At 35.2% G+C, this 72,089-nt stretch overlaps 1 long non-coding RNA gene across 10 annotated transcripts; it reads left to right on the top strand.

Annotated features, from left to right (window-relative positions):
* The first annotated feature begins 12,359 nt into the window (after positions 1-12,359).
* Positions 12,360-16,670, top strand: LOC113297212. 10 transcript variants are annotated; one of them, XR_003333393.1, is made up of 8 exons: positions 12,360-12,584; positions 13,101-13,595; positions 14,365-14,431; positions 14,592-14,670; positions 14,812-14,961; positions 15,341-15,764; positions 16,235-16,350; positions 16,432-16,670. It is a non-coding gene; the product is annotated as an uncharacterized LOC113297212 (long non-coding RNA). The 10 variants fall into 10 exon arrangements; XR_003333396.1 differs by having other exon boundaries at positions 16,235-16,340; XR_003333390.1 differs by having other exon boundaries at positions 15,341-15,407; positions 15,646-15,764; positions 16,235-16,670.
* The last annotated feature ends 55,419 nt before the right edge of the window (positions 16,671-72,089 follow it).

The following is a 72,089-nucleotide window of genomic DNA, read 5'->3' on the forward strand; positions in this document are numbered from 1 at the left end:
TGTGAATAGAATTCAAAACGAACAAGGTCTCAAACTTAAGAAAGTAAGAAGCGATCGTGGTATATAATTCAAGGATACAAAACTATATGAATATGTAACCAACTTGGAATTTCTCATCAATTTTCTGCTCCAATTACACCGCAGGCAAATGGTGTGGCTGAAAGAAAGAATAAAAATATTCTAGAAATAGCTAGAGTAATGCTTCAAAACAAAAATTTACCACTAAACTTCTGGGGGGGAAGCTGTTTTCACAGCTTGTTATCTCGTAAACAAAGTTTATCTAAGATCAAAAACTCTAAACACCCCCTATAAGTTATGGAATGGAAGAAAACCCAATATAAGCTATTTAAGGGTTTTCGGAAGCAAATGTTATATACTTAAGGACATAGAGCATAGAGGGAAATTTGGCTCCAAAAGTGATAAAGGAATTTTTCTTGGTTATGCTTCTAATTATCGTGCTTTCCGAGTATATAACCTTCGAACCAAAGTCATGATGGAATCAGTTAATGTAGTTATTGATGACATTAGTGATTTTCGTCAAGATAATCATATTGCTGCGGAACTTCCTCCTTCAGAAACTGTCAATAAAGAAAAACATATTGAAGAGGAACCAACAATTGTTCCTACCATTTATGACATAGATGATAAAGATGACAATGACAGTATAGTTGAGCAACCCAGCGATACTGAAAGTGAAGTCCACAAACCTGCAAAGTGGGTACATCAAAGACATTCCACAAATGATATCATCGGAGATGCCAATGCCAGAGTTATGACTCGATGGGAACTCAAGAATGTTTGTCACTACACATGCTTTATTTCTTCAATAGAGTCAAAAAATATTGAAGAAGCTCTTAGTGATCCGGCTTGGGTAAGCTCATTGCAAGGAACTTAATCAATTTGAAAGGCAAGGAGTATGGGAACGTGTTCCGAAACCAGAAGGTGTCAACATCGTAGGAACAAAGTGGATTTGCAAGAACAAATCAGATGAATATGAAACTATTGTTCCAAACAAATCCAGACTTGTTTCTCAAGGATACTTTCAAATTCAAGGTATAGATTTCGATGAAACTTTTGCTCCAGTAGCTCGTTTAGAATCGATTATAATTTTACTTGCTTATGCCTGTAATCTTAAGATTGAGCTCTTTCAAATGGACATTGAGTCTGCATTTCTTAATGGGGATTTAAAAGAGGAAGTTTTTGTTGCTCAACCTAAAGGATTTGAAGATCCACTATTTCCAGATCATGTTCTTAAGCTCAAAAAGGAATTATATGGTCTAAAACAAGCTCCAAGAGCTTGGTATGGTAAGTTAACATCCTTTTTACTTCAAAAAGGATTCTCTAGAGGTGGTGCTGATAAGATTCTTTTCACCAAATGGAATGGAAAGAATGTACTTGTTGCACAAATTTATGTTGATGACATCATCTATGGATCCACCTCAAAAATTCTCACCGGATAGTTCCTAAATCTTATGAGTGGGGAATTCGAGATGAGTAATATTGGAGAACTATCATACTTTTTAGGTTTGCAAATTCAGCAGCAAAAAGACAACAATTTTCTTTCTCAAGAAAAATATGCCAGGAATTTAGTTGAAAAATTTGAGCTAAAGGATACAACTCCTATGGCGAACCCAGTGCCAACCACTGGGAAACTACAGTCTAATCCAGGAGAAAAATATGTAGACCAGAAGTTGTACCGATCCATGATAGGAAGTTTGTTGTACTTGACCGCAACAAGACCTGATACTTCTCTCAGTGTAGGATGTTGCACCAGGTTTCAAGAAAATCCTAAAGAATCACATCTAAAAGCTGTGAAAAGGATCATAAGGTATGTCAACGGTACCTTAGGTTATGGTCTATCGTATTCAATGGATATTTCCAAGGCCTTTACAAGTTTTGTGCTCGCGGTATTTTCGATTCTTTTAAACTACTGACAACGAAGGATTTCATTGGATTTGAAAAACGAGTAGTTAATATTACAAAATCTCCAGATATATGTGAAAATTCTTTCCGATCACCTCCATCGACACCATCTCTCTTGAGCAACAAAACAAGGAATTTTTTTATTCAATGGATATTGTATTGGCTGCTACTCATCTTCTTATGCGTCAATAAGATTAGAGATCTTCGTTAAGTCTTGCTTATCTGATATATGTTCAAATTTTAAATCTTCTATTAATAAATAATTATATTTTCTTATATGTTCAATTTTTAATAAATAATAATTCTATAAAAAAAATTAAAATTTAATAAATAATAATTCTACAAAGAAATGTAAAATCAAGTTTTCTTTGGATTATTGAAAATAGAGAATTTTCGGAGATTAGAGAGACTTGAGAAACTCCTCTGTTAACTACACTGCCTCGAACCTGTGACCTTCGCGTTATTAGCACGACACTCTAACCAACTGAGCTAATGGGCCGATGTTTGTTGAATATTGTAAAATAATGGAAGTCTATCAAGGCTATGCAAGGGCCAGGTTCTATTTTTTTTTTAGATGAAAAGGAAAATTTTATTAATCATATAACATAGTACAAGAGATTTATAATCTCATTTTTGACAAAAAACATTGGAAATAACACTAGATTTTAAAACTTTTTGCTGAATATTGGAAGACATGTGCCTAAGATGCTTTATCCGAGCTTCTTTAGCAATGTAATCCGCTGCATAGTTATATTTCCTGTTTATATACTTTACCTGGGCATGTGGAAGATTTTCTAGAATTGAGATAGTTTCCTGAATGGTATTATTCGCGTTCCAAGGAAAATCTTTGCTAGTCTTGTTGATCGTTTCCGCCAGTTTTTTGCAATCCGTTGCTATCGAGACACTAGATAATATATTTTCATTTAACCATGAGGCGGCTTTTAACAAGACTTTTAATTCTGCATGAAAAGCTGAGGAGGCTCACTCTGATCCCGCTGCAATATGCATGAAAGATTCGTTGTCCACTGAGTAAAGTAGAAAGGCGTCGTTGAATCTTCTTTTTTTAAAAGCCGCATCAATAAAGATTATTCAGTCTGTCTTCAAGTCAGACCATTTTTCCTTGGGGATATTTCATTTTTTGTTCTTCAATTTTTGTTGGATCTTTCCTTGAGAATTCTGGTGCAGGAATTTATTGATTTGATCTATGAGGTGATTCGGATTTGGAATGATTTTTTCGAAAACCACTGAGCATTTGTACTTCCAAATAAACCAAGATATAGTTCCGATTTTATCAGACCATTGTAAGAATTCTTGATCCGTGATCCATTCATTTATCCAATTAACTATGGAGTCCGAACCAATTCTCGTATTCGCTGCTTCTAGAGAGAGACCAAACCAAATGGCTCTTGCAAATGGGAAAAACCGAAATAAGTGTTCTTCTGATTCTTGCTCCTGTGAATCACACATTGGGCACTCTCTGTTTATGTCCGTATTATGAGCTCCGAGTCTTAAATTCGTTACAAGGGCTTTTTGAGCTAATTTCCAGACAAATAATTTGATTCTCGGAAATCTTCCATATTTTTTTTTTTCATGGAAAGGTATTTAGGCTATTGTCTTCTTGGTTTGATTTATGATAAAGTTATATACATTTTTTGACGAGAAGATTCCTGAGGGGTGATGCTGCCATCTTATTTTGTCTTGTTCTTGTCTTTTCGTAGAAATGGCTAGAATCTTAGCTTTTATATCTTGTTCAAAGTAGGTATTGAGCTTGTCTTGATCCCAAGTATCTTCAGGAGTTATCAACTCATTTACCCTCTGCGGAACATGATCTTGAATATTAATGGGTTTTTGAATAATATCTGTATTAGGCACCCATTTGTCCTCCCAAATTTTTGTAGACGCTCCACTTTTTACTTACGAGACAAACTTACCTTTAATGAACTCCAGCCCCTTTTTTATGCTAGTCCAAATCCATGATAATTTAGAAGACCTAGAGAATTCCAGAGGATGAGATTTTGGGAAATATTTAACTTTGAGAAGTTGAGACCAAAGTTGATCTTGGTCTGAAATAAGACGGCTGGCTAGTTTAGTAAGAGAGCTATGTTAAATTGATGCGGATTCTTGATACCTAGACCCCCTTGAGATATAGGCTTGCATATTCTGATCTAGGCCTTTATATAGCCTCCTCTGCTCTTGGGTTTATTTTTACTCCACCAAAAGTCTCTTTGGATTCTGTCTATTTGATCTAGTTTTTCTTTAGGGAGAGAAAGCACTTGCATATGGTAAGTTGGAAAACCTTAAAGGATGGACTTTATAAGAACTGTTTTTTGTGTCTGGACCCTAGTTAGTAATTCTCCGAATCATTCCCGAATGATTCGCGAACGTATCCGAACTGAACGAATTGGAATGATATTTCCGAACTATTTGAACTCCGAACCTAGTTCCCGGATTATACGGACCTCACGAATGATTTGCGAACGTATACGAACTGACCGAATCCGAATGATACTTCTGAACTAGATTCGAATGCCCAACCTCGCTCTCCCTAGGTAACTCTCTGACCAGAGTTCTGTTGATTGGTTTTTGTTTGATTTTGTATCTACTTTATATTTAAATACAATAATTCAGTTAAAATTTTCTATTGGTAGTTGTTTAACCAGTGTTTTATGTATTGATTTTTGTTTAAAAGTCTATAAACTCGTTTTGCAATACATTTATGCGATTAAATTGTTTACTTCTTGTTAAATAATCACGCTAAAATGTTTTTTCTCCATCTTATAAATCATATACAAATAAAGTTAGTCTCGTAATAAGGTCATAATACTTATCAATTTATCATATATGTAAGCCGAATTTTAAGTGCCGAACTCACATTTATAAAACGAATATACACGTACGTATGCCGTTCCGAATTACTGTCCGAACAACGAACTGTTGACCGGATTTTTAACCGAATCCGACCTATCTGAATCCGTATAATTCCCGTACGTATGCCGTCCCGAACTACTACCCGTATCCCGAATCGCTAACTAGGGTCTGGACCTCCTCTGTTCTTTCTGTTTGAAAGGTGATATAGGAACTCCCACATTTTTATTGGACCTCCTGACCACATATTTATGTTTTCTGCCATTAATCAAAAATACTAAGTTACCCTTATAAATTTAATTACTAATCTATTCCTACCACTAAAACCAAGTTACCTCTTTCATAGGATGGGTTAAGTGGAAAAATGCCCCAATTTGGACTACAACGTTGTGAAAATGCCCCGGACGTTAGGCAAAAGATCAAAATGCCCCATTCCGTTACTTTTACCTTGAATAGTCAAAATCAGTCAAAATTGGTCAAAATGCCCCAGCTTGACTAGTCAATTGTATTGTGAATTGGCGATTTTTCCCTTCAATGAAAATGACGGTAGACATGTTGCACGTGTGCTTATAATTTCGTGAGACACGTGGCAAATAAAACGTTGACACGTATGCAATGTAAAACGATGACACGTGGACTGTGGCCGACACCTGTACCATACGAGCGGGTTCGTACGTCTGCTTCTAGTCTTATCTTCAACCTTGGTGTTTCAGCCACAGAAAAAAAAAAAGAACCAGACCGATAGAGAGAGAGATCGAGAGACATAGAGAAATTTCCAAAAAAGAGAGACAGAGAGAGATCGAGAAAGGAGAAGAACAGTGAGGAACCAGATCGAGAAGAGAAGATAGATGAGACGGAGAAGATAAGATCCGCATTCGAGAACATTGAAGAACAGGTAATTTCCCTTTCTTCGTTAAACCCTAATTTTGTTTTACGATTTCTGATTTTCGATTCGTTTGTTTTTCTTGAAACCCAACCTTGTGAAAATGGATTTATGAACTTAGGGTTTCAGAGACTTGAAATGAAATTAGGGTTTCAGAAGCTGTAACTAGGGTTTCATGAAATGAAATTAGGGATTATAATTTGGGTTTTTTCAATTTTAGAAGATGAAATTGGTTTGTATGATGATTTATAATTGTGTCTCTGTCTCTCTTTCTCTGAATTTTTTCTATCTCTTTTAATTTATAACCATGCCATGGATAAGAATTGAATGAATCTACTAAGTGACCTTTGATTTTAGTGTGTTGATTAATTTTGATTACTGCATGATAACCTGTATCTTATATGTTTCAAATTGTATCCACACTTTTCAAATGACCTTTGGATTTAGTGTTTTAGTAACTTGAAGTGCCCTGACTTGAATGTGCACTAGTCGAATTAAGGGATAATTTGTGTTTTTGTATATAATTGAGTGTTTATAGTACAATTCTATTCAGTTGGTCACACTTTGCTGCAATTAAATTAGTAAGCAATTGAATTAGGGTCTCAGATAAACAAATTATGTTCAATTTAGCATTTTTATTGGTGGGGTTAGTGGGCTTGATATTTGAAAAGTAAGCATTTTAATTTATGTAACCCCTGTAACAAATTGGGACACTCTTTGAATACTCTGAAGATTTTGATAATATATGTATTTGGAGCCATATCTTACTGAAATTATAAAGAGTTTTAGACACAAAATGAATGGCACATAAAGGTACTGAATGCATATATATCCAGTCAGCTCAGTCAGTTGAACATATGAAAATCACAGTCTGTATTATTTCCGTTTATGATATGCCATCATGGGGAGTTGTTTCACATATGTGTCTAGTGCTCGCTGTAGCAGTGTGAAGCTTAAAAAATGAAAACGGTTCTGAAAATCTATGATCTATTTTTTTCAAGTAATCATTTGTTATTTCTCGACTGTTGTTACTCCTCATTCCGCGCATAACAATAACTGAATCGATCGATTCATTTTGCTTTTTCCATTTTGAACTCTTAAAATGTCTAGCACATGTTTCATGTCATGTCTTAGAAATTTGATCTCTGTTGTCTCCAATACGACATTCTCTCAACTAGGTTCTCATAGAGAGACCAGGGATAGTGAGATCGTATAAACGGATAAATAGAGATTCATTTTTAAGGCCAAGACCTAGGGTCGATAATAAAGGGAATACACATCTTGGGACATAATTTAAGGCAAGTATTTCGTTAAAGAGTGGTAGTTTACAAATTAATTGTAATTTTTCAGTGCCTCAATATTAGAATATTGGACTCTTTAGTTGCACTCTAGTTGTACTATTCTATATAGTCTATACTACTAGCAATCAGTTACTCTAGTGATAAAATGGTTAAAGGTAACATAATTTGATAATGCTTATGCATAAGTTGACTAGGAATGCTGTAATTTCCGTATCCCAGTCGTACAGGTGCCTTGCCTTAATGGTTCTTGAATATAAAAAAATGCAGTCTCCTCACTTTATATCTGTATTCAATTCACCATGACTGACACTGCATTCTCTGTGAGAATCAGCAGGACAAGTATTCAGTTCACATTATTAGTGATCTTTTAATGTTTGTGGATGTTTTAAATTGTATAAGTTGCTTTTCGGTCTTTTGTTTGTTGTGAAATGTATCTTGAAGTTTCCCTGACTTGCATTTACACTAGTTAGGTGACTAATGTAAAATCATATAATGGTTAAGTGTGAGCAATTACCCTTGTAATCTCACCCTATAAGCTTGCTGCAATAGAATGAACTCTGTGTAGGGATCGTTAAATGTTTCATTGATTTGTTTTATTTTTATTTAATGTTTCAGGATGGATAGTGAAGATAGGGATTTCTGGATAACTGATATAGGTGGCAGATTCAAGGACTTGTTATGATTGTAAAGCTGGTACAAGTGGAGAGGAATTTATGGCTATGCTAAAGAGAAGATTGGTAAGGGAACAAGGTATGGATCCAAAACTTGGATTGTATTTATTTAATGATGGGGATGGGGATGCTGATGATAAGTGTGAATCAGAAGAGGAAGGCCTTGTCTGCACCAACTTCTGCATCAAAGAAATCTACTGATATACCACTATTGACTATTGTCAAAGGGCAAAGCAGCTGCTACTACACCATCTTCTTCTTCAGATGGTTCCCTGAAAAAGGGTAAGACAACTGCACAATCCTCCTCTACTGCAGCTGATGTTGGTGCTAAAAGGAAGGTGCCACATCCATCTACTTCTTCTACACCTTCTACTGCCTGTTTTAACCGGACTTATAATGGTCCTGTTAAGATTTCTAGCCAAACAATCAACATTACTGAACCATCATCAAAAAGGGTTAGAAAGCCTAACTCTAAATATCAGTAATGTCAGAAATCTTGGGCTCTTTTTCAATTATGTTTTTTTTTAGCATTTCTAGACCTATGAAGTTTTCATGGCAGATATACTAGTTGCTAGTTTATGTTTAAGAGTTTTAACAGTCTTTTGTTTATAAATCTATAGTTTTATTTAAAAAGTATGGAGACAATCATGGTTTTATTTCTTAATTCACGAGTTAACAGTTTTTTTGTGTATAAATGTACGGTTTGAATTGATGTTCAGTTAATTTGTAGCGGTTAGTTTGAATTGATGGCATACGTGTCGCAATCCTAGTTAATAGGACACGGTGGTCATTTGTAAAAAATAACAATCATTTCGGTAAAACACATCTTCATCTGGGACCGTCCATTTCTGATTTTTTTTGCCACGTGTCACCTTTTTAGTACACATTGGAAAAATGCCCAGAAGCCAAAACAGTCACCCTTATGCCATCTTTTTTATCAAAAGGGTATAAATGTCTTCTTATCACGCGTGCGGACCGCATGCTTCTGAATTTGACCACTTAACCATGTCTAACGGCAACTTTAACGGATTGGGGCATTTCGATATCATTTTGGGGCATTTTAATCTTTCGCCTAACGTCCGGGGCATTTTCACAACCATGGTGTCTATTTTGGGGCATTTTGCCACTTAACCCTTCACTAAACAAAACTAGTTATAAAAACCCAAGGTGACCAAACTTGTGGTACAAAAACCCCACTCAAATGTCGAGATTCATTAAAACTCCATCTTAAAACCCCACTAGTTACAAAAACCCCAAAATTTAAAAAAATTAATACAAAAACCCCAAATTTCAAAATTGGTTTCATCAATTTTATGATGAAACCAAAAATTGGTTTCGTCAAATTCTATGAGGTTTCATCAAATTTTATGATGAAACCAAATTTTGGTTTCATCAAAATTTTGTTTTTTGGGGTTTTTGTGTTACTTTTGTTTTGGCGGGTTTTTTATGGATGGATAGTGACTCCTTTGGGGTTATAAATCGCGGACCGTTCACTAAATTGATATAAGCGAAACTAATTCTTCTTCTGCTACCCCCTGATGGCAGTAGTTTCTTTTGCTACTGCTACTCTCTTATCCTGCGTTCCTCTTTCTCTTAAACGGTTTTCGGGTTTTGTCTTCCTCAAAACAATCTCTACTGCTTAAAAAATCGGTGCTCCTTCACCAATAAATAAAATTTTAGGTGAAAGGAATGTATAAGCTAGTGTTTCTGATGATAAGAAGTTGTTATATGAATACGTTTAACCGCAAAGTTTCATCTTCTATTAGAAATCTTTCATTTACTGAAATTTTTGCATCAGATTTGGAATTTTCTTTTCGATTGGGTGAATTTGAGCTTAAGGCGTTTGAATTAATTTTGATACAATTGAATGCGTTTGTGTTTTGAAATTGAATTGCTTGCAAGGTGAGTTTTTGTTCCAATTAAATCTGGTTATAATAGCTGAGAAGTTTCGGTAGAGTTTAAATTGCATTTGGTTAGGGCAATATTTGGTGTTGCTTGTTATATCACTGCTCAATACTCGGTGTTGAGCTCGTGGTGATTTTTTTGTTGCTGAGAACTTATGCTCCTGTAACAATTGCTGTTGCTAATTAAAACTTTTTGGTTTTGATTTGTTTGAATCTCTCTCTATCGATCATTTTCTTCGTGGTTTCTGATTAATTTGTTTGTATTTTTGTATTGATTTTGGTGTTGTTAAGTTAATACTAATGGTGGTGGTGGTCTGGTGGTGATGATTGTGAGAACTGAGAAGTTGGATGTTGTTATTAAACAACTTTCATGTTGTTTTCTATAACACTCACAAGACGTACGATAGTATTCATGCGTAAGAAAGTTTATGAGTTAAAAGTTTAACCCATGCATTCTCAAATCATCATATAATGCCATCAGAATATCATCATCATTATGTTGAAAGCTTTGTGGTTTGCTTACTATCCTTTTGAAATGGATGTAATTTTTGCGTTTTGAGATTTTTTTTTTTTTTTTTTTTTAAGTCTTCTTGTAGTATATTTGATGTTATTATAGTAAGGTTAACTTTGAGACTGATTTGAATGCTTTCGATGGTGTAGGGGGTACGTTGGAATACATAGTTCTGGAATCAGAAGTCGGAGCTTCTTAGATCAATTGTTGATTCAGGATTCGAGCATCCATCTGAAGGCAATTTTCTTTTAAAGTCGTTGTTTTTTTGAGCAATTATTTTCAGAATGAAATTGTTAGCTGGTTTTTGTGTTATGTATTCCACTCAGAACTATCTTAGTTGTTATTCGCAATCAACTGGAAAAATGTTGGCTCTCAGTTCCTCAATGCGATGTTAAAAGACTTTAATGGAGGATGGACATTTGATTGCAGAGAATGAGAGGAAGTTTCATTTTTGACAGACTTCTATTTCTCTAGTTCCAGTTTGCAGTTGTAGGTTCCTTAACTACATGGATGATATCTTATGCAATGTGATCTATCCATCAGGCCATGCTCAAGAAGATAGTCAAGAAGGACGCTATTATGAAAGAACTCGATGAAACGGTCCGTCCAAAACGATGGTTTGCATGCTTGCTGAACTTAATTGGATGTTAAATCGATGTAGCAGGGATTGTTGCATGCAGACAATGTTTAGTCTACCCTATAGTTTAAGGTGATTTAATTAAGTTATTTTCTGCCTTCCAATGATGGTAATGAATATTGGTTGTTGTCTAAATTGAATATATTGCAGGGAAATTCCTCAACTAGTTTTGTTGTACAAAACATGTTCAGCTTGCAATTTGATCAAAATTATAAGCCGAGTTCGGTATAAGATTCGGCTCTTCATGTTTTCATAAGGTTCGGCTCTTCATGTTTTCTTTAATGAGGCGAACCATGCATATGCTCAATGTTCGGCTGATCATTGAAATAGGAAATATATCAGCCGAACATTATACCAAAGGTTCGGCTCTTTGTTGTTTTATTCGAGTGATCCAAACTTTCCCAACATAAAGCTCAGCTTATCCATTGTGAGCTGAACTGTTCCTTCTCAGAAAAAGGAAAAGAATCCAAAAAAAAACATTTGATTTCCTTTAGAACAATCATTTAACCTTAAAGCACTTGGTTTATACTAACTAAATTCATTAGTCACTAATAATTCATTAGGGTTAATGATGCAAGGGAATATTAGCCATTATGAAAATTAAATTACTAAAAATAGACTTATTTTACTAGGGGTGAGACTAAAAGAAAAATTCATTACTAACAGAAAGATCATGTAATAATAAAAGAAAAAAAGGATAAAAAAGAAGGCGGTTTTTATTTCTTTTTCAACAAATAATAGCATCCGTATTGTGCACCCCGATATAATAGGGTGCACAATTTTGCACTCCCATGAATGTTAGGATGATGTGACAAATATTTTTGAATACATCATCTAGGTGAGGATATTGTATCATCCTAGTCACACTTTTTACTAATGAAAATAGTTCAAAGATGTTTGTGAAAATATTTATAAATGATTACATCACAATACTTATGCAATAAGTGCGTTAAATACTAGAACGGGTCTAATTACATAATTCTCCCTTGTTGGTTTTCTCTTGGAATAAAAAGGGAAGTTATTTGACAGATAAATACCTTCACATAAAGCATTACATGTAGCCATATATCTAAGGTGACGTTAAATATAAACATTAATTCTTTCTCAAATAGAATTGGCGTAACAAATTGAAAGAGATATATAAAGCTTACACAAAGATACGTATCATATAATATTAAAATTTCTTTTTTTTTGTATGTTTTTTTGTAAAGTGCAACGGTCAAGAAACTTACACGACCTAAGTATGCCTTCCTCATTGGTATAAGAGAAGTTATATTCATTCGTTTCATGATTACAAATACAAAGTAAATAAAACTAAAATTTTAAGTTCTAATTTTGAAAACAATTTATATATTTCTAGCTGTATATCACTCATATATCCTCTTAAATATTATTGTTACATTGAACTTTATATGTACCCAAAATCTATTATAAATACTATGCTGGAGCAAGATCAATGCTTATACAACACCAGTGTTCGGTAAGTCATGGGACGGCCAGGATACATTGGCTTTTCCAACTACTGGTTGTGATCTTCCCTCCCCTCCTAGAAAAACGTACTGGATTTATTAGATCCAATGGCTGGGCGTTGCCCGGGTCGCACGATATGTGTATTACTGAACTGTAACTTTAAAGCGAATCATAAAAAGGGTTTTCCTCTTTTAACTTCCATTTTCCATAACGTATCATGATTCCTTTCAATTCTCTCTTGCATACCAGTCGGTTCAGGGTTCATCTAGATACTCTTTCCATGAACTTCTGCTCAAACCCAACGAATGAGCAGCTCTCTCATGTCCGTCTCTTCGGTTGATTTTCATTGTTAGATTAAAGCACCTATCTATAATCTATCATCCCAGTCGAAACAACATCCGCTCCCTTACCTGAACAAGGTTTCTTCTTATTCCTTTCTTCAGTATTTGGTACTGTAGTATGATTTGTTTTTCAAGTTATTACTTATTCTTAGTTGGTCTTCAGTTTAATTGTATTAATTTTAGATTTTGTTTGGTGGTTTGTCTACTGTAATTTGATTTGTTATTCACTGTGATTCTTTTTCGTTAATCACGTATTGTTTCAGTTTAATTTTTTTTCTTTAGATTTTGGTTGTTTATTAGATATTGTATGTGATTCTTAAAATATATGGTATATTTTTTTTTCTGTAACATTCCCAAGCCCTAGAATGCATTCTTTGGCTAAAGAGGAATTCATTGTAAAAGAAAATTCTTTTGGTATGGAAAAATTCATTGTACATCATCAGGTTAGTTAGATCAGCAGTATGTATCATTGGCCTTTTATCTCCAATTTAGATTTATCAGATGTTTAGTTGAACCTCTGCCCTCCATATCCCCCTTGAAGTCAATCTATGGTTTTAATTATTTTTTTTTACTGGATTTGGATGTATGTTCCAGACCAAATCTTTCGATATGGCGTCCCAAGTGACATGCAAGCTACATCGAGGTAGGTTTCTTTGCAAAACAGGACATCTTCAAGAGCTTATAGGCCCTTGATGAAGGTAAATCATGTGTATTACCGTTCCAGATTTCCAGTGTCTAGGAAATGGAAGAGTTGGACTTTATATCTTTTTTCTGTGTATCTACCAATAATGTAACCGGTATAAATGCAGTTATTGTTGATGAACAGGTAGTTATCGTTTCCACTTTGGGATCCATATGCGATTCTCCTATTTTACTTTACGTTTTGGAAATTTTGTTGTCCTAACACATTCTTTGATACGGAGAGATGATTTACAAGCCATTATTCAAAAGGAATCTCATCTGGAAATTTGATAAAAGGTCCACAGAGAACTTACAGTGGTCCACTGCCAAACCCAAATTCTAGCTATCTAACAGCATAAAAGATAATATCCTTTTGGTGGAATACAAAATCATTGAACAATTCAGGAGGTAAGTTCTTTGTCACCGCATCCCGTTGTTATTTTCTGTTAATCATGACATTCCTGTCACTGCTTTCACTCTATTTTTCTTTTTACATCACTTTATTTTCCTAAGTTTCCATAGAAATTGTGTTCTGAATGGTTCAATTATGCCAAAACCATCTGAACTAATTTAAGGAATACATTTTGATTTATCTGTAGGCTTTGCCATAACTTTGTCAACAAGATAGCTACTGGATCATATGCAGTTCCAATTTAAAGTTTTTGATTCCTAAATATTTTGATATTCGTAATGTAATTTGATTGAACATGAAAGTAGTACTCAAACAGTACTGAACTTAGTTATTTGGGAATGTTTAAAATGCATGTACTATCTTACGTAGAACTTTGAGTCTTCGATCTATTCAACTCCATGAATTTGCACAAAGTACATATACAGTAACTTGATATCTCTGTTAGTGGATTCAAGGTTTACTAATGGAACTTTAAGCCTTGAAAAGGACTTAATAAACTTATAACCAATAGAGATGCATTAGGAAGCTATTCAGGCAGATGGGGGTTATCTCAATCAATTTTTTTGACTAGATATGAGGACGTATTTTGTATGACGTTAAAATTACCATCATCAAAATACCTTGCAAGTCAAAATATTTTATGACTGCAAGAGTTCACTATTCTGTTAAAATTACCGTCATCCCCCAAATAATCTGAATGTACAATAAATTTTAATAAAACTTTGAACTTTTGGCGCTATTTGTTGAGCAATCTTCTTCATTTAGGTGTTGGTTGGTTCCAGGGATGCTGTCAAACTCGCTTTTGGGCGGTGCTAATACTGAAAGATCAAAGGTAAGTGAAAAGAATTGAATATACTTTGTAACTCTATAAGGTTTTAACTATTTGTACTTCTGAATTTAAGTGAAAACCTTATTTCCCTCATTTTGATGAAAGACTAAGCTAAACTTTGGCTCTTGATCTACTTTCCTAACATGCATTGGTATTATTGCAGGGAATTTCTGCGTCTCCGTCAATGCTTCCAAAGTGTACTCCAATATTGACATCCCAGTTGTTGTGGAATTGCGTGAATGGTTAGTATTTTCTTATTTTGCTATTTCACCATTAAGGCTTTTGCATATCAGTGTTTGAGGCCGTAGCTTTAGACATTTTACCTTTATATATCAATTATTGTTTAGAAATCCTTTTGGTTGTTCTTTGTACAATTCGTTCAGAATTTCATGGGGAACAAGAACGAGTTACTTTTCACGGGGAATTGGAAATCTTATTGATGATTGAAGTTTCGGTAGATCTCAAGTTGTCAACACTATAACTTCCAATTTAAGCTCCATCTGTGTTAAGATTAAGTTCTTAAGATTCAAAGTGTGAGTCTTATGTGCCTTTACTATGATTCCTTTTGGAGGTTTCCTATCTTTGGTTATGACTGATTCAATTTTCGTGTAATTTTGAATCGTCGTATATTGTCCTTTTCACTTTTACATTACTCGATTCTGTGTAGCTTCTCCTTCCTCAATTTATCTACTTTGGACCTTACATGGAGAACTTCCACTTTCACATTAATTTGTGTTTGAGTTTATCCTTTTTGATAGTCAATGTGCCTGCTCTATTGGTTTCATGCAAACCCTTAGATGGTTCCATATGTTGGGCGAGATTTTATCTCACCAAAAGTCTTTACTCCCCCACTTAAGTTGTGATTTTCTGATTGTAATTGTGTGTGTATTCTGTGCTTAAATTTGCTATCAGGATTCAGGGGTTGTCATTCAACGAAAAACTTGAGATATATATGAAGCAGCTGCCATGAATTATGTAGGTATGAAAAAATTATTGCTTCTATTTTATGTAAGATTTCGATATTTTTTAAAACTTCGCTTCGTCTCCAATGTGTTTTTGATGCAAGAAGGTAAATAATATGTCAATGTTGATGGTTTTTTGAACAGTACAATCTAATGCCAAGGTAAAGATTGTTTGACCAGGCTCGAATTTTCTGTAGGTTTGCTTATTGACAAAAATTCGGCAGTTCACTATCTGTGCTTTCTTTCTTTTACCAGGTCTTATGATCTTTAGATTTCAATCCTTCACAAGTTTAGTAACAATTAATTTTCCTGAATTCGAAAAACTTTAAAGTGTTACAAGGATAACTCACTATCTGCAAAGTAAGCATTACATGGTAAGCAAATGGAAAAACTATGAATCATTTGGTCTAATAGCCTTAGTTTTATTGGTGGAAGTAAAAAATAATCCCCAGGTACTGTAAGGGTTATGCTGTAGTCAATTAGCATAAGAAAAAAAAACCTTATGTAACTCATGGAAACATGTTGAAATGCTTTAGCAGTTACGTATGTTCGAGATAGTTATACAACAACAATCCATCTGAACTCTAGCATCATTGCAGTCTTCATAATCCGCATGTTAGTTGAGAGAACTGAATCACAATAGAGTTCACAAAAAAAAAATACAAAAAAAAAAGCTAAACTGTCTTACTAACGGAACTGCAGTATTCTTCATTTTTTTCTAATAATTTTATTTTTTTCCGTGTAGTAATCAAGGTTTTCTTTGGTTTGTTGTTCTATAATATTCTTAGATATTGAGTTTCCATAAGTATCTGAAAGACTGAATTCTTAAGTCCTTATTTTCTAGACAGTTGGTGCTCCCGGTTGTTGTAGTGGATGAAAAAGAGGACTTGGCACAGGTCATGAAAAGTGGTTCAGTTTAATAATGCGTTGGAGGACAATTTCAGTGTGCGGTAAAACTTGGTGCGATGTAAATATAAGTTGATACCCTGTTTGTAGCCTTTAGCTACCAACCTAGGCATTTGATACTTAATTTCTTTACAGGTAGGTGTCACTCCCCCAATTTTAAGCTATATTGGCCTCACTTTTCTGTCTCATATATTTCGCTTTGAATTCAATTTGGAGCTTCTAGAATAACATACTCCGGATGCTACATGTCAGCTCAAACATCTGAACAGAAATGGGCAATACATCACCGATCTTAATGGTTCCACATCAGATATTTGATTTTATTAGAATTTAAATTCGCTGACGTTGTCCCTTATTTACTTTATATTTTTCTATAGTTGTCGCCCTTTTATATTTTTTTTATAGTTATCGCCCTTTTAATTGTTCTCCCTTTACCTTAGCAAGGGGAACACAACAAAAATTGGAAATGCAACGCAGATAGCACAACGATCCACTCAGAACGATGCAATTAAATCTGATTGACGAATAAATTAAATTATAAAGTATCTTCATGCTTATATAGATTCATTTAGATAAATTTACAAAACAGTATCTTTTTTCTTTATTTACTCCCCTCTTTTTTTTCTTCTATTTTTCTCTAATTAATAGAATTTCATGGGTGAGCTTTGTTACCAATGTGGATACGCGAGAGTTCTACTTTAAAGAAGTTCTTGGTGAGTGTATTGACTTTTGATGCAGTAAATGCGAAAACAAAGTGGATATGCCCATGACGGTATATGGCCTTCACTCTCGAAAGAAGTTGTATACCACTTCCATCGGTCCATTCTCTTTTTGTGTATCCAAGGTGTTCGCAACCATCAACGATAAACCCAGAATTGATCAGAAAATTGAAATTACATAGCGGCAAATTAAGAAAACTTAACACAAAAAGTGATTAATTTTTTTATTTTGGGTACGAATACTGATTTCTCGGGGAAGGCACTACATGAGTACATTTGAGATTATTGTACAGTGTACACAGGAAAACAATACTAACTGAGATACAATACATCTGATAAAAATCAATACATCTGATAAAAATTTCCGCAAATTATCATACATCTAATAAAAATTTCCGCAAATTATCCGGTGAGATAGCCGGTGTCGTTTCTCAAGCAACGAGTAAGAAGTAAAACTATTACAGACACCCCAGCTCAAGACTGTGTGAAATAGCCCGTGCCGGTACGACACGGGTGATTCCCTAGTAAATAAAATACACATGTATGTATATGTGATTTATGTGGCATCACAAATAACACAAATTAAATATTTTGTTTTGTTTTGCAGTGGAAATAATAGGGAAAAGTAAGAGATATAGAAGGAGAAGAACTTGATAAAGAGGCATCAATCTATTACATACATACAATGTTCTCTTATATGCATGAAAGGGAAGACATATTCATCTAATGGACCGCACATCCATGGGTCATAGGCCCTATAACACTCCACATTATGCGGTTCAATAACAAAGCTTTATACATGGTGCTTTAAATGTAGTTCTTCAAATGTTGTTCTCTCCTTGATGACTTGTGCTGAAATCAGTTGCCTTATTAAAACCTTAACAAGGGAAAAATCCAATGGGACAAAACCTTGTTACAACTCTTCAGATGTAATACTTCACATGTTGTCTTGTACTTTACATGTAGTTCATCACATGCAATACGATCTTCAAAGACCGACATGTCTAAGTTAATTGCCTCGTTAAAACTTCTTTAGGAGAATTCAGAGGGACAAAACCTGAACTAAAGAAAGAGTAAAATATTAAGAAAACTTAGAACATAGTTGGATGCGTATACGTTGCCTCATTAAAACCTTGACAAGGGAAAACCCAGTGGGACAAAACCTTGACGAAGGGAAAAGAGTACAAAGTGACAGATGTAAGTAAAGGTGATCCGTTGCAGATGATCACTTTGCTCAGTTGAAGTTGATTAGTTGCTTCACAACTCATAAGGCAGAAAATCCTTGTGGGAAAGACAATAGCCTTAGTTAGCAAATTACTTCCTGGTGTTTGTTGTTGTATCATTAAAAACCTTGCTGAGTATTAAAACCCTGTGGGAAAAAGAAACCTCGGTGAAGGAAAATAGTTCAACACACCATTAGATGCTCCCCCTGATGTCAGACAATTTTCATTAGTCTAATGCAGTGAAAAGGAGTTTATCACACTTTACTTTGGTGACTTGAATGTTTATAAGACCCTGTTGTTGATTCTGGAAGTTACGTTGCTTAACATCTATCACGTTTCATTTCTTTGATTCATATATTTTCAGTAATATCAACGCGATCTTTATGTCTTCAACGTTCAACATTACTTGATGTTTTTAGTGTTATCTCGCTAAAAACCTTGTCGAGTGACAAAACCCTTTGGGAAAAACTATTCTCGATCGAAGGGAAAAAGAGTACAACACATCTTCAATTTCGAAGTAAAATATGTCGACATCATATCCTTGGATCCTCCCCCTGATATCGGCATCTCCCCCTGATTACTTTCAGAGTTGTTCCAAACAGTTCCTTTAGTCATGTACTTTTCGAAACTGAATATCGGTAATGACTTAGAAAATAGTCTACCTTATCTCCCCCTGATTACTTACGTCGGAGAAGATATATTATTGTTCCTTCATAATCAACAATCTTTGGATTGCAGTTCCTCTAGCATTCCTTTTATGTCTTTGCAGGGATAAAACAAACTCATGTCAATGGTTACTTTTAAGTAAACGATTACATTCACTGTACCATTCCAATGACGCTGCGTTGGCTCTAAGCTATATCTAGCTTACAAGTTCACTGAGGATGTCAGATTTAACCGAGTACATTATTATACTAAGTATAACAATGCGTCTATTGTACTTAGATATGGGAATTTCATCTCCCAACACATCTTCGTCATCTTTCTTTAGACGAAATGGTCACTTACTTACATTTGAACCTCGACTAATCATGTGAGTGCTATCAGCATGCATGTCTTTGTTAAATTTCCTGACAAATTTAGACATATGCAAACTGGTGGAATAATATACCACAAGATTCGATCGAGCTTTCCCTAATTTTCATCTCAAATTCGGATGTCAAATAGCTTTTAAGGCCTCTTATTACATCAAGAGTACCCATTATGTCTGTACTATCGACATAGATAGTTACAATTCCAAATCAGGAACTTTCTTGTGAATACTCAAGTAAAAATAACTTACTTGTCTATCCCCTCCAAATCAAATAGTCACTTAGACAGGTATACCATATCCGCCTGATTGCTTCAATCTATAAGTGAGTGTTATATCTAACTGTAAACGCACTCTGTGGTTTAGAGTCACTTAATTTGGGTAACGAAAGGCTATCAAGTACTTTTGTAAATATCTTTTATCTCTTAATTCTTTCAGAGATACGTAACAACCACATACATGTGCTGCATTTCAAGTCCTTTTGAAATTACCAAGCTAACTAAGTAGCGGAACACTATAAAGTTCATTACAAGAGAACAATTCCAGGGCTTTGTGAGAAACCTCGCGCCACAAGGCAAGTCTTTATACTTTAAGACTGATTTCTTCTCAGTATGCTTTGTGACAAATAAATCATGTATGTCCAATAGGCTTTACACTTAGTTGGTTAACACTACCACACCAAATACCTGTATATTTGTCAAAGAACCATGTTCTACCTGGATTGTATAGGCCAAATATGCTCTTCGTTGACATTAAGCAACAAGGAGATTGGTTCGATCTCATCTTGCACTATTTACTTAAGCAAGTGTATATGAAATTAATCATCAGTATGCTCGCATGATCTTTCCATTGACTCATGCGCATTCTCATATTCCACTAGGGATGTCGTTGTTTTCTGGTATCATTAAACTTCGGAGCGTCCTCCAGTTTGAATCATGGACATATTCAGATACAATCTTATGAGTTCTGATGATATAAATAAGTTGTGCCTTACTCACCTAATTCCTTTCTAGGTGAGGAATGATCGAACCAAGTGGTCTCTCCAACTTCCTTTATGGAGCCACGACCTCAACCGCACTTCCATTGGTGTAGTTGTAACACCTTAGTCTATGGTGTATATCCTTTATTGAGGATTTGTAACCTTGCAGGTAGGTTTACAGCTGGTATGTGTGATCTCATCACTTTAGCAACATCAGTGTACATTCTGAAAATCGATTATTCTTTGTCACTTCACATTTACATTTGTGGAGTACAAGAATCAATATGATACACAATGGGAGCACACCACGACAATTCTTGTCGTTCCCTTAGAAAATACTTTTTCTTATCTCCCCATAACGACGGGAAGACTGTCTCATTAAAATGACAACCCGCAAATCTAGCGGTAAGAGATCTCCTTCCAAAGGTTTTAAAATACGGATAATTGTTGGGAACTCATTTCCAACATAACTACTTAACAGTTTTGAAGACCCATCGTAGTACGATGTGGAGTCGTAATGACACATATATAGTGCAACCGAAAATGTGCAAGAACACGAATGTTAGGCTTAAATCCAATTACCAACTGGTACACATAAAAGGTTGACTAATATTGGGTTCTAAAACGAATTAAGTAAAGATGCGTCTATATTGCATATTCCCCAAGCAGTTAAAGATAGGTTTGTACGCATAACCATGCCTTAGGCACCATCTGTAACCTTTGAAGATATCCTTTGCGAGACTTGGGGTATAGGATACTCTGAAATGATCCTATTAAACATGTAATAACCATCAAGTCCTTTTGATGTACACTCGCTAACATTTACAAGGGATGGTGAGTCCTTACATGTAAAATATGTGCTAGTAGTTTTCCAAACGCAAATTTCTTGGGAATTAGAATTAGTCCGTCAAAATATTCACCAGAGCCATAAGTCACTTTAATGGTCCGCATTCTGCATGGATATTTTTCTGAATTTCACCTTGTTTTCTTTTAAATTTTACCATTTGCATCTTAGGATGGTCTCGATCCTGTTTTACTGAAGACTTTGTAAAAATGAGTGATATGCTTTCTTACCTAAAAGCATAATGGGAAAGGGGTTATGCATCTAGTACTTTAGAAAACACTTATTGAGAGATATGTCGTGACTTCGTATTCTGTCAATATTTTTCCCATTGTCTCGTCCACTCAAACACAGTGATGTACGAATGATTCATTTCAAAATGAAACATCATGTCACAACCAAAGTGCCTTTATGGTTATGTCAAAGCCTGTATGAATCAATTCCCAACATTTCATCGTCGGAGTCAATATGGATTTAATAATACAAATACTATAGTGATTTATATTTCACCAGATTGACTCATTAGTTTCTCTAATATATATTTCCTTCCAAATATATTAGAGACTATAAAAGATGCAATCAATTACATTCTCATCATTGTGAGTTTCCATTGATATCCACTTGCATGGGTATCTCTGAAATTTAACAAGGTGATTAGCTCTCGGTACATATAGAGTTTTTGTGACTTTTAATCTTTGTTCCATCTTAAACAAAATTTGAGCATTGCTTCGCTCGATGATTCAATATCGTAGTCACATTACAAAGAATTAGTGCAAAAACTGATGTATATTCCTTAAATTAGTGGGAGAAAAACCACTATCAGTTAGACGTTGAATCTTGAGAGATTTAATAAGTGGTGTGTCCTTATTCGTAACAAAAGTGGGATTTAACTCAAGTACTTTAGAGTGAATATATGTTACGTTTCAGAGGGGATGATATATTTTTCATCCAAAAATATATCTCAAGTGCATTAGAAAATTTATGTCTCTTGGAAATGATGTACTTTTAATTCCATAAGTGCAGACAATGTATAAAGTTCAACTAAATAAGATAGTCAATTGGCTAAGCATAGTTCTTCTTGCCAATAAATTTGATGTTTAAAGTATGACCTCCCTATGGAAATCGGTTGTTACTATGGTACCCGCATTGCATTGCTTGTACCAATACCAGTACAAATATTCATTCCCAAATCTTTCCTTTTGATGTGAGCTAGAATGACATCTTATCTTGATCCCATGTTCGGTTGATACCTGTACTTTGGTGTTATTACTACATGGGACAATAATACATATTTCTCTCATATATGTGTATGTTTATTTTCACATGCTTCACATGAGTCAGTATGCCTAACCCTCGTTACTTTGGGGTTTTTCATTTTCAATGTTGCTAGGATTATCTTAGTTTGAGAAATTTCTTTATCTAAACATGGCAAAAGAATCTCACTTCGCATGTCAACGACTTACTTTAGGTTGAATATATTACTGAAGATAGTGAATCTCTTGTTCGCATACTTCAAGATAGACTGGTTTGTTAGTACCATGAATGAAGTAGAAAAATGGAAAAAAAAAATAATTTCCGACTCATATCTCCCTTTGTAAGTTCTTCCACAAAAATTGGAATGCATGTGCTTAGAAACATAAGGTATATTTAGCTCCAACTTTTAGACGGTGCTTTGTCATTGGCAGAAGATTTTATGAAGGAATATATTCATTTCTCACAAAGAAATCTATCTTACAAAAACAAATGGCTTTTGTCCAATCTGATGGTTCCAGTTGGGAGTTTTATTGCGATCCACGACCACCATTTTCTCTCAAAGTCTCCCAAAGATGGAAGACAAATCGTGGCCAAAAATCAATCCATGGTTTACGCCGACATCCAACCGCTTAGAATGATTCATCAATTATTCTCTTCTTCCGTTACACATTATCAAACCGTTTAGCCATTATTAACCCTTCTTCCATTACACATTATCAAACCGAAATTACGGCATAAATATTCATGGACGTTACACATTATCAATCTTGTACATGAATTCATTGTCAAAGTTAACAAGATTCTTCCACTACAGATCACTGGATATCTCTTCCCCTAATTTTCCTCTTCCGTTACCATATTATCGCCTGATCTCTTCTCATTCTCTCCTTCATATGCTCTAGAATTTGGGCAAAATAAGGAAACCAAAAAACATTCTATTGGCGACATTGAAGACCCGTTAAAGTTCCACATACGTTGCAAATGTTATACTACATAAACACCAACATAGGTCATCACCAACAAGTATTGGCGTTCTCTCTCAACACTGCCAGGTAATGGCCATTTTTTTCCTTAAATTTTTTTCAACTTTAGTTTTGATTTTGCCCATTTTTTTCCCTTTAATTCTTTTCAATTTTTAGTTGATTGGTTTAATTTAAGTTTCTAAGTTCATTGTTCAAGGGACACTAGATTAGGAGGGTGTGACTTGAAGATTCTGAATGATTAAGTTTTCTTTTTTGAGTTTGGTAGACATATTTGGGGATTTCAAAAAAAAAATTTAAATCAATTTTTACCTTAATTAGGTTTGATAGAATTTCTGAATGAGAAATGGCACTGCCTGTAAATCCTTTGTTTTTGCTGATGACAGAGCCTTAAATGTTGTTGTTTTGTGCTACTCGCATCTAGGGCTTCTATGTAGCAATTACAAGGTATAATTTTTGTTTCCGTCATTACCATTTCTCTGCCCATTTTTTTTATTGGTTTTCGATACATTAATGGAGAATGCCTACTTTGATTTTGCAGCAGTTTCTTGGGCACTAATTGATATGCTTTAGTTAGTGTACTGAGATAGAAGTTTATAGACTCGAATTGACCAATTACTTAATAGATTGAAAGTGTGGTTTGGTTAATATAGTAAATTTGAGTTTGTGGTCACAACTCCAGAGATTCTGATTTTTAGTTGATTTTGTGTTCAATCAAAATGTTCCTTGCTTTCTTGGTATTGTGTTCTCATAATGAGACAATTTTAGTTTCTTCATAGCAGAGGTTATTGTAATTACCTTGATGAAAAATTATGTGTGAGACAATTTTATGTTTTTCCTTGCGTCGATCGCGCACGGAATTTTGTGATTTTTTTTGCTGAAATACACCTCATTCTCCGGAATTTCCATGGTTTCGTTTTGCAGATTTCATACAACATACCCTACTCCATATGTGAAGGTTACATGCTCAATTTCCGCCAGGTTTGTTGACCCATTTTTATTGTGTTGATCTACAAAAAACATGGAAGGTACAGGTACATTATGGCTTCTCTAAAACTTTGCTCATATATGCAAAACAGTTTAATGAAATCACAATTGGGGTCTAACTTTAAGTTGAGATTTGAACAGAATAGCCATATTCCCCATATACGTATTTTAACTTAATGTTGATTTTTATAATGGCATAACTTTATGAATTTGTGGTCAAAATATTCGTTTGGAAAGTTTTGAGATTATGTTGCATTTCTGCTACAAATTCAGAACGAGAAGTGGTAGAGTTATTTATATGCTTAGGTTGAGGTTATTCTTATTCAATTTGAATACTGGTGTTTGAGGTGATTTTTCGTATAGAGAAGATAACCCTTACGTGGAGAAGGATGCAATAATGTTGCAATAGAGGTAATGTTCAATGTATGTAATATGTAGAAGGTGTATTTTATTTCTGGCTCCAATCTTACTGAGTTATTGCAGGGGTGAGAGATAATGGCATTCATGGCCAAAAACAAAAAAATAATCTTATTGTAAAGTGGTGGAAGCAGTTTCCAAGGAAACTAATCTATTGATTATCACTGGAGATCTTCTAGCGAAATTTAGATTGTATATTTCTGCAAATAAGTTAGCCCCCAACTTCCTCAAGTTTGTAGTTGTTAATTTGTTTCATTTGGCAGCCTTGGTTGGTTTCAAGAAATTAACTTATACCAATAACTGATCAATCTTGGTTACTAAATGTGAAATATTCCAAGATTTGGAACCAACTTACGTTATTTGCAAATGAATCTAGGCCAATCAAAATTAGTCTGGGATGGCTGGCGAGAAAGTAGGTGTCAAATGAATCTAGGCCAATCAAATATTAAGCAAACGCCGAATGTTTCTTTCAGATGACATCTTTATACATAAGATAACAAATGTTAAACTTGGGTAATTCAACTGAAAAAATAGGTTAAGATGCGATTTGATTGGTTGTATATAATTGTATATTTTCCTATAACAACATAGCAATATGCGCGCTGGATAGCCAGTGAATTAAGTTCACCAATTTTTGATGTCGTTAGCATCATTGCAAATAAGTGTTAACAATCTGGTAGCATGAATTTGAAATGACAACCGCCATAAAATTATATTATAACAACATAGCAATATGCGCACTGGATAGCCTGTGAATTAAGTACATGCCGAATGTTTCTTTCAGATGGCATCTTTAGACATAAGCTAACAAATGTTAAGCTTGGGTAATTCAACTGACAAAATAGTTTAAGATGCGATTTGATTGGTTATATATAATTGTATATTTTCCTATAACAACATAGCAATATGCGCACTGGATAGCCAATGAATTAAGTTCACCCCTTTTTGATGTCGTTAGCATCATTTCAAATAAGTGTTAACAATCTGGTAGCATGAATTTGAAATGACGACCGCCATAAAATTATATTATAACAACATAGCAATATGCGCGCTGGATAGCCAGTGAATTAAGTACACCCCTTTTTGATGTCGTTAGAATCATTGCAAATTAGTGAAGGGAAACCACATCGATTTTCTTCTGGATATAATTGTAAATGAGATATGCCCTAAATAATGATCGTGTATGATCTTGCAGAGTCATTGTGGAATGTTTATACCACAACACAGGAAGTTACTACCTGGAAGGATCCAAGAATCTGCTTCTTTTTTATTCTTTTGTGTAGCACCTTGAACTGTTATCAGGTCATCCAAATTGAGTCTGGATTACACTAGGATATACAACACTACGCCCGACAATTTATGAACATCACACTTACAACTAAAATGGTTTAGTGTTTATGCACTTGATCTATTTACTGCGTCAGTAGTACTTTTGATTAGCTGCATCAATACTAAGCTAATTTTGGTTAGACATCTACAAGATTTTCTAAATATCAACTTGCTTCTCTACAACTTCCACAGTAAAGTAATGTGGTAGGCATATATCCTTCATTCCCCTGTGTTGTTTTCTACATGTTGTTTTTGGATGCATATTTTAAGAAAAATCTTGCTATCCATAGATGTGGAATGTACAGTACAGCATAGACCAGCATGATACCATGACAATAATAGACTGGTAAGCTTGAGCAATTCGAGCGGAGGAATGCATACATGGGTGACAGGTGGATACAGTGGAGAGAAGCTTCAACAATTCACAAGTCATTAGCCCCGGGCCATCCAGGCATCTTTTTGGTATCATACTCGCACAAAGTTCTCCTTCTAAACCAGAAGTTCTTTGGGATAAATTTGGAAAGGACATCTACGATAACGTAAATTACAGTGGATTGCAAAATGCAACAGAAGAACGAATTCTAATTATGGACTATATCTGATTGATAAAGTTATCCAGGAGGCCGTGTGAAGAGTTCAAAGACTTTAAAAATTCCGCAACCGTATGGGGATTAACATAGCTTAGTGGTAAGTCGATTCATATGAGAGCATCGATAACTGCAATTTGATACTTTGGAATTATGGTAACCCCAAACAGAGGGGAGGCATACAACAAAATCAAAGATTCAGCATATAATAGTTGGGGAAGATTAATCTTTCTGAATGCAAGTGCCGGAGCGGACAAGTCATTTCTATATAATATGTGGTCTCAGTAACCATGAACACAGTTAATGCTTTCAAGAAATCATGAAAACAGTTAATTAGTCACCTTGAGCTTTTGTGTGATGGGCATTTTGGTGGAATTAACTACCCTGCACGTGGTGTAGGTGCCTAGATTTATTTCAATAATAAAATTATATAAAATTATGCTTCCATGTAACAACCATATACCGACATGTTATTATACAAATGACAACCATGTAGCCAACGCCAATGGATGTATGCCCTCATGTTCATCCCTAATTCATTTGCTAATTGCTATGAAAGTTGAATTTCCAGTTAGGTGTGCTTGCCAAATTCTTAAGAAAAAACTTATGGCCACATTAAAGATCTATAACAAAATCAACAATCATCAGCCCGGGCCGTTACGGCACGGGTCATATACTAGTGGTTTCCACGTCAAAAAACATGATAGTGGTTCTCAAGTACTTTTGGACCCAAAATGTTATTTTTGAGTCGAGTTTGGGACCAACCGTAAAGTGCCACAATAAAGGACATCAAAATAAATAATTCCAGTATAATAATCCCCAAACCAAATTTCTTTATGGTCAAAATGGATTTTTAGAGATCAAATTTCTTGATGGTTCTAAAGGTTAATCGGTTAAGTCAGAAATCCAGCCAATAATCATAATTCAGTTAACAGTCAAAGTTGATAGTCAATAACCAACCAATGATAATGACCCCGTTAATGATTGACAATACTTAGTCAATTGCTAACAATAACGTCATAACATTATAATAGTGCAGACGTTACAAAAAAAAAACAATGTGAAAAATAACACGGAACATGGAATGGTACATAAGTTACAATTTATTTATTAATTTAATACAAACAAAATGAATGAACAAATAATAAAAACCAGACGTTATAATTAATTAAGCAAATAATAAAAGCATACGTTACAACTAATTAAACAAATAATAAAAGCAGACGTTACAACTAATTAAAAGCGTTGCGACTAATTAAACAAATAATAAAAGTACACGTTACAACTAATTAAACAAATAATTAAAACAGACGTTACAACTAATTAAAAACGTTGCGACTAATTAAACAAATAATAAAAGCAGACGTTACAACTAATTAAACAAATAATTAAAACATACGTTACATTCACAGAGCACTTAAAAAATATTAATTATTTTATTATTACTTTTCAAATCAATCAAGACAATCACACACATACAATACACATGCAGTACAGACAATCATGATCAGAAACTTTTCAAAAATTAAAATAAATCACTGGTTGAAAAAGGACATACAACTCTTCGAAAAAAATAATAAAAAAAATTCTTATAAAATAAAACATGTGAAGATCACCAAGCAAAAAGAATAAACATAAAAACAAAACAGTCCAAAATTTTCTATTTGATGATGCCATATGAAAACATTTAATAACATATGACGACATAACAATATATGAAAATATTAAATTTACACAACATCAGGCATATTAAAATCAAACTTTATCACATAGAGATCATTAACATGATTTTAGTATGAATACATAAAATGACATCAAACATGTATCACTCATATCTATTAGATACACAAACAGATTTAGATATGTTATACAGTTGATTGAACAACAAACAATATAATATTATATTATAATAATCATAATAATCTCGAGAAACGAATAGGAACAAACATATTGTGTACAACAAACAAACATATCACAACAAACATTAGAATAATATACATATGGGTAGATCATAGATTAGTACATGGAGGGATCATTAGAATAATATATATGTATATACAATATACGCAATCATAAATTAAAAAATTCATTCAATCAATCAGAACATGATCAACGCATGTGATACATAAAAATATACATGTGAAGAAAGAAAAAAAAAATTACATACATATAACATGAGAACATGGAAGAAAAGATCACATGTTAATTGATAAGAAAATTGATAAAAAGTTTAGGTATACCTCAACGTATTGCTTTATTGAGAAAAAAAATCAGAAATACGGATCCAACTAAAAGTAGCGCTTCCTTCAGTGATTTGATAATAACCCAAAAGAAGAAGAAAAAAAAAATAGTGGTTGAGCTCGTGCATGATAACGTTTTGCAGTGGAAATAATAGGGAAAAGTAAGAGATAAAAAAGGAGAAGAACTTGATAAAGAGGCATCAATCTATTACATACATAAAATGTTCTCTTATATACATGAAAGGGAAGACCTATTCATCTAATGGACCGCACATCCATGGATCATAGGCCCTATAATATTTTGTTCATATTATATAATAACTTTTCATAATGTCTATTTGAAAAATGTGGTTTTTTTTTTGAAGATCATGAAATATTAATTTGTGTTAAAAAGAAAATTCTTAAGAAAAAAATTGATGCGAGAAACATTATTTTTATCCCAAACCTATCACACCGGGATCTTATAGAGATTACAATTGAACTGTATAATCTGGAAGGCAATCAAGCTATGGATATATATACAACGGAATAACACCTATGTTTCCAAAAGCTACTAGTGCTCAGAAGGGTCACCTTTTGAATATTGTCATGGCCTTTACAAGTCTTGCGCAAGCGGTATTTTATCTCCACGTGCACCTTCTATTATCTCTTCTCTTCTTGGACGCACAAATGTGTTAGTATCTATTTTCTCCATGACACACATATGTGTTAGTATCTCTTATCTCCATGACGCACAGATGTGTTGGTATCTCTTATCTCTTCGTAAGAAATTAAAGGTTTAGATTTTGTATGATTTAAGGGTTTCATCTTTCATGTGTATTGTTTAGATTTTAGTTTTGGTGGTAGAATTGAAAAAACTAAACCCTTAATTTCTGATAATTACCCTTAATTATGATTTAAGGGTTTCCCTAGTGTAAGTATCAGTGATTTTGGTTTTTTTTTTTTTTTTCAGTGTATTGTTTAGGAATGAGATTCTCTACACCTTCCAAGACATTTTAGTTTCCTAGTTTCTTGTTTGTAGCACTGGCCCTGTTGCAGTGTCTATGGATCATCTTAGTAGTAGCTAGTGTGTTGCAATTTCTGAGGTCCTATTTCAGGGCTTCTCTTTTTTTATGTTATCTAGCCTTTGCTTGACTCCGTAGCACTTTCAGTGCATAGTCTTCTCGTTTTTTTCTTCTCTTTTTTTAATAAAATTGCTTACCATTCGGATCAAAAAGAATAGAAAAAATAATACAACTACATTTTTTTGCGGCTGGAAACTGCCAACCAACAAAAGAATTCCATGGAGAAGGGATTGTGGACTGAATGATTATGTGTCTGAAGGGTTTTATGACGCAAGAGGAATTATCAAATATACCTACCCAATGTGTAGAAAATCTTATAACAAAGACTTAACGAAAACACAGAAACACTCAAACTAAACCTCTTTCAATTGATGTAAGTATTCTTATGGCTTACAACCTACTTATAGATAAACAAAACTTGACGAATAAGCAAAACACACTCCTAACAAGAAACAAATTCTAAATAAGAATATTTCTAGAACTCAAAATCTAAACATAGTAAAATTCCATAACCAGAATAACTTGCTTCTCAAGTTATCTTCAGCTTCCAAACATGATACGTTCACACAAGTCGTATCAACTCCTACCGGTATCTTCCACATAAATAGCATCAACTTCCTACTGGTTGCTTCACATAGTATCTTGGTTTAACCTTCAACATCCTCCCTTAAACCAAGATACTCTTTACTAATCATTCCCATTTTTCCACGCAAGTAGATGAAAGTGTTAGACTTCAAAGACTTGGTGAAAATATCAGCTACTTGATTTTCACTTTTAAGCTGTAAAAAGTATCATAACATATGTTAATGACACCTTAAATTATGGTTTATCGTATTTAATGGATACGAATAATAGTCTTGTTTCCTACTCAGATGTTGACTGGGCAGGATGTGTAGAAGATCACAAAAGTACATCTGATGGTTGTTTCTATGTTGGCCAAAACCTTGTAGCCTGGCACAGCAAGAAACAAAACTCAGAATCTCTCTCAACTTGTGAAACAAAATATATTGTTGATGGTACTTGTTGTACTCAACTTCTGTGGATGAAACAAATGCTCATTGACTATGGTATAAATATACCAACTATGAGTATTCTTTGTGATAACTCAAGTATTATTCGACTAACAGAAAATCCTGTTGAACATTCTCTAACTAAACACATAGATATTAGATACTCCCTCCCTCTTTTATTAACAATCCTAATTGACAAAGTCAAAATATTAAGGGAATTGTACGAAATGTCATGACTAACCCTTGACTAACCTATTTAATATTATGTTATTACTAAAATTAAAATTAATATATTAAAAAGTATAAATTGGGTAACATTATTATTCTAGGAAATGTTTTAAGAAAATAAAAAAAAATATAGTGGTTTTATTATGAAACCTTTATGTGTGAATATGTAGAAGCTTTATTAGGAATTTTATAGATGTCCATAAATATTTTTATTTAAAAAGGCAATGACGGTTAATATGAAAGATATTAAATAATTTTTTTTCCTTATATATGGTAGTACTATTTAATATTTTGGATTGAGTTTATATTAAAAATGATTTTGAGATTATAAAAAATAAAAGGTATATTTGATAGTTTAAGGAAAAAATACGTCTATAAACAGAGCGGACAAATAAAAAAAGACAGGCCAAAATAGAATATAGGACAGTTAATAAAAGATAGAGGGAGTATCATTTTATTCGAGAATTGTATGAAAATGGAGTTATCAAACTAGAATATGTTCCTTCGGAACGTCAACTAGCCGACATTCTCACAAAGCCATTAGACCGTGCTACCTTTGAAAATCTCAGGAAGTATATTGGTATTGTTAAGGTACATTAGTACCTTACTGCTCGGGTTTTCAACTTTTGCTATTGGCACGCATTAGTTAAAACCGATTCAACCTTTCTCTGGTAAAGGTTGTTTTTGTTGTTGTTCTTTTGTTCCTGCGAGAGGATGACAACACACTTGGGGAGAGTTCTTATTTGAACTTGCGCTTAATGATATGTCTTTCTGGGGAGTAGTGGCTGCGGAAATTGAGGTAACGAATTTGTTAGTTAATCGTTTTCCTGTTTAAGAAAAGCCTGTTTATATTGCATATATTTTGCTTTTGCATAACAAAATTTCGGTACAATTGATATATTTATGTGATTCAATTGTTTCCGGTTAAGAAAAACTGTGTCAATTTATTTCTCTTATTATTTGGTATCTTCTTTATTGTTGGATATCAAGTGTTTTTGCTTAACGAATTCGGTGCAATTGCGGTGTTGTAACGTATATATCTGTTTCAATTGCTTCCGGTTAAGAAAATAATTGTGCAAGTCAATTTATTTTGGTTTGTATATATTATTTGTGGCTTAACAAAATACGGGATCATTTGTTTAGTCCAATTCATTACGGATAAGAGAAACTACGTTAATTCTGATCTTAGTTAGACTTATCAATTGGAGGATTCGGTTATTCAAGTCTAATCGAATGCCTTGACAAGAAAAACTAGTTCACTAACCTAGTGTTTGTCTCGTCTAAAGGGAAAGGTCTAATTTATTGTCTGAATAATTAGAGCATGTTGAGAGAAATAAAGTTAATTCTGATCTTTATTTTGGTCTTATCCAAATAAGCGATTGTACATGCACAATCGTTTTAACAAGAGAATTAAGTTTCTTAGTCGATTTGTTAAACTATTAGGGAAAATTGCTTTGGGCAATTATTTCCTTGATAACATGTTAAAACTAAACTACTTGTAGTTTCGGTTTTAATATTGGTTATCTAAAGTGGTATGTGAAACCTTCGTGTTTAATTCTTATAGGTTGTTTACAAGTCTTTTAGATTTGTAAGATCCTTTCGTTTTGTCCTTTATTTGCTCGAACCTTTGTCATTTTGTGACAAAAAGGGGGACAAATATATGGAGTAAACAAGTGATTTTCAATCACTAAGGAAAGCACAATTGTGCTTAAACGTTATATCTAGCGAAAGAGTAATGCATTCACTAAGGGGGAGCAACATATCATATTGCTGTTGTAGTATTCTGACTACAAAAAGGGGAATAACAAAGATGTTCAGATTGAATATTTACCTAGTGATGGGTGTCGTAGGCTCAAAAAGTTTATAATATTATTTCCACACAATTAACTGGTAATATAATAGTACTTAGGATCGTTCCCACGAAGAGCAGTGAGTTTTAGTTGTCAAAATGTCACAAAGGGGGGGTTTGTTTTAGATTTGAATAAAGTAAATAAAAGCAATTGAAAATATTAAATTGTAAGCAATAGGGAGAGATATGATCGAGGAATCTTTCTTCGTTAGTAAACTATCAATGAGTTAATATATTCATCTATTCGTCATTAATCATAGATTATCACCAACCGTAGAATAACAGGTATACTTAGCTATTCCTAAAATTTCTTAAATCACTGGATAACAGGTACACTTAGTTACCAGATTCTATTCGTCTGAACCACCTTGAAGTACGCTTACAAGATGCAATTCAGTCGAATGCTTTAGGTTTTGTGAATTTAGGTTGATCCTAGTAGATAGACTTAGTACGTTCGGTCTACTTGCTAAGGTTGTGTTTACACGTGATCGCTTTACAGAATCCCTCTGCAAGGTTTCACGTTTCTACTTGTGCAAGGAATTATTCAACAATTACGGATATCCTAAACCTCACTATCAATAGATTAAATCAACAAATATATTCAGCTGGCCACCTAAACAATCTATCAATTAATCATAAGTATTTTTAATAGTAAACACAAACGATAATCATAAGAAGAAATCAAAATAGATTCATATGTTAAATAAAATCAAGTTTACAACTTATAATTCATCCTCAATCAATAGGTGTTTAACTACTCATGGATGTATAAGCATCCATGATATACATATAAGAAAAGTTTAGAGATATCGTTACGATTAAAGAACCGCTCCAAAACCGTAGCTTTTGCTCCATGTGTAGTTTCTTCTCCCAAAACCTTAAAATTTCGTGACCTATTGATGATGTTTCATTCATGACCTAATACCTCCTTTTATAGGTTTACATTGCTTGGCCTTCACGTATTTAGTTCGGTTCAACAACCCGACCCGAAAATACGAAATAACGACCCCAAACGTGACCTTAGGCCTTCACAAGTATGCATACCCGTTTGCATACTTGCTAAGTATGCATACCGGTATGCGTACGTCAAATTCCAGCAGAAATTTCGGAACTAAGTATGCGTACCCGTTTGCATACGTGCTTGTCTTCGGTATTGGATAAAAAGCTTGTTTTGACCACAACTTCTTCGTCTGAACTCGGAATGACCTCATTCTTTTTGCATTATTTTTATCTTTCAATTATATTCAATATGATGATGAGAAATACTTAATTTGAATGAGTTAAGATCGGTATTTGGCCCGTCTCTTGATTTTGAGTGTTTTGCTCCTTTTTGTCGCACTTCTTCCACTTCTCTTGGACTTGGGCGCTTTTATTCTTGGAGTATTTCTCTTCTAATCTCTTTTCAGAACTTTGTAGCTCCTTTTTGGATTATTCACCTAATAGAGGCAAATAAGAGAAAACAAGAGTAATAATACGAAAATATGCAAGAATAATAGTTAAAACAAGTGTGGAATGGACACTAAAATCATATGAATTATGCACTTATCAAATTCCCCCACACTTAGCTTTTTTTAGTCCTCGAGCAAACTAAATAAAACTAATCCTAAATACAACAACTCCATCTCGTTGAGAAGACGATTACACTTAGCATGTATAACAAGCCTTTAAACCCCTAGGTGTCCCTAGGGGACCATTTTTAGTCTCGTGAGGGTTTACAAGAAGTATCCCCACAAAACCTACTCTAATTTCTCGCCTTGTAAGAACCACTAAGGATAGACAAAATGTAGTATCTAATAAGATAATCATCCTACATATGTTCTTTAGCTGCAAACATCCCACAAACATTCCAATCATCACACATAAGCAATTACTTACGTGTGACATTCAACCTGATTGCAAAACTCTACTAAGATAGTCATCGTACTTGCTGCAATGTTTGTCACAACACTCACATACTGAAATCACATGGATAGATAAGAAAATGGAAATAGAAAAGTGAAGTGTGCAAATGTTGACTAAAGTGAAAGATGTTACCCATAATACTTGTATGAATGCCGTCAAAGGATTCTTATTTATAGCGCAATAGTTGAGATAAGCACCCATTTAACTCGACCACATGATTAGATACTCTAAGCGCATGTTCCTTTTTAGCAAGTATGTGATAGTTGCCTTGGATCCTGCTTCCCATGCTTGTTTAGGAGACGGAGACAAGGACAACGTTTCACACATACTGCGATCCAAGTGTCAAGAACTTCATCAATAGTCTTTTGACTTTCTATATAATGATGATAGGTTTTTGTTTTCATCGACTACATGATTAGTCTGCAATTCCGGACCTATCATTTACTAGTGTCGATAAATTAAGAGGAGCCTTATATATATGTTTCTTTTTCTTTTCTTTTCTTTTTCTCTTTTTCTCTTTTTTTTTAACTTCGGCTCACTCTTTATGAGTGTAAGACAATTGTCTATGGGGATTTTATATACTCAAACAATGATTACCTTGATACAATATCCATGGCAGTATCAGGATCCTACCAAATCACTTTAGAGAAACATATAACTGCAAAAATAAAAAGAAAGTGATTCAGTAATGATTAATTGAGAGGATGAATCTTTCAAACGACTACCATGCTATTGCTAGCAACTGAGTTTCGCAATAAATTATGAACGTATATATAAGGATTGTAGAATGATATAGTGGAACTCGATCTATAGCCGTAAGAACTGTTTCAACCTAAAAAGGTTTAGAGTGTCATCCTAAATAGCTCATAATTAACTCCAAAAGATGAAGTCTCAAGAATGCAAGAAATCAATGAGTATGATTTTTTATTTTTTTTAATATTTTTATGTGTATCTGCAAATATTAGATACTAAATTATCCCCCACACTTAAACTCAACATTGTCCTCAATGTACAAAACTAAAAATTTTGATTTCTGATATAACATCCCTGAAAAACTCAATAACTGTACCAATGGGTAAGGAACTAGGAAAAACATTCTAAACGTAAGTTCTTCACCTATGTCTTTTATATAAGGTGTGAAAATGGCACAGTGTTTCAAAAAACGGTCTGACTTTTATGGCCTCCAGACTGACAGACATACAATCTGAAAAAAGTTCTGTAAAAATACCGAAACTCAAATTTCTAGGCCTATCGCTCCAACTTAACATACTCCGAATTCAGATTTTCTTTTTGTAAAATAAATTTCAGTCTGTCCTCTTTAAAAATTGGGGTCAACTACTCAAATCGGACTCCGTATGAAGTCTCGAGAGCTATTCTCGTGACAAGTGCACAGTCAGAATTTTCTGACGAGAAATCATCAAAACTTTCATTATAGATATAGGACTTTGTAAAATCTAAGATGGGAATGCAAGATATGATACGAAAAAATAAGAAAATTAAAACACAAAAGGGATAGAGATACAAAACCAATATAGAGATAGGATTTTCATTATAGAGATACAAAACCGATGGGTTGCCTCCCATGTAGCGCTTTGTTTAACACCCTCACCCCGACTTGGAATTCCAATGATCCTACTCCTCTATAGGGAGTGAATCTTGAAGTCTCGTCACTTCTACATTCTCTTTAGAGAAGTTTTCATAATAAGGCTTCAATATATGGCCATTCACTTTGAAAGTTATTCCAGTTTTCGTATTAGTAATCTCAACTGCACCATAAGGAAAAACATTAGTAACAACATACGGTCCAATCTATCTGGACCTTAGCTTCACAGGAAATAATCAAAGACGAGTATTAAATAAAAGAACTTTTTGACCCACAAAAAAACTCTTTCGAGAAATCATCTTTATCATGGAAATTTTTTGTCTTCTCCTTGTATATACGAGAACTCTTGTAAGCATCATTACGTATCTCCTCTAGCTCGTTAAGTTGTAACTTCCTTTGTTTCCTCGCATTGTCATAATCCATGTTGCACATCTTTATCGCCCAATAAGCCTTGTGTTCAAGTTGAACCGGAAGATGACAAGCTTTTCCATAAACCAACCGATATGGAGACATACCATTCAGTGTTTTGTATGCCGTTCTATATGCCCAAAGTGCATCGTTAAGCCTATAACTCCAATATTTCCATGTAGTGTTTACGGTTTTCTCAAGAATGGATTTAATCTCACGGTTTGAGATTTCGGCTTGCTGGTGGGTTTTGAAAGAAACCTACAAACTGACCTGCAAGTGCACAGGGTCAATTGTAGTTAGTGATGGGAAGAAAAGGTTTGTCCACAGGGACTTGGAGGGAGCTATTGAAGTTTTCTAGCTAGTCTGAGCTAGTGACAGGCAGTGAAGGAGAAGTAAACAAAGACAATTCAAGAACAATTTAATCAAAACAAAACATGGGAAAGAAATTGTGGATGGGGAGTGCAAGGAGATGGGTGAGAATTCCCTTTACCTAGCCAGTTCACCTAGGTTAAGTTTTTGTCAAATGTCTAGTTAACCAACCTTACAGCCTTAGCTAACCCCTAGTATTGGCTGTCTGTTTAAGGCACAACCAATCACAGACTAACTAGGCAGTGGCTTACTAACTAATGTAGCTGATTAATTCCTTAGAGCCACCACTGACCCCTAGCATTAGTGGTCTTCTTACAGCACCACTAATCACAAATCAGTTGGGCTTTTAGGATTCTAACTAGCCTAAGCTACTTTAAGTTCAGCAAAAACCATCCTAATAGCTAACCATCATGGTTCAGTTGTTTTCTCACCCTAGTGGGGAATCAGAACATGTTGCAGTTAAGAGTCCTCATGGTTGTCAAGCATTAAGACTCAGAATAAGAACATGTGAGTTAAACAGGGGACTTACAGGATCATGTGTAGAAACAAAACACACAAACTAATTAACACAAACATAACATGGATAATACAATCACACACAGAACACAACAGGATGTTACATTTACACATGAACACAACATTAACAGCACAAACAAATGATCATTTAACAGAACTTGAAAGTTCTGGATGCAGGCTAGTCCAAACATAACCTCAACAACACCCTCACAGCTCCTATTTATACAATTCGAATTAGGGTTACACTTTCCCCCAAATTCCCAAAACAGTGAATTAGGGTTTTTGAAATTAAAGAAATTGACATGACAATTCTCACCCATACTCCTGCTGCTCTTCTTCCTGCTCCGCTTCATGTCTTCCATGCTGCTACGCTCCAGCTCGAGCTTCCTCTGCCTATCAACCTAGTTCATCGATTTCAAAACCCTAACAGAGAGAGGGAGTGTGAAATCAGTGAAATAGGTAGCATAGGATGATGGGGGAAGGATGGGTTTTGGTTGTATTTGATGTAGGGTGGTTGTAGTGGCTGGTAGGGATGATGGCGATGGCAGAAGGTGATGGTGATGGCAGAGCTGTTCTCTGCAGAGGGAAGAAGGGAGAAGAAGAAGGTGGGCTCGATGGCTAGGGCGTGTTTGTTTTGTGGGATATAAACTTAGGTGCTAGGGTGTTGAGCGAGGATAAGGATTTTTGATGTTTGGCGAATCTCGACCGTGGGATGTGGAGATGAAAGATCAATCTGACGGTGAGATGAAGTGGATCCTGCAGAGACCGTTGGATTATACAATACAACAAAATTAACGACACCAGATCGAGTTAGGTGTTGTAGTGTTAAGCGGAAGTATCGAGATTTGATGCACAGGCAAAGAAGCGACCGTAAGATCTAAATGTGATCTAATCTGAAGGCTTGGAATTTAGGAACTATGGTGTTTTGCAGGGACTTCAGATTTTGATGCACGATGAAGAAGCGACCATTGGATGATGAGATGGATCCAATCTAACGGCTGAGAATGGAGGCGGGTATGGATATAGAAAATGGGTTTGGGTAAAGGTTTTGGGCCTTGGGTATGCCAAGCCCATATCTTCTTTAAGAACAATTCTTCCTTATTGAGCCCATTCCTAGCTTTTTGGTCTTGTGCGCACCATTCTTTGCGGCTTCCTTGCGTAATTTCTTCCGGCTTTTCACTACTCTTCAGCTCTTTTCCGCTCCGCAAGTCATCCAGACTTTATTTATTACCTAAAAATGCAAAATTAAGTAAGAAAAATATTTATTCTTGAAAACAATGAAAATACAGAATATGGGATAAAATGTAGAATTAATGCATAAAAGATGAGTTAAATGCCAAGAAAAATATATAGAAATATGCACTTTTTAGCACTCATCACTTGCCCACTAGTTTGTGGGTGATACGGCGTACCAACCTTGTGAGTTATGTTGTACTTCTTGAGTAGAGCATGGAAGGATTTCTGAAAATGTGTTCTTCCGTCACTGATAATCTCTCTTGGTGTACCATTTCTAGAAAAAATATATTCATTCACAAACTCATAAACAACTTGAGAATCATTAGTATGGGTGGCTTTAGCTTCCACCCATTTTGAAACATGATCCACAGCAAGAAGTATATAAAATTTTCCATTAGAATTGACAAAAGGACCCATAAAATCAATTCCCCACACATCAAAAATCTCTACAACAAGAATTAGTGTGAGTGGCAGTTGATTTCGAGCGCCTAGATTGCCCGTTCTTTGACATATATCACAAGATTTGCAAAAAACTTATGCATCCTCAAATAGGGTAGGCCAATACAATGCATTTTCAAGTACTTTGAAAGCAGTACGTTTAGAACCAAAGTGACCACCACATGCATAAATATGACAAAAAGTAAGAATAGATTGGAACTAAGAATTAGGTACGCACCTGCGAATGATTTGATCAGATTCGTATTTCCACAGGTATGGCTCATCCCACACATACTGCTTGGCTATTTTCTTAAGCTTAAGCTTTTGAAAATTATACATTGTACTAGGTACTTGTCTTGTAACCAAGTAGTTCACTGTATCCGCGTGCCATGGTGTTGAATCTTCAATTGAGAAAAGTTGTTCGTCTGGAAAACGATCTTGTAAAGGAAGTTCTTCTTCGGAAACAACGAGTCTACTAAGGTGATCTGCAATAGTATTTTCAACACCTCTTTTATCCTTAATTTCATAATCAAATTCTTGCAATAATAGAATCCACCATATAAGTCTTGGCTTAGCTTCTTTCTTCTTTAATAGGTACCTAAGTGTTGCGTGATCGGAATACACAATCACGTTTGAACCCACCAAATAAGATCTAAATTTTTCTAGTGCAAACATTATAGCCAGAAATTCTTTCTCTGTGGTAGAATAATTGATTTGTGCATCGTTTAGGGTCCTAGATGCATAATAAATCACATTAGATAACTTGTCTACTATTTGACCAAAAACGGCTCCAACTGCATAGTCACTGGCATCACACATTAATTCAAATGGTAGACTCCAATACAGTGACTTGATAATTGGTGCAGTTGTCAACAATTCTTTCAATTTATCAAAGGCATCCTTGCACTCCTTGTTGAAGTCAAAAATAACCTTTTTTGCAACAATTTGCACATCGGCATTGAGATTTTGGAGAAATCCTTGATAAACCGCCTGTAAAAACCTGCATGACCAAGAAACGAGCGAATTTCCCTCACCGAAGTGGGATATTGTAAGTTTATTATTAAGTCTATCTTTGCTTTGTCAACTTCAAGCCCTCGGGAGGACACGATGTGACCTATCACTATGCCATGGTTTACCATAAAGTGACATTTCTCCCAATTTAAAACAAGATTAGTGTCTATGTATCTTTTAAGAACAAGTTCAAGATTTTGTAAGCAAATATCAAATGAATCACCATAAACACTAAAATCATCCATAAATACCTCAATGATGCGTTTCACGTAGTAAGAAAATATACTTACCATACACCTCTGAAAAGTAGCAGGCGCATTGCAAAGACCAAACGACATCCTTCTATAGGCAAACGTACCAAGAGGACAAGTGAAAGTAGTCTTCTCTTGATCCTCCGGTGCAATAACAATCTGATTGTAGCCTGAATAACCATCCAAAAAGCAATAGTGTGAGTGTCCCACTAACCACTCTAATATTTGTTCAATGAAAGGCAAAGGAAAGTGATACTTTCGAGTTGTGGCATTAAGATTTTTGTAGTCTATGCACACTCTCCATCCTGTTTGAACTCTTGTAGGAACAAGTTCATCATCTTGATTTCTAACAACAGTGACACCTACTTTCTTAGGTACCACCTGGACCGGACTAACCCATTTGCTGTCCGAAATTGGGTAAATCACCCCCACACTTAGCAATTTGAGGATATCTTTCTTCATGACCTCCATCATTGGGGGGTTAATCCTACGGTGAGCATCACGTACAGGCTTAAAATCATCTTTCATTAGGATTCTATGCATGCACGTGGATGGACTAATGCCTTTGATATCAGCAATTGTCCAACCAATAGCCGTTTTGTGCTCTTTCAGAACCCTAAGTAGACGTTCTTCTTATATTGGGGTGAGGTTCTTTGCAATAATCACCGGAAGTTCTTCTTTATCACCCAAGTATGCGTACTTTAAGTGGTCTGGAAGCGGCTTCAATTCTAGTTTCGGTGCCTGCACAATAGAAGGTAACGGAACCTCATTAGTTACGAGTAAATAAATGTAAGAAATATTACCCGTTTTTGCTTCTTGTAATGTTGTTAAGGCACCACACACGTCCACCAGCTCTTTGGCTAAGTCAATGTCCAGGTTCGGCCGTCCGTGAACGTCTAAATTCAATGCTATTACATAACACAACTCCAAGTTCATCTTCACTATTCAAATCAAACATTTGTTGTGCTAACGAACCAATAACATCAATGGATAAAGCTGAGTGAACATCACTAGGATAGCGCATGGTTTCAAAAATATTGAACCGTATGATCTCCTTATCAAATTCCATAGTGAGTGAACCACTATCAACATCAATCTTCGTCTTTGCAGTTTTAATAAACGGTCTCCCAAGAAGTAACGAAGTAGATGAACAATTATCTCCATTTTACATATCCACAATATAGAAGTCAACCGGAAAGATCAACCGATTCACTTGAACACGTCCTCCATGACTCCCTTAGGATATATATTGGACTTGTTTGCCAATTGAATAGTGATCTTTGCCTCTTTTAAAGGTCCGAGATTCAAAGAATCATAAACATCGACTGACATAACACTTATCGATGCTCCCAAATCAAGCAAAGCGCGCTCGAATCATCGGTCACCAATAGTAATGGGTACCGTGAAACCGCCAGGATCTTCGCACTTTATAGGCATCTTTTTTAGTAACATAGTTGTAGCAATTTCGCCCACTTGATTGATTTCATTAGCAATCAACCTATCCTTCCTTGTACACAAATCTTTCAAAACCTTGGCATACCTGGGTACGGTTCTGATGGCCTCAATAAATGGAATGTTGATGTGTATTTTTTCTGAAAATGTCCATGATCTCCTTGTCTTGAGCTTGCTTCTTCGACTTGGCAAAACGACTAGGGAAAGGAGGCGGTATGGTAAAAGTGGGAACCGTGTCCTTAGGTTGGACGTTTGAGGTTGGCTTTTCCTTTGGGACGGTTTCCTCCTCTACTTACTTTTCGATGTCGTTACTAACTTCTTTTTGTTGATGTGCTCTTCAGTTTGTCTCCTACTTCTTAGAGTTACTGCATTAACGTGCTCTCTTGGGTTCACAAAAGGTTGTGATGGCAACTTTGTCGAAGCTTGTGCTTTCAATTGATTCATATCTGTTGCCATTTGCCCCATCTGTGTTTGTAGATCTCTAATAGCGTTATCAGTTTTCAACTGATTTTGATCATACTTCTGTTGACTTTGTTGAAACATGGAAATGAGCATGTCAATCTTAGATTCTTCAGTTGGAGGTTTTTGTTGTGGTTGGAATTGTTGTTGGAAACCAACTTGTCTTGCATATGGATTAGGAGCCGCAGCTTGCTTATTCGCATAACTAAAATTTGGGTGATCTTTCCAACCAGGATTATAAGTATTAGAGTAGGGATCATACCTTGGCCTCTGATTAGGAAATATAGCATTTACCTCGGCATCCTCTTCATATGAAGGAACAACTGCAGATATTATACGTTGTACCATTTTTTCCATATTACTCATTCATTGCTCCATGTGTGAAGAATCTCCCATCTCGCTAACTCTTCTAACTGTTGAGGAATCTCGAGTGTAAAATTGTTGAGTTTTTGCAGCCATGCTCTCAATTAAACTAGTAACTTCCTCGATAGTTTCATTAGCCAATGCACCACTGCTAGCCGCATCAATCAAGTGTCTCTCATGTGGTAGTAAACCCTCATAAAAGTGTGTGATAATGATTTGCGGTGGTATTTGATGGTTTGGAAAGATCGCTAACAATCTCTTATATCTCTCCCAGTATTCATACAATGATTCTCTAGTAATTTGTACAATCCCACTAATCTCCTTACGAATAAATGCAGCTTTAGAAGTAGGAAAATACTTCTCTAAAAACAGCTTTTTCATACCATTCCACGTGGTAATACTTCCGGGAGGGAGACAATATAACCATGATTCTTCTTGGTCCGCCAGTGAGAATGGAAAAGCTTGCAGGAAAGCTGTATCAGCATCATCGTCACTCTTTCTCATGCTTCTTACTGTATTCTGAAATTGTTGTAGGTGTCGATTAGGATCTTCACCTGGTAATCCCTTGAACTTTGGAATCCAATGAAGAAGATTTGACTTAAGTTCCACTGTGTCATTCAGAGTAATACACAATGGTTGAGAATCCAAACATGGGGATGTTAGATCTCTCAACGTTCTCATCTCCGGAGGAGGAGGAGGAGGTGCTCCGTCTACCATCTCTTCTTAAGGATGTTCTTGTTGCAACTTCTGACGTGCTTAAAGTACCGTTCCTTTACGGGTTTGAATTCCGCACCTCAGACAATCCCAATCTTTCGGTGCCAGAGATTAAGTACCTGAAACCAAAATCTAGAAAACAAAAATTAAGAACTAAAAAGAAAATATAAAAGCAAGGATAAAACTAAAAGAAATAACAACTAAAGCTACCGACTGATCCCCGGCAGTGGCGCCAAAATTTGATGGGTGTCGTAGGCTCAAAAAATTTATAATCTTATTTTCACACAATTAACTGGTAATATAATGGAAGTAAGGATCGTTCCCACGAAGAGCAGTGAGTTTTAGTTGTCAAAATGTCACAAGGGGGGGGGGGGGTTGTTTTAGATTTGAATAAAGTAAATAAAAGCAATTGAAAATATTAAATTATAAGCAATAGGGAGAGAGATGGTCGAGGAATCCTTCTTCGTTAGTAAAATATCAATGAATTAATATATTCATCTATTCGTCATTAACCATAGATTATCACCAACCGTAGAATAACAGGTACGCTTAGCTATTCCCAAAATTCCTTCAATCAATGGATAACATGTATGCTTAGTTACCAGATTCTATTCGTCTGAACCACCTTGAGGTACGCTTACAAGATGTAATTCAATCGAATGCTTTAGGTTTTGTGAATTTAGGTTGATCCTAGTAGGTAGACTCAGTACGCTCGGTCTACTTGCTAAGGTTGTGTTTACACGTGATCGCTTTACAGCTCTGCAAGGTTTCACGTTTTCTACTTGTGTAAGGAATTATTTAACAATGACGGATATCTTAACCCTCACTAGCAATAGATTAAATCAACAAATATATTCAGTCGGCCACCGAAACAATCTATCAATTAATCATAAGTATTTTTAATAGTAAACACAAACGATAATCATATGAATAAATCAAAATAGATTCATATATTAAATCAAATCAAGTTTAAAACTTAGAATTCATCCTCAATCAATAGGTGTTTAGCCACTCATGGGTGTAGAAGCATCCATGATATACATATAAGAAAATCTTAGAGATATCGTTACGATTAAAGAACCGCTCCAAAACCCTAGCTTTTGCTCCGTGTGTAGTTTCTTCTCCCAAAACCTTACAATTTAGTGACCTCTTTATGATGTTTCATTCATGACCTGATACCTCCTTTTATAGGTTTACATCGCTTGGCCTTCAGTATTTAGTTCGGTTCAAGAATCCGATCCGAAAATACGAAATAACGACTCGAAACATGACCTTAGGCCTTCAGAAGTATGCATACCCTTTTGCATACTTAGAAAGTATGCATACCGGTATGCGTACCTCAAATTCCAGCAGAAATTTTCGGAACTAAGTATGCGTACCCGTTTGCATACTTGGTTGTCTTCGGTATTGGATAAAAAGCTTGTTTTGGCTACAACTTCTTCGTCCGAACTCGGAATGACCTCATTCTTTTTGCATTATTTTTATATTTCAATTTTATTCAAGATGATGATGAGAAATCCTTAATTTGAATGAGTTGAAATTGGTCTTTGTCCCGTCTCTTGCTTTTGAGTATTTTGCTCCTTTTTGTCGCACTTCTTCCACTTCTCTTGGACTTGGGCGCTTTGATTCTTGGAATACTTCTCTTCTAAGCTCTTTTCAGCACTTTGTAGATCCTTTTTGGATGACTTACCTAATAGAGACAAATAAGAGAAAACAAGAGTAATAATACGAAAATATGCAAGAATAATAGCTAAAACAAGTATGAAATGGACACTAAAATCATATGAATTATGCACTTATCACCTAGCTTACCTTTAGTGGGAGTAAAAGCTTTTGTTATTCAAATGTCAACAACGATATTTATTGATTGAATATATGCAGGTTATTGTGTTGTTGAAACTTGGAATCAAGCGTATGAAGAATGAGTTATTTTGTAATTCGTTTAGCTCCATATGTAATAAATGTTTTTCACTAAAATTGAAAAAGGGGGAGATTGTTAGAGCATATCTAGGTTGAACTCACCAAGCGTTGGTATGTCAAATTTGGTTGTCATCTAGAGTCGCTTGATTAAATACTAGAGTCAACTTTGTTTAGGTTAGACTAGAAAGTCTAGGAATGTTGAGACATACAAGTATTACTCCAAAGACCTGAAGAATGTGAAGAAGTAACGAACTACAATGACGAAATCATCCTTCCATTTGAGGTTAGTAATACTGACTTGAACTTGTTTCATTCTTAGTGTATCTTTCAAGTCGTGCATATTGAAAACATAACTGCGAAGCTGTATATATTGTATATTATACTCTAGTGATGGGACATTATCGTAATAGTATGATCATAGTATTAAGGAATTAAACTACGCAGTATAGCGCTTATCTTTTGAACTTCGTAGGTATGACATCGACATAATCTTGTATATAGTGTTATGATTATGTGTATGATTTTATCCTAGGAAACAATGTTTTATATTTGTTTAAAGGAAGTATATTTGTAGTTGCAGGAAATCCTACACTACACCCCTCACAAGATTTCATTAACATTCAACTCATTTTTGGATTAACAATCTTAATTTTATTGATGAATCTTTGAACAATCTTACAAGAAAAGATAAAGGAATCAAGAATAACCACTGCTCTAGATTTTGTCTCTCCTATTTACTTACTTCTCACTCAAAAAAGATCTCTCTCTTTCCTTTACAACCGAATGACTATTTATAGGAAAATACATAGTGGGTGATAGCCAATCTGTCCTTTATTTTCGGATATGGCTTGCGACATTCTCGCAACCTTACAAATGTTAATCTCGCAAACTCCCTAATTTTCGCAGGACCATCACATTTTTCTCAATATTTAGCTGACGTCGTTTATTATGTCATTTCTGAAGCTGTTCTGTGACATTGTCGTGTTGTGTTGTTAATAATTTTGCCGAAGCATTATTGCTGCGAGATTCTGATCCTACATCTTGCCTCTTCTCATATCTTCTCTGCGAAGTAGAGAATATATGAGAAATGCCGCAGTTATCCATCACTTGATATTCTGATCCTACATCTTGCCTCTTCTCATATGATGTGAGAAATGCCTCAGTTATCCATAACTTCATATTCTGCATTTATCACACGTATCCTTTTTCCCATCTGTTTCTTGACACGTCTTTTGTAACTGCTGCTTTTTAACCGCTCACGTTTTTTCTCATTAATCGTGTTTATCTTCTCGAGAAAAAATTTCCTCTATATATACTCTTTCTTACTCCCTTTTTCTCTCTTTTTATTTTCTCTGCAACTTCATCGTTCTTCTGCAAATTCCGCCATTGTAACTTTTTCTTCTTTTTTCTTCTTTTAATCTTTTTAATTTCTTCTTCATCTCCATACTATTCCCTCTGTATATCTTCATCATTCGTAATTTTCTTCTTTTTTAATTTTTACGAATTAATCTTCCTGCTGGTGTTTTCCATGGATTCATCGAGGGTAGTTTTCTTTTTTCTTTCTTATGGGTTTTGCTGAAATTGATCTTCTTTACTGCCTTATTTGATGTTGTTTATGTGATTCCCATACTGTTGTTATTTCAGCAAAAACGTCTCTAAGACCAAATTTACGGTTCAGAACCCTAATATTTTCAAATAGCAGCATAAGGTTGTTGTAAACAAAAGAAAGTCTGCGGATCAGAAGGTGGTAAGAAACATTATTCTTTTTAAATAACAATATTGTTGCCGCTGTTTCTTATCCGGATTGTGATTCGCAGGGTGATAAGGATGCCAATAAACCTCTCAAGAAATATCGCCACCTCAAAACCGTTGAAACCTCTGTTCCATTTCACTTACTTATCCCTTCAAAATCTCCTGCGACATCTTCACAAGTTAAACCATTATCTCCAATTCGCGAAAAGGTTGTCTCAGATTTCATCCCTTCAACTGACCTTTCAATGATTGAAACCCCCTTATTAATCCTTCTGTGAATGAAACTTCTTCTCCTTCTATTGATAATGTTTCCCAATCCTCTATCATTGCCAGTTCTCTGCCTGAGCTTCTTCCTTTAAATATTGCTTTCAAAGTTTTGTCTGAGGTTCTTGATGATGTTAAGAAGTCTCCCCTTGATCCTGTCAAGTCTGGTGTTTGCGAAATTCTGAGTAACTATTTTGGTTCTGACAGAGCTGCTTCGCAAATAGCTTTTGAAAAAGAGATTGAAACCTTGAATAAGAATCTCCAAATGATGACTTTAGAGTGTAATGCTCTTCGTCTCGAAAATCAAAAGCTCCAAAATGTTTCGCTGGATCGCGACAATCTTCGCAAGAAGAATGATGAACTGAGAGGTATGATTTCCTTACTTTTGTCTTCAATTTGCCTTTATGATGATTCTATCCTTTCTATATTTAATTATCCTTGAAATCCCTTTTTCGCATGTTAAGCCTTAAACCAGAAACGAATAATAGAGAGATATCAATTTGAATCTGCTGTTGAAGAAGCCCGTGTTGATAAAGAGATTTTGACGGATCAATATAACCAATTAGATAACCTCTATTCATATTTTGTTGATCATATAAATAATCTTACCAATGAAAATACCCAATTAGTTCAGAGGCGAATTTATTAAGTAATGAAATATCTCGCCTCTCTTATTCTTTAACTAAAGCTAATCTAGGGATGTAAACTTTATCAGATGAGAATAAAATTCTATCTCAAGAGAAGCGAACTTGTTTAAAAAAGATGGCGATATCTTCGCAACAACTTAGCATCCTTCAGAAAGTATGTGATGACCAAGAACAATCTCTTTGCTCTTTGAGAAATGAACTTAAAGGAGTAACAGAGTCATTCATCGCTGAAAGAGATACACTCATTCAAGGTAGAATAGCTTTAAGTGTAAAGGCGAACCAACTTAAAGAACAATATTCCAAATTAGAAGAATCTTATTCTTCACTTGCGAAGAAAAATGCCTTTCTTATTTCTAAAGAGAAAAATCTTCGATCTCGACTTAAAGGTTTAGTTGGAGATAAATTTGATGATGCGATGAACCGTTGGGAGAACAGTTTTCTGACCTTGATTCAACACCTTATTTCGCAAAAGGAAGGTAGTCATAACAGTTTGACTTCCTTAACTATCTTTTCTTTGTCATACCTTTTTGAGTTCTTCATCTTACTGAAATTTTGTATTCTACTTTTCGCAGAGTCTGAGAAAAATCTTCATTCCTCTATTTCTGTTTTGGAGGCTAAATATGCCAAAATTCGCAAAGAAAATGCACTACTCGTCTCTGTCCTTACTGGTTCTCGCGACCGAGCAGAAAGAAGACTTGATTATCTTGCTTACTTTAAGGATATTCAAGATAGGAATCATCAGAGAGCACTTCTTCGTCAAGTTCATCTCCGGGCTGAAGTTCTTGTGAATGATATTTTATTGTCCAAATCTCTTCCTCCTAAATCAATCGAACCTTTGGAAGTAGATGATGATGAAATTCCTCGTCCTGCTGACAGTGATTATGATTATGAAAGTGGTGAAGAGAATAATCTTTTGGAAGATGAAGAAGAGATCCCTTCTAAGGAAACAACTGCTGTTGCTAATCAAGATGGAAGCGAAAAAGAAATCCCTTCTAGAAGTAATTGCTGGCGATAATCAAGATGGCGTCGAAAAAGAAGTCCCTCTCAAAGAAATTATTGTTGGCAATAATGAGACATTGGCGAAGAGCTTCTTATCTAGTTCTATCTTCTTGAACTGTTTCATCTTTATTATTTATTGCGAATAATATTCTTCAACCAACTTTGGAATTAATTTTCTCTTTTAATATTTTGCTGGCGAGAAAGATAATGCCTCTTGTTTACTGATTCCCATACTTGCCTCTCATTATCTTTCTTGCGAGAAATGATCTGTTATGAATATTTATAAACATCTTGTTTTGTCATGTGGTCTTATTTGGCCTTCCTAATTAAAGGTCTTATTATGCCACCTCTTGTTATTGCGACAAAATCGCAGGACGTCCTTGCATTTTCATGCAAAAACCCATTGATCTTGCCTTAACTTTTTTCTTTTGTATTATTCCTCTTCAGGATTGTTGCGACAATATGACAGGCCTAAATATTCTTGCGAAAATAAAGCCCCATGACATTGTCGTCGTGCGACAAAATCGCAGGACGTCTTCGCACTTTCATGCGAAAACCCATTGATCTCGTCTTATCTTTCTCTTTAGTATTATTGCCTCTTCAGGATTGTCGCACAAATATGACAAGCCTTAATACCCTTGCGAGTAAAAAGCCTCATGACATTTGCGTCTTAAGACACTTATCAGCTCCCTAATGGAGGGTGCCGCCCTTATCTTCCCCCTGGTTGCCCCTTCAAGGAGGCGTACCTCTACCATACAAGGTTGGCTCCTCCCATCCGGTCTTAACAACAACCAGTTGTTTTCGCAGCCTCTTATCCCTTTTACCTATAGGGCTTATGGTTACGAGACTGCACCCTAAGTGGGGTTTTCTTCGGTCTGAGTGCAGTATAAGCCAAGACTTGTCAAGAATGGCAAGGTACGCTCCAGACGCCCCTGGCACTCTTGACTCAACCTTGTACCTCGGCGCCTTGGTCAGATTCTGCACTCCTTGGGAGAGTCCTTATTACCTTAGTCGCCCAACCTAAGTCATATGCTTAAGTTGAGAATCCAAGGTGCCTCTCCCGTATGAGCTTTATTGACCCCAAATCTCCATGACTCATGTTCCGGGGGCGGTGTATCCTTTTCCTGAGCCATGCAACAGGTACCCCCTTATATGACGTATTTTAGGTCTTACATTTGCCTCTTGCGAAATTGTATTCGCGAACTAGGGTGTATGCCATAAAGGTTCTCCCCTTTCTCTTTTGTCATTGTTCTCTGATTATCTCTGCGAAAGTTTCGCATATCATGATCTTGTTTTGATATGAATAATCTCGCAACTAGTCTTGTGTTAACTGTTTTATTCGCAATCGTTTTGTTGCGTCATACATAAATTCTCAAAGCTTCTTATGGATAATACCTCTTTAAGTACAATTTGTTCCATGGTCTGTCAAGTCTATGACCAACATCTCTACCTTCTGGATCCATTAATTTATAAGCTCTTGTCCCAACTATCTCCTTAATAATGTAAGGTCCGTCCCATTTTTCGCTAACTTTCCACCATTTTCTCGCTGATATATTGGTGTCTCTCGCAGAACTGAATCTCCTGGTTGAAATTCACGTACTTTGACACGTTTATTATATTCTCGGGCTAATCTTCGCTGATAATTCTCCATATGCTGTAAAGCTCTTTCTCTTTTTTCTTCTAACTCATCAAGTTTGCTTAAGATCAAACCCGCACTAAGATTTTTCTCCCAAGCTTCTCTCTTTGTCGTCGGAATAACAACTTCTGTTGGTAACACCGCTTCAACTCCGTATGTTAAACAAAAAAGGTGACATTCCAGTAGCTTTTCTCCTAGTTGTGTTATAAGCCCATACTGCATTATGTACTTGTTCGCACCATGCTCTATGATGTCCTTCTAATTTTTCTTTAATATATCTGCAATTGTTTTGTTTGTTGCCTCTGCCTGCCATTAGCTTGTGGATACAGAGGAGTAGACTTTCCACATTTTATCTTAAATGCATTAAGTAACATTTCTATGTTCTGTCCTTCAAACTGTTTCCCATTATCAGATACCAACTGCGCGGGAATTCCGAATCTGCAAATGATATTTTCGAATATGAATGTAAAGATATCTTTGTCGCGAATATGCTGTACTGCCTTTACTTCTGTCCATTTTGTGAAATAATCTGTTGCGACTATTAAGTATCTTCTTTGTCCAGATCCTGGTAAAAATGGCCCCACAATATCTAAGCCCCACTTTCCAAAAGGCCATACACTGGTTGAAGATGACAATGGTGCTCCAGGTGCATGTATTTTCTTTCCGTGCCGCTGACAATCTTCGCAACGTCTTGATATTTGTTTTGCATCTTCGTGCATGTATGGCCAGTAATAGCCTTGCATTTTTGCTCTATGTGCCAAAGATCTTCCCCCGCTATGATTGCCAGCATCCCCACTATGTAACATTTTTAGCACCTTTTCTCCTTCTTCTCGTGTCAAACATCTGAGTGATGGTCCATTAAAGGATTTTCGGTATAGCACCATCTCTTAATTCATAATTTGTTGCGCGCTTTTTACTTGTGTGCTTCCAATCTGTTTCTTGGTGTTTCTCCTTTCGCCAAATATGCATGAAGTTTGTTCTCCAATCTGCGATATTGTTCGTTTGTTCTTCTTCTCCACCTTCTATCATCATTACGTTCTTTTTCTTCTTTATTGATTGATGGTGACAGAAGTGTCTGTATTTTTATGCATCTCGCAGTTGGATCTGTCATCATGCTTGAGATGAAAGCAAAAGCGTCTGCGAGTCTGTTATCCTTCCTTGAAATGTGCCTCCATTTTATCTTTGGGATTTTCGCTGACAATTCTTCAACGAGCTTCTTGTATTTCTTCAAGGATGGTTCATTTGTAGTATCTCCCTTTATTTGGCGAATAACTAGCTGCGAATCACTAGTGATCCTGGCATTTTCTAGTTTCATTTCTATTGCGAACTTTAAGGCATGTACCACACTTCATATTCCGTTTCGTTATTAGTGGATGCGAATTCCAATCTGAATGAAAAAGCCATCTTCGCTCCTTCTGGCGAAATTAAAACAATTCCAACTCCATTGCCTTCCCCATTTGATGATCCATCTACCAATATCTCCCATCTATTTGGTTCTGTTAATAAGTCTTTTGGATCTCCATGTTCTTCTTCTATATCCATCATCTCCTCCACCGCTTCATCATCTTCTAAAGGAAATTCTGCTAAGAAATCTGCGACAACTTGTGATTTTGGTGAAGATAATATTTCATACTTGATTTCGAAATGTCCTACTTGTGCATTCCATCTCTCCACCCTACCTGATTTTTTGAATTCTTCATCACTGATTCAATTGGTACTTTTGTTAGCACCCTTATTTGTGTGCTTGAAAATATATGCGAAGTTTAAATGCGGCGTATACTAATGCTAAAATTAGCTTCTCAATTTTGAATAATTCCTCTCTGCAGCATTAAATTTTGCTGATGTAATAAATGGGCTTTTCCACTCCTGCCGTTCGCAATAACACAACGCTTAAAGCATGTGATGTTGTCGCAAGATAGATCAATAGTTCTTCTCCTGGTTCTGCCTTTTGTAAAATAGATGTATTCATAAGGTGTTCTTTGATCCCTTGAAAAGCTTTTTCACATTCATCAGTCCATTTGAATTTCGCACCCTTCTTGAGTATATTGAAAAAATGTTTACATTTGTCTGATGATCGCGAAATGAATCTTCCTAGCGAAGCTAAAAGTCCGTTCAATTTTTGTACATCCTTTATCGTTGCTGGTGTTGGCATGTCACGAACTGCTTGTACCTTTTCTGGATCAACTTGTATTCCTTCTTTTGATACAATGTAGCCTAAAAATTTTCCCGATGCAACCCCAAAAATGCATTTTTCAGGGTTCAGTTTAATGTTATGATGCCGCATCTGTTCAAAAATCTCCCTCAAATCTTGTACATGATCTTTGGCTTCTTTACTCTTCACCAACATGTCATCCACGTACACCTCTAATGTTTTGTGTATCCATTTCGCGAACACCTTCTCTACCATTCTTTGATACGTTGCTCCTGCATTTCGCAAACCAAACGACATTTTTGTATAACAGTATAAACCTCTTGGAGCGAAAAAAGCAGTATGCTCTTGATCTTCTTCAGCGAGAGGGATTTGGTTATAACCTTTGTACCCATCTAAAGAAGACACTCTATCATTTCCCGCTGCTGATTCAACCATTTGAGGAATATCCGGCAATGGAAAACTATCTTTAGGGCAAGCCTTGTTTAAATCAGTGAAATCTATGCAAATTCTTATCCCTTTATTTTCTTTGGAACAACAACCATGTTTGCTATCCACTCTGGGTATTTAGCTTCTCTTATAATTCCCGCCTCAAGCATTTTCTGTAATTCTTTCTATTTGAGGATGGTAGGTCGTTGCGATTTTTCTTATTCTCTGTTTAAATGGTCTCACATTCTTGTTAATCTCCAACTTATGACATGCAATTGACGGATCTATTCCAGGTATCTCATCCATGCTCCCGCGAAAATATCTTTATATTCCCGCAAAATATTAACAATTCTCTCTTCCTCTTCTGCATCCGTCTTGGTTCCGATCCTCAATATTAGGGGTTCTTCTATAGTCCCAGCATTTACTTCTTTTGTTGGTTCTGCCGCAGTGTAACTGGCCTTGGGTTCTCCTATTGGTGTTGGCTCTTTTATCATCTTCGCAGGTCCATCTCCTTCCTCCGAAATTTCGCTGGGTATTCCTTTACCTTCTTTTGCTCTTATCATGTACACTCTAAATTCTTCTTATTTCTTTGCCTCCTTTGCTATTTTTCCGCGAAATTGTCGCTTTTTTGCTCGTCCTTCATAATGCTTTACTTCAATTTGATAACATAATTTCGCATTGTCAATATCTCCTCTAATTTCACCTACTCCATTTGGCATGGGGAATCTGATGCATTGATGCTACAGCTTTAATTGCGTGTATCCATGGCCTCCCCAACAGCATGTTATATGGTGATTCCATATCCACTACGCATAGTGTCACTTGTGTTTCGATCTCTCCTAGTGGAATTTGCACCACTATTTCTCCTTTAGGTTTTGTTTTGGATTTTCCAAAGCCATGAACAAGATAAGTTGAACAAGACATTTCTTCATCTTTGAATCTCATTCCTTTGAACGCATGATAGAATATTATATCCACGGAACTTCCTGTATCAACTAAAATTCTATTCAATATCCATTCTTTCATGGATTTTGTTATTGTCCCCTTCTCTTTTCGCGTAATAGGTACTGTAATAACCAATGGAGATGTGTGGATCAAATTTTCTTTTGGTATTTCTGCTGCCATGAATGTGAGTTTTTTCTTTTCCCAATCTTTCAAGGGTGATGTTTTTTCTACCGCCATAACCTTTCTTCCTTCAAAATCTCGTTTATGTATCCTTCGTTTGATGTTTTCATGGAATTCATTAACCATTGTTTTTCTTATCATATTACACTCCAATCTTTTGTCATCTTCATTGACTCTAATCATTTTTCTTTTAACTGGTTCACTGATTTATTTAATCGCTTTCGTGATTTGAACAATCTCAACAACAATCTTCAACTTTCAATCTTCGGTTCCCTGTTTCTAGCGCCATTATGTAGTTGCAGGAAATCCTACACTACACCCCTCACAAGATTTCATTAATATTCAACTCATTTTTGGATTAACAATCTTAATTTTATTGATGAATCTTTGAACAATCTTACAAGAAAAGATAAAGGAATCAAGAATAACCACTGCTCTAGATTTTCTCTCTCCTATTTACTTGCTTCTCACTCAAAAAAGATCTCTCTCTTTCCTTTACAACCGAATGACTATTTATAGGGAAATACATAGTGGATGACAGCTAATCTGTCATTTATTTTCGGATATGGCTTGCGACATTCTCGCAACCTTACAAATGTTAATCTCGCAAACTCCCTAATTTTCGCAGGACCATCACATTTTTCTCATGATTTAGCTGACGTCGTTTATTATGTCATTTCTGAAGCTGTTCTGCGACATTGTCGTGTTGTGTTGTTAATAATTCACTGAAGCATTATTGCTGCGAGATTCTGATCCTACAATATTCATAAACTTGTTTTGTGAATCGAAAGGGAAATCAATAGGATTATTGGTCTTGTTATTCATTGCATATCTTTGGATGACCAATATGTGTGAGTTGGTAGAACCGATCTTAACTCAGGTTATGTATCTTGGTATAACCGATCTTAACTCAGGGTATGTATCTTGGTATAATCGATCACAATGCCTAGACTTATGATTTGGTATGACCGATCCTGGTAATTAGTGTAACTGATCCTAAGTAATCACCATGAGATGGTATGATCGATCCTTGTAATTGGTGTGACCGATCCTAGTAATTGTTGTGACCGATCATAAGTGTTGTGTGACCGATCCTTGTAACTGGTGTAACCTTTCCTGGTAACTGGTGTGACCGATCACAAGTAGATACCATGTGTAGATGGAATCGATCCTTGTAACTGGTGTAATCGATCCTAGTGACTGGTGTGACCGATCACATGTAGGTACCATATTTAGGTATAACCGATCCTAGTGATTGGTATAACTGATCCGAACCCATGTATGTATCTTGGTAAGACCTATCACAACTAACCATTGTGATTTGGTATAACCAATCACATAGTAGTCTTGGAATATTGGCAAACCAATTCTAAACTTGTTTGGAAGTGTGATATAACTGATTCCAAGAAAGCAAACCCATGCAAATATGAAATAAGAATTGGCAATGAAAAGATGTCAACATGCTTTGAACACAAGAAGTAACTCTTATCATTTATTGTTCAAAGATATTCCTTGGTACTCAAGGTGATCCTGTGCCGAAATAAATTAAGAATCTTTTAATTAAGGTTTTTGACTTTATATGTTTTAATTACCAGCAATTAAAAATTAGTAAGGTTTTAATCCTGTGCATAGATCTAGAGAATAAAAATTAGTAATGTGAATTTACAAATTGGAGATTTCCTATTGAGAGATTTCGGAAATATTGGACCAACATTTATTAGAATTATGAAAACCGAATTTTCCATTCAATGCATATCTTGAGAATATTTTCGGTTTTGGAAATTCCTTGGTGCCTCAACATCATTGGTTTATAAAAACCTAAGTTTGTATTTTTAAGAAATCCATCCTAAGAGACAGGCAAACTTCATTCTTGTTGTTTCTGTTGGAGCCGTCTATTCGGAGAGGAAAGTATCTTAATTAGGTGAAATCTCTTACGATCGCTCGTTTAAAGACTTATGTGGGATCAAGAAGCTCTACGAGTATTGTTGGTGGGAAACTAGATAATTGTGGTGTTATTAGTTTTAGATTTGATCTGATTGACTAACGGTTGTTGAAACTTCGATTGCACCTAGTTTGTTTATTCTTGAGAATCTTCTCTTATAATATAAGATTCACTGAACTAGATCAAAGTATCGACATGATCTTTAGAATTGTTGTTAGATCTAAAGACATCTTGAGATAATCCATTGTTAACAGTCTCCATTCGGTGCGTGAATGATCACAAGAGATTCAAGTGGTGTTGTGCAGGTTTTTAAGATAAAAGAAGAAGAATTCTTATTAGTTTTCGTATATTGAGGATTTAGTGCATAAACCTTGATCGGCTGGGATCCAACTAGAATCAGTTTATCTTTGATATATCTGATTGTTTAGTTGCGTGAGATCGGCAGTCTCTATATTTATCTTTGAGATCTATATTGATTGAGTGTGAATCTATACTTGATTATTTAGGTAATTAAAGTTAGATTGATCTAACCATACAAAGGAGTTTATTAGATTAAACGGAAGAGCCTTTGTCAACGACTCATCTATATATTTAGAAAGATTGATTAGAGTGGTTACCAAACATATTCTTCCTTTTGTTGTTTGAAATACAATTCAAAGGACTTGTTATTCACGTGCGTGACTCTAGAAGTCGAAGGCGCATGGATACTAAGGGAACTAAGTAGCTAGGGGTAGTCTGCTTGGTCTCAACTATACGAAATTGGTATTAGATTTTGTATATCGGCTTAATTCTAAGAGTATTCAAAACTGGACTAGGTCCTGGGGTTTTTCTGCATTTGCGGTTTTCTCGTTAACAAAATCTTGTGTTGTGTTATTTACTTTACTTCTGCATTATAATTTTTCTATATTATAATAAAGTAAATACACTTGTGCATTAATCCTAATCACTTGATATTGATCCTATAGTAAATCGGTTTTCGACCAAAACTATTATCAAGTGAATATCAAGTTGTCGTATTGTGTCGACTTTGTCCATAGACGATCACACTTGGTATCGGACTTATAGGTTGAAACAAAAATATTGTGGTGTATTTGGGTACCCTCGTCTTTTCAGTTTAATTGTCATATTTTAGTATCAAAACTCATCTAGAGTCGCTTGATAAAGTTCTAGAGTCAACATCGTTTAGGTTAGACTAGAAAGTCTAGGAATGTTGATACATACAAGTATTACTCCGAAGACCTGGAGAATGAGAAGAATTAACGAACTACAACGATGACATCATCATTCCACTTGAGGTTAATAATATTTACTTGAACTTGTTTCATTCCTAACGTATCTTTCAGGTCATGCATATTGAAAACATAACTACGAAGTTGTATATGCTGTACATATTGTATATAATACACTAGTGATGAGACATGATCATAATAGTATGATCATAGTATTAAGGAATTAGATTACGAAGTATAACGCTTATCTTTTGAACTTCGTAGATATGACATCGACATAATCTTGTATATAGTTTTATGATTATGTGTATGGGTTATGGTGAAGATTTCATCCTATGAAACAATTTTTTCCATTTGTTTAAAAGAAGTACATTCATGAACTTGTTTCATGAATCGAAAGGGAAACCAATAGGTTTATTGGTCCGGCTATTCATTGCATATTCATTGGATGACCAATATGTGTGAGTTGGTAGAACCGATCTTAACTCAGGTTATGTATCTTGGTATAACCGATCACAATACCTAGACTTATGATTTGATATGCCTGGTCCTGGTAATTGGTGTAACCGATCCTAAGTAATCACCATGTGATGGTATGATTGATCCTTGTAATTGGTGTGATCGATCCTGGTAATTGGTGTGACCGATCATAAGTGTGTGTGGCCGATCCTTGTAATTGGTGTAACCTATCCTAGTGATTAGTATGACTGATCACAAGTAGATACCATGTTTAGGTAGAACTGATCCTAATGATTGGTATAACCGATCCAAACCCATGTATGTGACTTGGTAGGACCGATCACAACTAACCATTGTGACTTGGTATGACCGATCACATAGTGGTCTTGGAATACTGGTAGAACCAATTCTAAACTTGTTTGGAAGTGTGGTAGAGCCGATTCCAAGATGAAAATCCATGTAGATACGGAATAAGGATTTGCAGTGAAAAGATGTCAATATACTTTGAACACGAGCAGTAACTCTTATCATTTATTGTTCAATGATATTCCTTGGTACTCAAGCTGATCCTCTGCCAAAATAAATTAAAGATATTTTAATTAAGTTTTTTGGTTTTATATGCTTTAATTAACAACAATTAACGCATGGCTTTAGAGAATAAAAATTAGTAATATGCATTTACTAATTGGAGATTTTCTATGAGAGATTTCGGAAATATTGGACCAGCATTTATTGGAATTAGGAAAACCGAATTTGGGCTCATGCATATCTTGAGAATATTTTCGGTTTTGGAAATTCCTTGGTGTCCAAACATCCTTTATCTATAAATACCTAATTTTGCATTTCTAGCAAACTATTATAAGAGCCAAGCAAACTTCATTTCTTGTTGTTTCTGGTGGAGCCGTCTGATCGGAGAGGAAAGTATCCTAATTAGGTGAAATCTCTTACGACCGCTCGTTTAAAGACTTTTGTAGGATCAAGAAGCTCTACGAGTACTGTTGGTGGGAAACTAGATAATTTCAGTGTTATTAGTTTTTGATTTGATTTGATTTGATTGACTAACGGTTGTTGAAACTTTGATTGCACCTAGTTTGCTTATTCTTGAGAATCTTCTCTTCTGATATAAGATTCACTCATACTAGATCAAAGTATTGATGGGATCTTTAAACTGTTGTTAGATCTAAAGACATCTTATGATAATTCAATTTGAACAGACTCCGTTTTGTGTGTGATTGATCATAAGATATTCAAAAGGTGTTGTGCAGGTATTTGAAGGAATATAGAAGATTTGAAGACGAGGAAGAATTTTTATTAATTTTCGTATCTTGTGGATTTAGTGCATAAACCTTGATCGGTTGGGAACCAACTAAAATCGATTTATCTTTGATAGATCTGATTGATTAGTTGCATGAGATCGGCATTCTCTATATTTCTCTTTGAGATCTATATTGATTGAGTGCGAATCTAGACTTGACTATTTCGATAGTTATTGTTTAGATTGATCTAACCAGACAAAAGAGTTTATTAGATTAAATATAAGAGCTTTTGTCAACAACTCATCTTATTTTGTAGCAAGATTGATTACCAAACAGATTCTTCCTTTATTGTTAAAAATACGATCCAAAGGACTTGCTATTCACGTGCGTGGCTCTAGAATTCGAAGGCGCGGGGATACTAAGGGAACTAAGTAGCTAGGGGTTATCTGCTTCATCTCAACTATACGAAGTTGGTATTAGATTTCGTATAGTGGCTTAATTCTGAGAGTATTCAAAACTGGACTAGGTCCCATGGTTTTTCTGCATTTGCGGTTTCCTCGTTAACAAAATCTTGTGTTGTGTTATTTACTTTACTTCTGCATTATAATTGTTTTATATTATAATAAAGTAAATACACTTGTGTGTTAATCGTAATCACTTGATATTAATCCTATAGTAAATCGGTTTTGGACCGTGACTATTATCAAGTGAATATCAAGTTATCGTATTGTCTCGACTTTGTCCATGGACGATCACACTTGGTATCGGACTTATAGGTTGAAATAAAAAGATGGTGGTGTATTTGGGTACCCTCGTCTTTTCATAGCCTTACATGCTCGTATAACTTGGCCAAATCCGTAGCTCATCTGCTACGCCCAAATCGTCTTGGACAGCTGAAGCCAACTCCCCTAGACGACTCATTACGGCTTCTTGGATCTTGGCCTACTGAGTTATCGCTTTATTCTCCCTTGGCTAGCTATGACCAAGTCTGTATCATAACTACGGGATCTTTGGCTAGTCGCGGCCAAATCCATGGCGTAGCTATTGCGGCTCATAGGACCTTGGCCAGTCACGGCCAAGTTTATAACACATATATCGCGACCCTTGAGGAAACTTGTCCAGCTATGGCCAAGTCCATAACTTAGTCGACATTACTCCTACATGTCATAAACACGTCATGGTAAAGATTGTGAAATCCTAATACGCTATTAGGGACCACGGCCAATCAACGGCTTAAAAGAAATTTGATCTCAACTTAGCTCCACCAATTTTAGCTTAGCTCCAATTTCAACTTAGCTATCCTAGCTGAAACATAAATCCCATCCCAATAGCCGTAGCCAAAACCAAACCGTAATTATCGGCTATGGCTAGTCACATCATTCCTATACCATAATCGACCAACACCGGGTCATAGTCAAAAATATATGTTGGCCCAACCACCATGAATGGCTACTAACATGCCCAACCACCATGAATGGCTACTAACATGCTACAATGTTGTACAAGTGCCAACTTTGTTGCTTTAATCACGGCCAGTGTTATTATTACTTTGTAATTACGAAGAAACGATACAAATATTTATCATCCTTTCTATTAATGATAACTACATAAACTTGGTAAACTACTCGAAATTACCATGCATAAACTGCAATTTTCATGCCGTATCCACAATAGTCCTGAACCGCGCTAATAAAACAATTGTAACCCTTTGTTAATCTCATGCGGTCATGCCCCGTCCCATTGAACCTGTCGCTCATTTTTAGTACACTGGGATCACACTTTTCATATCCGGCCTTATCCACTCTGACTGGGCTGAATAAATTTCCTCCTTCGGTATTATAATTGAAGACTGTTCATCCCTGGAAAAAGTTAGATCTTGACCATAACTGTGTTTTTCTGCGACTTCTCTTTTTAAAAATTTCAAAAAAAAGAAAGAAAAGAAGAATAGACATGATATAAACATGATCATCAAAAGATAAACAGGGAAGGATGCAAAGAAATGTGAGATTACCAAGAACATCTCCAGCCTTGAAATGTTTTCCTTGTGGCCACCTGATCAACTCAGGATACAAATCCCATCCTTGTCTACCTCCCACGAAGTAATATCTTCCTTGAACAAAGTCGATGCCTGCAACAAACAAACATAGAAGAAAACTGCAACCTAGGAATGATTTACAAGTTTTTCCACCTCGGTTCATTGTGGTAAACTGTTTATAAGCAAGAAGAACTTTTGCAATTAGGTGATCTATAAACAGCTCAAGAATTACTTGATTTTATAGATTTTTCTTACTTAAAATATAAAAAAATTCTCTTGATTTTATATTATGTGTGTACGTAAATGATACTGGTAAATAGTACTTTAGATTCCGTTAGAGTATAGAAATCTGAGCGGAACTTGAGGCATTACTGAAGGAATTTAAACTCTTATCGGTTATCACACACAAACGAAGGGGGGGAACCGAGAGAGTTTAGGTTGACATTCCAAGCATCCACCGTATCAGGTGGGCAGGGTACGCAACTGCCAATCACCATCCGATGGACAGACGGCTAGACCCATTTAGCCCTCAGACAAATCTAAAGCCTAAAGGGCTGCTTCAAAAAACAAAAAAGATCTAGACGGCTGGACCCACATTGGATCTTGATGCATATTTCAATTACAAAATTTTGGATCCGTCATAATGTGTACCTTCTTTTCCCTAATCAGTTATTGATGTCGGCTAGTTTGATGATTTTGACTATTCTAGATTTGATTACACTGCAATTAGAAAACAATTACTGCTGCTTCTCGAATGATAGATTCATGAATCCTTCCTGAAATAGGGTGCAGCAAGCCTCGTTTGCCTCGCTAGTGGGTGGGAGGTGGGAGAGGCGTAGGATTCGCTCAGCCCTTGATGGGTTCATGATTGTACGTATTACTTATATGCCGCCTGTAATTTTGGTACTAATAATTACAGTATTATGTCCGGTGGTTATTAGGAGAGCTGGTAGTTGGCACATACTAGAGTTATGCTATATCATCATCTAGTGCTGCACGGGAATTCAAATATATCTATCCCCAAAAATTTGATCCAGTCAAAGTCCAAAAGCTTTTGGGGTGTTGGTTAATAAACATGTCCTTAGCCTCAAATCTTTTAATATTATGCATGTAAGTCATACAATCTTTTAGGACAAACATAGATAATCATTAACCAACTCCTCAAATTCCTATCGGCCTATGAGTAGTAGAACATTACTTCATACACTTATTCGAAATAAAGTAGTGTCCCTACTTCGAAAAGAAATAAATCATCAAAGGTCGTAAACCAAATTTGTAACAAAACTGAAAACACAAAATTACTTCAAAATTAATCAGATTAATCTTAAAAAATATGTTAGCTTCACGATTTACTTTCTCCCTTAGGCAATATAAACTATTCCAAATTTACATAGATTTGTGTTTATTCATTTTCCAAAAGTTTAATAATCTGTAATGATTTTTGTTAGAGGGAGAGCAAAAATGGATCCGAGGAGAGCGAAAATTATGGTTAACTCACCAACTCGAAACTATTCAATATATTTTGTTGAGTTAGACAAAATTATCCTTACGAAATGCACCCACCGACCTCCCCACGCCCATTCATCTCAACGACCATCTTCTCCACCCCGGACGACTATAAAAGAAAACATGAAAAATTGCTCCTGAACGATGAAGAAAATAAATAATCGTAACTAAATCGCCATCGTTTTTGAAGGATTGACAAAATGAAAATCCCACAAATAGCAAACAATGAAAACACACAACAAACAAACAAATTTTTAGTTTACAAACAAAACAGATATGTAAATTTAAACAAACTTGTAGAACAACCAACATACCAGTGAAACAGATGTCTACCTAATTAAGTCTTATGAGTCGCATCAAACAATGAGAAGAAAAATGTTAGGACACCAACCTTGCAGTTCACTTATTTCCTTTATTATGCATTACTCTATTTAGTACCTAGTTTCCTTAATTAGATTAGTTCTAGAAGTTCTATTATTTGGCAATCATTAGTTACCTTAATTAGATTAGTTCTAGAAGTTCTATTATAGGTAGTTTGTTTAAGAAGTCACTCGAGATATAAATACTCAAGCTCTGTAATCATTCAGGCATCGAACTAAAACCTAAAAGTTTATTATTTTCTCGTTATTTACTTGTTTATACTTCGTGTGCATAAAAACTTCTCATCACTTCGTTTTGTGCATACAATCTTCACGTTATTCTGGTTTCAAACCTTAATAAAGAAACCTTCACTGTAAAAAGCAACATCATGCAAATTGTAAACGACGAACAACTTATTCAGTAGATGAAAATCTTCAATATCAAGGTCTTGATAATTGTGGTCGTAAAGTTCTTCGCATTAACAAAATATTCTCACATGATAATCCTTAATTTTATAATTAAAGTTTCTTTTTTTCTAAGTTTTCGTTTTGATAAAAATGAACAGAAATTGAGTACCGCGCAACTGAAAAAGAAAAAAATTCTTAGATCAGGGGAAACGCCATTAAGAGCATATGTTTATACAGATATTCATGGTGGTGATAGACAAATCTTTCCTAAAAAAACTCATAACATAACTTTTTCTTCCGTCACCGTCAATGGACCAGATGTTGATGGAGTTGTCAAGAAAATGGGCTTGAGTTTTATGCGGTCGGTTTACTTAGTAAGGGTAGTTTTGACCGAGCAAAGAAAATATATTGGGTAGATATGAGTTAGCGAGTTGACCACGATTTTCTCTCTCCTCAGATCCCATTTTGCTCTCCCTCTAACAAAAATCATCTGTAATTCTTGATCCATTTTGTTTCTTATCTACTTATCTTCTCTCTTAATTACCTATTACCATGAACTATTTCATAGGCATGCATAATCACATGAAGTCGAGGAGAAATGGCAGAAACGGAAATCATAAAAAAAAATGGGAATATGGAGAGATATGAGAAACTAAATTAATTACAATTGATTCACATGTGGCTTTGTATATGGTCAATTTTTTTAAATAAGTTTCATCTTTCCTGCCCCGACCCGATAATCTTAAAACCACCGCTATTGATTTATCTTCTCCCTACAAAAATCTAACCTTTAATATTATTTTTAATTTAAGTAAATTAAAAAAATAAAAGAAAAATAAATTTTAAAACTAATATAAAAAAATTTAACCAAAGGTAACAAAATAATTTATCTACCTTAGGACACCTTTCTCATCCCACTACCACTACTTCTTCCACCACCATTAACATCATCACTCCACCATTCTCACCAACACCCACCACCATTGTCCCCACTTCCGATCCATCACCGGTGCCCACTATCACAACCACCATTAATGCCTACTTATTTATTATAAAATAAATTTACTATGTTATTTGATAAATTAAAGAAACATTTATTATGAAATATCAATAGAACATTTATTATTGAAAGTTAATTAATCTGATCAACTTTATAGTCGCAGATTTAGCTTTCCCAAGAATGAATTCATAGAATTCTTTATCTTGCCTAAGTTTTCTAAACTATGTTTTATAAGCTAGAGAGATATGAGAAACTAAATCAATTCCAATTGATTCGCGTGTAGCCTTGTATATGGTCAGTTTTTTTATTGGTTTCATATTATTTCCTGCCCCGAATCGACAAATCTTAAAACCAGAGGGTCCACAGCTATTAATTTATCTTCTCCCTAAAAAATCTGGCCTTTAATATTTATTTTAATTTTTTTAAAAAATAATTTAGGCAAATAAAAAATTTAACCAAAGGTAGCGAAATAATTTATCTACCTTATGACACCTTTCTCATCCAACTACCACTACTTCTTCCACTACCACCACCATTAACATCATCACTCCACCATTCTCACCAACACCCACCATCATTATCCCCACCGCTGATCCACCCCCACCCACCATCATAATCACCATTAATGCCTACTGATTTAGTACAAAATTAATTTATTGTATATTGGATTAATGAAAATATATTTATTTGATTAATTAAAAAAAATTTATTATGAAATATAAATAGAACATTAATTATTGAAAGTTAATTAATCTGATCATTTTATAGTCGTAGATTTAGTTTTTCCAGGAATGAATCCATAACATCTTTTTTCTTGCCTAAGTTGTCTAAACTTTGAGGTACGGGGTGCCAAAATTCTTGGCAAGTCGAATAGGGGTGCAAAATGGACTTATTAGCCAATTTTATAATAAAAATACCCAAAATAGTTCAATTGGTCTTGGATCCACCCCTGACCGCCACTAATGTTTCTGTTTCCACCGCTTTCTGAGAACCGCCTCCCCCACCAACTACTTCTTCTACTACCGCCTTTGATCTCTATGGATATTATTTGTATGAGATTATTTATTAATGAAAATATATATTTATGAGAATAACTAAGGGAATATTTATAATGACCAAGAATTAATAAATCATTCATTATGAGCAACTATTGAGACACTATTTAATAAAACACTTGTATAATATTTAAGTTGAACAAACTACAACCTTAGATTTATCTTCCCCGTAGTTAAATCTTGTTCGCTCTTTATCTAGCCTAACTTGTACAAGTTGTGTTTTATATTATAGATAGTCACTTACGATAAGAATGTAAACCAATCTGAGTTGAAAAATAAATTATAAACAAACAACTTAATTTTCAAAGTTGGAAAGTATATCTCATAAAATCGGAAGGGAATACACGAGATATTCAACAAGTAAACATTTATTGCAATCAGACTATCAATGAAAAATGCCACTACAAAGTTGTTAGACCGACTATCTCTGTTTCTTAGATGACTTGCTCTCCATCTCCATTGATGGCTTATATCTCCTATAAGGGTTTCTTTCTAATCACTGTTGTGATTCGTTTGTTCTGTTTTAGTTTTCTCTCTTTGCCTTTTCTATTTCTTCTTTCCTCTAGTTTGTTTTTTATCCTGTCACTTCTTCTCATGGATTCTACCTCTACTGTAAACCATAGTTCTGACTTTAAATATATTCTAAATCGCATGAACAATCTATTGGAAGGACCTCATACTCATAGATAGCTATGATGATAACGGTGATGTGGAAGAAACTGCGTCTGATCTTAATAAAAGTCTCATGAAAAGACGAGGGTACCCAAATACACCAAAATCTTTAAATTATCCACTTATAAGTCCTCTTATCTAAAGTGATTGTCTATGGACAAAATCGAGACAATACGACAAATCGGTATTCACACTTTGTGTGATCGTCTATGGATACAAGATCGAGACAATACAACAATCAAAGTGTGATTACTTGATAATAAGTTCGGATTTAACCAAACTCTATAGGATCACTATCAAGTAATACGAACATTTGTGTGATTTACTTTGAATTATAATAACAACAATTATAATTGCGGGAAATAAAAGTAAATGACACATCAAGATTTTGTTAACAAGGAAACTGCAAATGCATAAAAATCCCGGGACCTAGTCCAGAATTGAATACTCTCAGAATTAAGTCCTATACAAAATCTAAACCAAAACTTCATATACTTGAGAACAAGCAACTAAACCTAGTTCACTTAGTTTTTTCAGTATCCCTGCGCTTCCGACATTCAATAAGTGAACGTACTGGAACAATTCCTTTGGATCGTATTCCAAACAGTAAAGGAACAACAAATCTGTTTGGTAACAACTCTCTTGATTCTTTCAGATGAAGATATCTCAAGTCATATGTGAAGGCTCTTTCGTCTAAATTAATAAAATCCTTTTCCTGGTTAGATCAATCTATCCAACAACTACCGAAGTAGCAGAGTTTAGATTTGCAATCAATCAATATATATTCCAACAAGAAACTATAAGATGATGCCGATCTCGCGCAACTAATCAATCGAATAAACCCGATTCTAGTTGGATCCCAACCGATCAAGGTTTGTGCACACCCAAAGATATAGAAACCAAGTAAGAAATATTCTTTGTCTTTAAATCTTCTGTAATCTTCAATAAACACTTGAACAACACCACTTGAATCTCTTGTGATCAATCACACACATAACAGAGTTTGTTAAAAATGGATTATCACAAGATGTCTTTAGATCTACAAAAAGTTCTAAAGATCCCATCGCCACTTCGATCTAGTTTGAGTGAATCTTATATCAGAAGAGAATATTCTCAAGAATAAACAAACTCGGTGCAATCAAAGTTCAACAACCGTTAGTCAATCAAATCAATCGAAAAACTAAAATACCCTTAAATTATCTAGTTGCCCACCAACTGTACTCGTAGAGCTTCTTGATCTCATAGAAGTCTTTAAACGAGCGGTCGTAAGAGGTCGCCTAATTAGGGTACTTTGTTATCCGGATAGACAGCTCCACCAGAAACAACAAAAAGATGAAGTTTGCCTGGCTCTTAGGATAGTTTGCTAGAAATGCAAACTTGGGCATTTATAGACCAAGGATGTTTGGACACCAAGTGTTAGAGCATAGCTCGGTCGACCTCGCATGCCTTGCTATCTCAAGCATGTTTGTCAATGTTAGTGATCAAAACTATGATTCTTGATTTCTAGTCTACATAGTTAAGTCTCGGACTAGGATAGAAAAGTGTAGTTGAACTCAAGGACTTCATGGCAATTCATCATACAACGACGAAGATCTACTCAAGGAACCATGGAACTTCATCAACAAAAAGGCATGTGGAGACTTGAACTTATCTATCACTCAAAAGTCTATCTCTTCTATCTCCTACTTCTAATGAGACAAAAGTCGTATGCTACATAGACTGGATCATACACATTTGATATTTCGAGCCGAGTATATCTAGCCTATCTATATCTCGAAATCATGTGTTGGTAAAGCGTTTCGCTTTGATCGGGTTTATCTTCACCTAGTGACGAAAGTCATAATGTTTCAATCACTTTGAAAATCGCTTTGACGAGAAATAGTGTAGCAACTATATAACGTCCTCTAAGAATGTTTCGATGGTTGGAATGAGAGTTTAGGTATATATAAACAATGATGGATATAAGCATTGTGTGGAAACACATATGTGCATAAGTCTTATTCCTTAATCCGAAGTTAGCGAACTTTGTTGATTGAGAGAAACCGGAGGAATTGGCTTTGCCAAGTCCGCGAACTCAGTTTGCGAACTCAGTCCGCGAACTGACGGAAGTTCTCTTGCCGAGAATTTCTGCTGGGATTTTCCAAAAACTCGTTTGTGTGTTTAGTCCATGAACTGGCGGAAGTCTCCTTGCCGAGATTTTCTACTGAGTTTGGAAAACTCTGCCGGTTGTCTTAAGTCCACGAACTTGTTTGCGTACTTGAGTGGGTTATGATCTAAAGATGTGCTCTGAACATGAAACTTAAATTACTAAGAAATGCAGTATGCAAACCGTGGCTATGAAGTTCATGATCCGATTCAATCGAATCGAATCATCTTTGTTTCAATTGTGTCTTGTGTAGTTACATAAGATCTCATAGCAATTGAACAACTCTCAAACTAGTTCATTTGAGTCAATTGAACTAGTTATGGTGAAGAAGAACAAGGTTAATATAAAATGCTCATATGGTTGACCTTTTGGGTTACTATGTTGAACCAACATACACGTACACGTTTGGGCACGGTTTTCACAAACCCAGTAAACGTATATCTCAAGTATGTGTGACAAGCTAAGTTTTCGATCCAACGGTTGAGAAATATTAGCTTGAATCTAAATCAGGTTTTCATCTAACGGTGAATATTGATTGCTTTGTAACTAAGGCAAAACCCTGCTTTGAAGACTATATATAGGAGACATCTAGCATTGGGAAAAACTAATCCCCACACGTCTGTGTGATACTAGTGCGCTCGCTAGAGTCGATTCTCCTCTAACCTTTGGTTTTCTTCTCTAGAACCAGGTTAACGACTTAAAGACTTCATTGGGATTGTGAAGCCAGACCGATACTACTTTTATCGTAGTTGTGTGATCTGATCTTGCATCTTCTATCGTACGAGTACAATCTTTGATTGGCTTGAGATCGTGAGAGTTCTCCGATAGGCAAGATAAAGAAGTCACAAACATCTCTGTCTCACTGTTTGTGATTCCTCGACGTCCTCTTGTGTATTCAAGTAAGACTGTTGAGAGGTGATTGAATAATCTAGTCTGTTCTTCGGGAATATAAGACCGTATTAAAAAATTGGTTCATGTTCATCTTGATTTAATATCTTAAGACGGAACAAAAACCTAGAGTTTTTCATCATTTGTTTACTATCAAGTCTGCGATTTTGGGTTGCAACAACTCTTGGTTGTGGGTGAGATCAGCTAAGGGAATCAAGTGCGCAGTATCCTGCTGGGATCAGAGGCGTAGGAGTACAACTGTACCTTGAATTAGTGGGAGACTGATTGGGGTTGAACTATAGTCCAGTCCGAAGTTAGCTTGGAGTAGGATAGTGTCTGTAGCGGCTTAATACAGTGTGTATTCAATCTGGACTAGGTCCCGGGGTTTTTTTGCTTTTACGGTTTCCTCGTTAACAAAATTTCTGGTGTCTGTGTTATTTCATTTTCCGCATTATATTGTTTATCTTTATAATTGAAATAATACAGGTTGTGCGTTAAAGGTTAATCGATTGGAGATCCGACCTTGTGGTTGTCGATTTCATTGATTAACACTTGGAAATTGGTCTTTGGTACCGTCCAAGTTATTCCTTGTATTTGATAAAGACTCGCTATTGTTTTTAGCTTGAGTAAAAATCAAATCAAGAGAGAAATATTAACTCCTTGAGATACTTTTATCTAGATTGAGTCTGACTGTCTAGTTGATTCTCTAGCAAAGTATTTCGGAGTTAGTCCATACAGATTGCTAAGCGAAATATTGGGTGGTGTTGTTAGACCCCCGCTATTTCACTTAGGAATTTCCAAAACCGAATATTCTCAAGATATGCAATAAATGCCAAAATTTGTTTTCATAATTCTTGGAAATGCTTTTATTAGAGCACTGCTCGGTCGAACTCGCATACGTTGCTATCTCAAGCATGTTTGTCAATATTAGTGATCAAAACTATAAGTATTGATTTTTAGTCTAATATATCTAAGTCTCGGATTAGGATAGAAAGTGTAGTTGAGCTCAAGAACTCCATGGAAATCATCATACAAGACGAAGAACTACTCAAGGAACTGTTGGAACTTCATCGACTAAAAGGTATGTGGAGACTTGAACTTATCTATCACTCAAAAGTCTATATACTTTATCTCCTATTTTGAGACAAAAGTCGTTTTGCTATATAGACTTTGATTATACACATTTTTATTTCGATCCGAGTTTATCTCGCCTATCTATTTCTCGAAATACGTGTTGGTAAGCTTTCGCTTTGGCCAAGTTCATCTTTACCTAGTGACGAAAGTCATGTTATGTTTCAATCACTTTGAATTTTTTTTGACGAAAAATGGTTTGTGAATAACAACTACATAACGTCCTCTAAGAATGTTTCAATGATTGAAACATTCTTAAAGGATGAGAGTTTATATTATATAACCAATGTTGGATATAAGCATTGTGTGGCAACACATATATTTATAAGTCCTTATTCCTTGAACCAAATTATGCATACTTTGTTGATCAGGAAAACCGGAACAAAAGCTGTGAACCCAGTCCGCGAACTGGCGGAGGTTCTCATTCCGAGAAAATCTGCTGGAGTTTGTGAACTCCTTCCGAGAACTTAAGTCCGCGAACTAAGTCCGCGTACTTGAGTTGGTTATATCTAAAGACGATTATTTGTGAACTTATATTTATATTAACTAAGGAATGCAATTTGCAAACCGTGGCTATAAAGTTCATGAATCGATTCGAGTGAATCAAATCGTTTTTGCTTCAATTGTGTCTTGTATACTTCTATAAGATTTATACAATTAAACAACTCTCTAACTAGTTCATTTGAGTCATTTGAACTAGTTATGGTGAAGAAAAATATGGTTGATATGAAAGTGCTCATATGGCTAACCATTTGGTTAACTATTGTTGAACCAACAAATGTACATGTTTGGGTACGGTTACACAAACCTAAAATCGTGCATTTCATTTGTGTGTAACAAGCTAAGTTTTCGATCCAACGGTTGAAAGATATTAGCTTGAATCTAATCAGGTTTTCATCTAACGGTGAATATTGAATGCTTTGTTACTAAGCTAACATTGATTGCAAACCTGATTTGAAAGACCATATAAGGGAGAACTCTAGCAACTGGGAAACCTAATCCCCACACCTCCTGTGTAATACTAGTTGTATAAGCCAGAACGATACTACTTTCTTGTAGTTGTGTGATCTGATCTTGCTGATTCTATCGTGCTGAGTACAATCGTAACGATTGGCTTGGGATTAATATCTCCTATAGGAAATATATAAAAGTAATCACAAACATCTTCGTCTCGTCGTTTGTGATTCCACAATATTTTCTTTCGCCGCGTCGATTAAGATTATTGTGAGGTGATTGATAATACTAGGCTGTTCTTCGGGATTATAAGTCTGGTTTATCAATTGGTTCTTGTTCACCTTGATTTATCAAAAGACGGAACAAAATTTGT

Source organism: Papaver somniferum, chromosome 7 (assembly GCF_003573695.1).
Source record: "Papaver somniferum cultivar HN1 chromosome 7, ASM357369v1, whole genome shotgun sequence".
In the NCBI taxonomy this organism is placed as follows: Eukaryota; Viridiplantae; Streptophyta; class Magnoliopsida; order Ranunculales; family Papaveraceae; genus Papaver; species Papaver somniferum.